Source organism: Electrona antarctica (assembly GCF_951216825.1).
Source record: "Electrona antarctica genome assembly, chromosome: 19".
NCBI lineage: Eukaryota > Metazoa > Chordata > Actinopteri > Myctophiformes > Myctophidae > Electrona > Electrona antarctica.
The window spans coordinates 13,086,444-13,158,532 of NC_136800.1; the positions used below are offsets into that span (position 1 = coordinate 13,086,444).

Here is a 72,089-nt window from a genome sequence, read left to right on the forward strand (position 1 = left end):
GGGGGCAGCCTGGCTGTGATGATGTGCTCGGCAGTCTGTTCACACTCGCATGCTGCACTGTCTGATAGGCCCCACTTCTTCATAGATGATTTGAAGCGTCCGACTCCAGAGCGCAGACGGTTCAGCGAGGTCCATAGATGGCGTGGCATGGCTTCTCCTTTTACACCACCTGCTGGGTCCCGGATGTATCGTTGGATGCGGGAGGGCCCTGCCGTCTGCCACGACTGTTTCCAGCAAGACCAGCAAGTCCTCAGGAATAGACTGTAGCATCTCTTGTCTTGTCTTGTCATCTGCCTTGTTGTAGGGAGCCTGGTGGTGCCGGTGGTAGCCTCGGAAACCCAGACGTTTTTATTTCCAGGGAGAAAAAAAAAAGTCTGGGACCGAGTCCACTTCAATTCGGCATAGAGTAGGGCAAATGTCGATTACTCTCTGCGGAATTCTGATCGTCTGCACCTGCACACACACACACACACACACACACACACACACACACACACACACACACACACACACACACACACACACACACACACACACACACACACACACACACACACACACACACACACACACACACACACACACACACACACACCTCTCTGTTGCTCTAATTAATTAGTATAATGTCGCACAGGTGCGTCTAGATTCCCCCGGCGGATCCTGCCGAGAGCTGCCTATGCCATAGAAAGCATAGGTGGACCCCAGGCTAGTGCCGGTGTTGTTGAGGCTTTGTGCAGGATGTGCCAGTTGTACTTCCGGGCTTTTCTTGCCAGGGCATCACATCGGAGACTGGCTGGAGCAATTCCAGCTAGGACTGGCAGGTAGAACACAGGTGGATTTCAGTTACTATCCGGAGGACGCTGTTATTGGCTCGGTTTCCCAAAGGATATTTATGTATATATATATATATATATATATATATATATATATATATATATATATATATATAGTGGCGACTGATACACAACTCAGGAGCAGAGAGTCAGGTTTGCCCATTCACTAGGGTATTTATTGGATATAAATCAGGAATTAGACATCAGAAATTAACTTGGATTACTTTCCCCGGGGGTTCGGGTAAGTATTCCTGCAAGGGATTCCACAGGTGAGTATACGGGATTGACACAGATAGTTTCAGGCCTATTGTAGCTCTTAATCTCAGTTCCTCTTCTCCCACAGGGGGGTATCAACAGGTCTAGCCAGACAGATGGCTAACAGTCAATATGAGCCCTCAGAGGGGGGGGGTTCAGAGGGATAAGTATTTCTACTCAGCCTGTAGTTGAGTAGATGTACTCCTTCCGTATACGCTGTGTACTGGGGTCGTATTTCTACTCCTTTTCCATACTCCTGTACTCTGGTTGCTGCCCTTCCATTTCCATAGGCCGATAGTCACTTGTCTCTAGCCGGTTTCATGCACGCGCCTTTCGGCCACGGAGCGCGTGCCTGGTATATTGCCTGCGAGTGAAATACAGAGAATACACTCGTCAGTCTAGGGATTTCATCATATATCATAGAATGGTATTTGAAATAGTGGTGTTTTAGCTTACCGCCCAATGCTGTTGCCCTCAGCCTCGCCTCGTCTCTGGAGAGTGGATCTGTTAGAGAGACAGAGAGCTCGCCCCTTTATACTGCTGCACTCACTCCGCTCAGGTGCGCTGATGAATGCAGGTGCTCCTAGTTGTCTGAGTTGATGATGAGGGATGTACCTGCTGTCAATCACCCGACCTAAAGGGCGGTGGCTTATTGGCACTCTCTGTCTCCCTCTCTCTCCAGAGCGGCGCTTGCATATTGGGCGATAACTAACCACTGAGGCACCACAATTATATATATATATATATATATATATATATATATATATATATATAATTGTGGTGTCTCAGTGGTTAATAAATATAGAATAAAGAATATATATATATATATATATATATATATTCTTTATTCTATATTTATTTTTTTAAGAGTAAAGAGAGCCTACTCTCAGCTGTCCAGCAGTCCAAATATTATTAAATAAAATTTCAGAATGGTAGACCTGAGGCCTGAGGCCTACCATACCAGGCCTACCATACCAGGCATCAGGCCTGAGGCCTACCATTGCGTGCACGGACATCTATGCACGGAATGTCTATGTTCACAGGCTTCTGTGTGCGGCCTAGAGGGCATCTGAGCATGTGCTACAGTTACACCATACCTCTTACACCATGTGTCCTTTGGGAAACCGGGCCAATGACAGTATCTTGTTCACATGTGGACTTCTGCTCCAGGCAGGGGCACAGTATTCTGCTACGGGTAGGACCAGGGCTTGTGTGGATACACGTAGGTTCTGGGGGGAAGCTCCCCAAGTCGAACCCGCCAGGCGGCGGATGAGCGAGACCCTTGCTGTTGTCTTGGCCTTCACTTCATCCAGGTGTTGCTTGCAGGACAATGTCCAGTCCAAGCCTTCACCGAGGTATTTGGGGGCGTTCTGGAACTCCAGGTGGTTGATGCCAACATACAGTTCTCTTCTGTGGCAGCGGTGGCCGAACGGATAGCGGCGCGGTCTTGATACCGGAAGGTTCCTAGTTCGAATCAGCCGTCCGACACGTTAAAATTACCACCGCTGAAGTGCCCTTGAACAAGGCATTGAACCACTACGATGAAATGTGTTCTATGAGCAGGGCCTGGCTGGAAACAAGTTCTTGAGCTTAGCCCAGATACCCTGGGTAAATATAGATTTCATTTAATTTCATTTCATTTCTTGCTTCCCGGTTGTTGAGGTGGTAATCTGCAGACACTGCTGCTGCAAAAACATCTCCAGTAAGTTCAGAATGCAGCAGCCAGACTGTTAAACAAACAGTTCACCCCCCCCCCCCCCCCCCAATAGTCTGACAATAGGGCATTCCTGACTCATCCCTGCTTCATTCATTCATTCATTCATTCATTCATTCATTCATTCATTCATGCATTCATTCATTCATTCATTCATTCATTCATTCAACATAATCGTGACACCGTATATGATCAATGCAACCCAGTGCTACAAACACAGCTTTGGAACAGTGCTCAGTCGTTATTGCTCAATGTTAGTAAAATGGTGATCTGTGCAAGTTGATGTTGAAATACCTAACTTGTCTGTAAATATTGTGTGGTTTGTAACATTACAATTATAATCAATATTCAGATCCCCAAGAAATAAAAATCACATATATAAACGTGTGTGTGTGTGTGTGTGTGTGTGTGTGTGTGTGTGTGTGTGTGTGTGTGTGTGTGTGTGTGTGTGTGTGTGTGTGTGTGTGTGTGTGTGTGTGTGTGCACGTGTGTGTGTTAAGAATTCCTCCAAGAAATCTAGCAAGATCAAATAAATAGGATTACTGACAACAAACAGAAAACCAGAACCTCACCTCAGTCAAACAGGAAAAGTACCTTGATCCACAAAATGTTTCATCAGCACGAAACATTCTTTTTTTTGTTTATTTATACTATATGTAACTGCCAGCACAGTCAGGGCCGCCCTCCCCTCCATCCTCCCCTCCCTCCCTCCTAACTAAAGGGACTCTCAATCCCAGACAGTCAATGAATTGACTGGTGATATAAAACAACACAATTTCAATATCCAGATTTGACAGAAACTGGAATTCAGTGGATCTTGTTGTGTGGTCGTGCTACCAGCCCGTCTCTTTGTCCCTCCTCTTTCAGTTGCTGCCAGTTTTGGGCTGATTGCTTCACCCTCAAATGTCAAGTGTGCAGCGAGTTGGAAGGTCATCATTAGAGAGCATGTGGCTTGGGGAGGGGAAGCAGGGGTCCCACTGCAGGGGTCCCACTGCAGGGGTCCCACTGTGGGGGTCCCACTGCGGTGGGTCCCACTGCAGGGGTCCCACTGCAGGGGAGGGGAATCAGGTAGGGGTCCCACTGCAGGGGTCCCACTGCAGGGGAGGGGAATCAGGTAGGGGTCCCACTGCAGGGGTCCCACTGCAGGGGTCCCACTGCAGGGGAGGGGAATCAGGTAGGGGTCCCACTGCAGGGGTCCCACTGCAGGGGTCCCACTGCAGGGGGGGTCCCACTGCAGGGGTCCCACTGCAGGGGTCCCACTGCAGGGACCCCTGCAGTGGGGGTCCCACTGCAGGGGGGGTCCCACTGCAGGGGTCCCACTGCAGGGGTCCCACTGCAGGGGGGGTCCCACTGCAGGGGGGGTCCCACTGCAGGGGTCCCACTGCAGGGGGGGTCCCACTGCAGTGGGGGTCCCACTGCAGGGGTCCCACTGCAGGGGGGGTCCCACTGCAGTGGGGGTCCCACTGCAGGGGTCCCACTGCAGGGGGGGGTCCCACTGCAGTGGGGGTCCCACTGCAGGGGTCCCACTGCGGGGGTCCCACTGCAGGGGTCCCACTGCAGGGGTCCCACTGCAGGGGTCACTGCAGGGGTCCCACTGCAGGGGTCCCACTGCGGTGGGTCCCACTGCGGGGGTCCCACTGCAGGGGTCCCACTGCGGGGGTCCCACTGCGGGGGTCCCACTGCAGGGGTCCCACTGCAGTGGGTTGACAAGATTTCGGTATTTAAAAATAAACTGATCATAATCTGATACGTGTCAGATTGATACGGTGGTTGTACATTGCAAAAATGTACTGTACGATCACATGATACTGAAGAGGAGCGCCATTGACCCCCACTTGAGGGAGAACCAAAATGGCTTTCGAGAAGGAAGAACCAGATCTTGGCCTTAAACAGAAGATCATTGAGGAGGTGAAGAGGAACAATGTGGCAGCAGTGCTGTGCTTTATTGATTTAAAAAAAGGCATTCGACTCAATACATAGAGGCAGGAGGGAAGCTCAAGCCCTCAAGGGAGGCCATTGCTATGTTCTCACCCATCCCCTTATCTCCAAAAAGGTTTACCCGAGAAAGACGAGTCCAAGAAGTGCTATAGTATACTAGTATAGCCTACTTGTATAGTAGAAGTGTAGGCTACTCTAATTTTGTAATTGTTGCCTTTTATATTGTGTATTTCTATTTTATTTATTTATTTTTTTGGTATATCCACTTATTTTCATCAGTCACCAAAAACATGAATGACAATATGTTAATTACAATTACAATTGACAATTTAGGCAAAATAGCAGACGCTCTTAATCCAGAGCGACTTACATTGAGCAAGAACAAAAAAGCATGGGAATACATCACATAAAAAAGCATTTATCATGAAACATGCGTACCGTAAGCTAAGAACGTAACAGTGGAATATCTATATAATGAAACTATACATATAAACTATACATATATACTATACTATGATATACATATGTACTATGATGTGCTATGACTACATACAATGCAATTATAGTGCTGTCTACATAACATGCTATAAGTCTGTATCAAATGATATCTAAGTCTACAGAAATGCTATCTAAGGGGGTAGGGTAAGTGCTATGGGCCATGATGGAGTCTGAAAAGGTGGGTTTTCAGACTACAGCGGAAGATTGGGAGTGATGCTGCAGTTCTGACTGCAACGGGAAGTGCATTCCACAGTTTTGGAGACAGAAGGGAGAAGAGTTTTAATTAAAGGTGTTTCCAATTGTCACCTAATTGTATAGGGACCGGCATCAAACAGTTTTTAATAATACCAGCCCTATTGTTGTGCTTACGGGTAGAGTGATGTACACACACACACACACACACACGCACACACGCACGCACGCACGTGCGCACGCACGCACGCATTTAACAACGCATGTCTTTTTAACAACAAAGATGGCTGGTATTTCACAGGTAGGTCTGTGCAGTGTGCACCATTCACTAAGCAGACAATTCAATACTATTTTCATCTTGCTGATAAGACTTGCAGGCTGTTCCATATTTTTGTTTTGACAGTTCAATTTACCGCCGTTTCTCTTTGAGATTATTCCCGGCTCTGTGTGATATTCGAAAGACTATTTTGTGAATGATTGCCCTATGAAAGCCGCAGAATAAATCACTTCTAAAGAATCCTCATACTGAGCAATTCATTGTGAGGCTGATACAGGGTGAATGTGCACTGTGTAATGGTCTGATGATGGATTTCTATAATGGCAAGTAGTTATGACGGCAGGCTGCTGTGTTATTGATTACCTATATCAGTGCGATGTCTTCCACCGGCTGGTTAGTGTGTGTGTGTGTGTGTGTGTGTGTGAGAGAGAGAGAGAGAGAGAGAGAGAGAGAGAGGTTGTGACTTCACGTAGGATACTGCATGCTACTCAATAAAACAGCTGCCAGATTTACAAATATTGTTTTAGTATACTTTGATAACTACAGAAAACATTCAATACAGGGAGTGACTACAAATATGACTGTACTAAACACCTAAAAGGATATTGGTAGTATATTGATTACATAAACATATACCCACATTCTTTACAAGAAACATCACAGTGCATTTCTTTTCAATTATTTCATGAAGGTATTTTTCAAGATCAGAATTAGTGATCGTGACCATTGCAATAACCATGGTACCCACCTGACTGGAGGGATTTGACAAACTATAGCAGTGGCTTCCAACCTTCCCCTTTGGAGCCCCTCTTCTTACATCTGATAAAAGATGAGACTCCAGTCCACACACTAGTCCTGTAACCAGTGGTTCCCAAACTGTTTCATGTCAAGGACCCACAAAGTGACACTAATTAGCCAACGGACCCCGATTTGGACCCTCAAGTTTGACATGCTTTAGTCTACGGACCCCCATTTAATGGCATTTCTATCTCTGGGACCTCCAATTTATATTGTAAAATCAATGTTATTTTAACTCTGAGAGTGTACAAATGGAACCAAATGGACCCGTCAGAGTTACAGACCCATAAGGGTCCATTTGGTTCCAAACTATCATTTAGCTGGGGACCCCCTGGAACTCCATCAAGGACCCCTGGGGAGCCCCTGGAACTCCATCAAGGACCCCTGGGGACCCCCTGGAACTCCATCAAGGACCCCTGGGGAGCCCCTGGAACTCCCTCAAGGACCCCTGGGGAGCCCCTGGAACTCCATCAAGGACCCCTGGGGACCCCCTGGAACTCCATCAAGGACCCCTGGGGAGCCCCTGGAACTCCATCAAGGACCCCTGGGGAGCCCTTGGAACTCCATCAAGGACCCCTGGGGACCCCCTGGAACTCCATCAAGGACCCCTGGGGACCCCCTGGAACTCCATCAAGGACCCCTGGGGAGCCCCTGGAACTCCATCAAGGACCCCTGGGGAGCCCCTGGAACTCCATCAAGGACCCCTGGGGAGCCCCTGGAACTCCATCAAGGACCCCTGGGGACCCCCTGGAACTCCATCAAGGACCCCTGGGGAGCCCCTGGAACTCCATCAAGGACCCCTGGGGAGCCCTTGGAACTCCATCAAGGACCCCTGGGGAGCCCCTGGAACTCCATCAAGGACCCCTGGGGAGCCCCTGGAACTCCATCAAGGACCCCTGGGGACCCCCTGGAACTCCATCAAGGACCCCTGGGGAGCCCCTGGAACTCCATCAAGGACCCCTGGGGAGCCCCTGGAACTCCATCAAGGACCCCTGGGGACCCCCTGGAACTCCATCAAGGACCCCTGGGGAGCCCCTGGAACTCCATCAAGGACCCCTGGGGAGCCCCTGGAACTCCATCAAGGACCCCTGGGGAGCCCCTTGACCCCACATTGGGAACAACTGCTGTAGACTGCAAAAGAGCAGTGTTCTCCGACGTCACTTTTCTCGATGCTACCATAGTCAGTAGTGGAAAAAATACTCACATGTTTTAAGTACTAATACTGCAATGTAGATATACTCTGTTACAAGTAAACAAAAGTAGCAAAAGTTGAAAGTACTATATGCAGAATGTCCCATTACGTTTTCAAATGCATAAAATAGCAGATTTACAAGCTCACAATGCGTCACATTATATTAGAGGATACCACAGGAGATATCTATACAGTACAGTCTGCTTTTTTATTTTTTATCCATGTTGTTTTTATGAAGCTCAGACCTAAGAACTGTGAGGTCTGTCCTGTGGACCAATATCTGCCAATTACAAGCTCCACGCTGTGTCCACTCTACGTTCAGCAGCTATCCCTGACGTACCTACTTGTGTTGTGTGCGACGTGATTACAGCCTGCACGTCAAATTCACTACCTACTTTACTGCATGCATATAATACACGGCTGGAAAGCTATAACGGTTAATTATTTCAGATATATCAGGCCCGTTTCAGCTGTTTCATGTACATCAGGGTGTCATCTCCTCATCTTTCTGTCATATTAACCATAATGACGTGATTATTCTTTCTCCAGAAATGAGCGTGTTCCATAGACTGTAAGTATAATTGTGACCTCTCTCTCGATCTCTGTCTTCTACTTTCAGTTGTTCCAGAGGCAATAGCTATATCACAACTATTCATCCGGTGACAATAATTGTGTTGGGATTGCTTATTGTGATTATGATAAAACATGGAGCTACAGTATGGGGCTGTTTATATAATAGATTATGATTACGTAAGTTTGATGTTATTCAAACAAATTCTCTCTAACATTGGATTCATTCAAACTCGTTTCTGGAGAAAATTGACAGACCAACTGCAGACATTGCAGCATGCAGTTGTCACCAACTTCAAATATATTACTTACATAGGCCTACTGTACATGTGCATTGCTATGATGTAACTATACTGTATAGCTGCCCTGCAATATACCAGCTCATATTCATGAACATGATGGTTGTCGAGCATGGCTGAGGGAAGTAGGGGTGCTGGAGGGGCTGGAGCACCTCCTCCCCCCAGGCACAGCCCCCCCCCCCCCCCCCCCCCATCAGACAGGAGGGGAAGATAATAATAATTTAAAAAATCATTTTATGTATATGTTCAAATCAGATTTCTGTTACTATGCCTAATAAATATGCTGTATGTATCACAGTATCGGCGCCTAATTCTGGTTAATTGCATGTGTCTGTTTGTTCCAGGGGTCATCAACATGTCTGTACAAGACTGGCAAGACTTTTTTATGTTGGTTATACTGTCTACAATATATCAAAATATTTAAATAATTAGTTTGAATTATTTTGGTGACTGGTGAAGTGTCGGGATGACATGTTCATTAATGTCAGGTGAGGATGCAAGACAAGACAGACAGCTAGAAGTAATGTTTGCTAATAGCTGCCTTTCATTGTTGCTCTTTCATTGTTCCACTGGCATAATTCCTTACATCACACCACCTACCGGTGCGCATGTTCTAAGACTTTCTCATCAACATTGAATACTTGTTCACCTTAATGGAAACCACTACTACTCTTGAAACTAACAAATGAGTGGGATACAGTGAATTAACACAGGATTGACCTGTTTATTAAGCTACTACTAATGAGACAAGACCAGTTAAACGAGTTTGGGAACAGACGGCATGACACAAAAGACATATTGTACAACTATATGCAGTGATAGTGAATAAAGGGAACTTGGTGGCAAACCACAAATCATTTGACTAGAACTTTCCAGCAAACAGAGAACTGAGAACAAGAAATAAAGAACTGAAATCTCAGCCATATGTATTTGTGTACCATACATGGAACTGGATAGAGCTCTCTCATCATTATTCTACTGTCATTATTTGTCTCATCAGCAAGAACTGAACAGTGATGGTGAAGAAAGAGAACTTGGAAAGACGTTTGCGGACAAACCACAAATTATTTGACTAGAACTTTCCAGCAAATAGAGAACTGAGAACAAGAAATAAAGAACTGAAATCTCAGCCATATGTATTTGTGTACATGGAAGAATTTCAACCATTTTGCCTTATCAAGTCAGGTGCAATCATCAGTATGTTAATCATAAATAATGTTTTTATTATTGTTAGATTTTTTCATAATTATAGCCTACACATTTGAATTAGTGGTCTATAATAAGATGAAAAGGCAAAGGCTAAATAGATGTCATGCCCACAATGAGACTGTTGGGCCCTTCTGTTCTTCTTGAATTAGCCCCCCTTTAAAATGTGTAGCACACAGGCATAGTCACTATGGCACATTATGAGTCCATTCGTATACATTTAGGGCTAGCTATTTGGGTTTCTGGTAAAATTATTGACCATTTATTTTGTATGTCCGTGACAAAAATCAAGCGTAGCGTTAGTTCATTGCGGCACGGAAGGCAGATGGTTATTAAGTATATATAGTTCCCCTCGTTCATTCCCCCTAGTAATTCATTCTGCTTCTTTAAATCAGCTGCCTCGCCCTCATTCCCACAGTGCAATTCAGGCGGCCTACTTAAGCTTGATATTAGTCTGGCTTATTAGCCAGGCTATACTTAAGCAGCCTCAGCTCACTTCTCTTTCTCCATGCTGAGCTGTCAAGCAGCTTGTGCGGCGTCTGCGTGAAAATTTCCCCCACCTCCCCGGCCTCCTCCCTGTAGTTCTTAGTCCAGGGGTTATGGGATATTATTGTATTGTTTGCGTTTGTGTAGATCCATTGTGTTGAATCATGTGTTGATGTGTTTCATTGTGTTGAATCATGTGTTGAATCATGTGTTGATGTGTTATTACTGTGTAATGTTGTTCACGGATTATTGTGTCTTTGGCTCTGCCAAAGATACTCTGTGGGATCGTTGATGCTGTGTCTTGGTGCACATCAAATTAGTCCAATGACTCTAATTAGCCCAGAGCTGCAGCGTGTATGAACTTTGACTTAGTTTGTTTGTACATATTTTTAAATTGTAAATGCCATTACTATTGTAAGATTTAACAGCTTTTTCATTTACTTATTTCACTGCTAGTATGTAGGACTATTACAAAAATAAATATATATATATATATATATTATTACACACCTTAAAATTATCATTTCTGATCCATTTCTGTGTATTTTTTGTTTGTATTTATTTGATACACAGACCGATCTGAGCAGATTGATGTGGTTTCACTACTTTATTATTGTTTGTATACATAACAATAACACAACACATGATCACATTACACACATTTCTCATGTATCTTTTATTTTACCACTTTAGGATTCAACACTGCAACAAATAACTGTTGATTATCAACAAATACAAAACTGTCATAACTGTCTACATATTGTCGTATCTTGTACTCAGGGTTTGTGGATTATAGTACCAATTCCTTGGTTTAGCCACTTGGTTGAAATGCATGTCCATCATTTATTAGATAAAGCAGCTTCCATATAGTTACATACATTCATTATAAGTTACAGCATGTTTAGGCCTCCCCGTCCAAGGGCACCCGCTACAGAGCGCCTGGTTCCCCATTTCCCTCTTCTTTCTGTCCTCTGTTCTTCTCTAACTCCCATGCTTTATTCCACAAACATCAAACAGCCCATAGTGGGTCTAACCTAAAAACGGGGCTTACTTTTTCGATAGGATGTGTGTGTGTGTGTGTGTGTGTGTGTGTGTGTGTGTGTGGGTGTGTGTGTGTGTGTGTGTGTGTGTGTGTGTGTGTGTGTGTGTGTGTGTGTGTGTGTGTGTGTGTGTGTGTGTGTGTGTGTGTGTGTGTGGACAGCTTGCATGTAAAATGACCCTCCCCTGTCCCCAGAACAAAGGTCTTCCAACATGGGTCTTCACCTTAAAGCAAGATGGCTGGCCCTTGGTCTTTCTCTATCAGAAGCTAAACAAAGCATTGTTTAAGTTAAAAGCAATTCTGATCCTGACTCCCATTTGGGCATGTCAGTAACTCAGCTTCTCTATGTAAACTCCTAGGCTGATTTTGGAGTTAAAGTATTCAATTATGACATACTTTGAGAGACATAATGTCAAAATATAATATATAATATATAACAATATCATCATAGTCTGTCAGAAACCTAATATCTCCATATTTAAACTTAGTTTTTTCTTGTAAATTAAACATTTTGAAAGAGAAAGTAGTTACCGGTAAGTGTTTTTTAATCAGACATATTTAACCAATTAATGTGTTTCTCCATTTCCTGAAAACTAACGTTTTGGACATACAAGGTTTCTACCGGACAGTGACAATATGCAGACAGACAAATTAGATAGCTTTCACATCTATGATTAATAGGTCAAATGCACTTTCTTTTTTTGTAAACTTTATTTTTACATTTCTTCACATGACAATACACATGTATGCAAGAAAACACACAAAACACACAAACATATACAATCCCCCCCCCCCTCCCCCCTAGGCTAAAACAAAAACAAAAAACACAAAGTGGTGGGACAAAGCAGCAGACAATCATAGATCAAAAAGAGTCAAGACAGGGACATAGTCGGACACAGTCCGGATTACAGTTCACTGAAATGAAAAGTCCTCAACAAACTCCACAAAGGCACTCCAAGCCAGGACAACGTTTTTTTGTCTGGCGAACTTGTGTGGACGCAGACACAGTACTCAGTGAGGGAAGAAGAAGCAGAAGGAATCTTGAGCGATAGATGGGAATGTGGATAAAGCCCTAAATATCAACATCTCAACAGGTAGCAGAGGTGAGATCATCATGTCTCCTCTTCCTCACTTGCACCTCTGCATGCCTCCTCCATCTTCTTCTGCACAGCCTCCATCTTCTTGGACCATTCCTCCATCAGGTCTTCTTCATCTGCATCTTTAACGATAGCAGTGTAGCCCATGAGGGCGATGAGGCCGATGCAGAAGAGGATTTTGAGATGGGTGCAGAGACGCTCCATGCTGGGGCGGTCGCCCTTTGAGTGCTTCAGGTACACTTCCAGGATTGGTTGGCCGAAGAGTTTAGGCGTGCCTACCACACCCTCGTAGAGGGAGTGCAGGTTCTGGTCACCGAGGTCATTGTCGTAGCTCTCCGTAAAGTCAATCTTCTTTCCGTCCCGGTGCTTGGGCTGTGCCTCCAGCATCTCCATGTACTTCCGGAACTGGTTCTTCAGGTTCTGCTCCACATGGAAGTACTGGCTATCTACAGTTTCCTTCTTGATCTGCAACAATGCGCTGCTGTTCTGCTGGGACAGCTTGTCAAGGGCACAGTTGACCGTGCCAAACTCACGCTTCAGCGTGCAGATGTCTTCATCGTCCACTTGGTTCAGCACCAACCGGATAAGGGAGCCAGCCAAACCGAAAATAGGGTTCACCACGGCTGCTGCTGAAAAGATTTCGGCCACACATTTCGATAGCATTACCAGGCCCTCCTTCAGCTTGGAGCTATCTCTCGCGTTCTTGTCCTCAGGCTCTGACATGATGGAAGTCACTATGCAGTGATGTCAATATGGAAGTATAAGAATTCTTCTTTTGAAGATCACAAAGATGTCTTAATAATCCTTTATCTTCGGAATGAGTAAGGGTTTGGTCCTAGACAGTGGCGGAAGGTTCTTATAACGGCAGTGGGTGGCCCCCAGACCCGCCCCCAAGCCCCCCCCCCCCCCGCCCCCCTGAGGGAAGTAGGGGTGAGGGAAGTAGGGGTGGTGCTGGAGGGGCTGGAGCACCTCCTCCCCCATCGGACAGGAGGGGAAGATAATAATAATAAAAAAAATCATTTTATGTATATGTTCAAAACAGATTTCTGTTACTATGCCTAATAAATATGCTGTATGTATCACAGTATCGTTGCCTAATTCTGGTTAATTGCATGTGTTTGTTCCAGGGGTCATCAACATGTCCGTACAAGACTGGCAAGACTTGTCCATGTCATGTCTGACATTTTTTTATGTTGGTTATAATGTCTACAATATATCAAAATATTTAAATAATTAGTTTGAATTATTTTGGTGACTGGTGAAGTGTCGGGATGACATGTTCATTAATGTCAGGTGAGGATGCAAGACAAGACAGACAGCTAGAAGTAATGTTTGCTAATAGCTGCCTTTCATTGTTGCTCTTTCATTGTTCCACTGGCATAATTCCTTACATCACACCACCTACCGGTACGCATGTTTTGCAAGACTTTCTCATCAACATTGAATACTTGTTCACCTTAATGGAAAACACTACTAATCTTGAAACTAACAAATGAGTGGGATAGAGTGAATTAACACAGGATTGACCTGTTTATTAAGCTACTACTAATGAGACAAGACCAGTTAAACGAGTTTGGGAACAGACGTCATGACACAAAAGACTATATGCAGTGATAGTGAAGAAAGGGAACTTGGTGGCAAACCACAAATCATTTGACTAGAACTTTCCAGCAAACAGAGAACTGAGAACAAGAAATAAAGAACTGAAATCTCAGCCAGTATTTGTGTACCATACATGGAACTGGATAGAGCTCTCTCATCATTATTCTACTGTCATTATTTGTCTCATCAGCAAGAACTGAACAGTGATGGTGAAGAAAGAGAACTTGGAAAGACGTTTGCGGACAAACCACAAATTATTTGACTAGAACTTTCCAGCAAATAGAGAACTGAGAACAAGAAACTGAAAGAAGAACTGAAATCTCAGCCATATGTATTTGTGTACATGGAAGAATTTCAACCATTTTGCCTTATCAAGTCAGGTGCAATCATCAGTATGTTAATCATAAATAATGTTTTTATTATTGTTAGATTTTTTCATAATTATAGCCTACACATTTGAATTAGTGGTCTATAATAAGATGAAAAGGCAAAGGCTAAATAGATGTCATGCCCACAATGAGACTGTTGGGCCCTTCTGTTCTTCTTGAATTAGCCCCCCTTTAAAATGTGTAGCACACAGGCATAGTCACTATGGCACATTATGAGTCCATTCGTATACATTTAGGGCTAGCTATTTGGGTTTCTGGTAAAATTATTGACCATTTATTTTGTATGTCCGTGACAAAAATCAAGCGTAGCGTTAGTTCATTGCGGCACGGAAGGCAGATGGTTATTAAGTATATATAGTTCCCCTCGTTCATTCCCCCTAGTAATTCATTCTGCTTCTTTAAATCAGCTGCCTCGCCCTCATTCCCACAGTGCAATTCAGGCGGCCTACTTAAGCTTGATATTAGTCTGGCTTATTAGCCAGGCTATACTTAAGCAGCCTCAGCTCACTTCTCTTTCTCCATGCTGAGCTGTCAAGCAGCTTGTGCGGCGTCTGCGTGAAAATTTCCCCCACCTCCCCGGCCTCCTCCCTGTAGTTCTTAGTCCAGGGGTTATGGGATATTATTGTATTGTTTGTGTAGATCCATTGTGTTGAATCATGTGTTGATGTGTTTCATTGTGTTGAATCATGTGTTGAATCATGTGTTGATGTGTTATTACTGTGTAATGTTGTTCACGGATTATTGTATCTTTGGCTCTGCTCTGTGGGATCGTTGATGCTGTGTCTTGGTGCACATCAAATGAGTCCAATGACTCTAATTAGCCCAGAGCTGCAGCGTGTATGAACTTTGACTTAGTTTGTTTGTACATATTTTTAAATTGTAAATGCCATTACTATTGTAAAATAAACAGCTTTTTCATTTACTTATTTCACTGCTAGTATGTAGGACTATTACAAAAATAAATAAATATATATATATATATTATTACACACCTTTAAAAAAATACCTTACAATTATCATTTCTGATACATTTCTGTGTATTTTTTGTTTGTATTTATTTGATAGACAGACCGATCTGAGCAGATTGATGTGGTTTCACTACTTTATTATTGTTTGTATACATAACAATAACACAACACATGATCACATTACACACTTACACATTTACACAACACATATGAGGGCAACCTGAGTGTCTTCAGTTGGCCCAAGTTTTTTGTTGGTGTTAATTTTCTCATGTATCTTTTATTTTACCACTTTAGGATTCAACACTGCAACAAATAACTGTTGATTATCAACAAATACAAAAGAATATTTCATAACTGTCTACATATTGTCGTATCTTGTACTCAGGGTTTGTGGATTATAGTACCAATTCCTTGGTTTAGCCATTTGGTTGAAATGCATGTCCATCATTTATTAGATAAAGCAGCTTCCATATAGTTACATACATTCATTATAAGTTACAGCATGTTTAGGCCTCCCCGTCCAAGGGCACCCGCTACAGAGCGCCTGGTTCCCCATTTCCCTCTTCTTTCTGTCCTCTGTTCTTCTCTAACTCCCATGCTTTATTCCACAAACATCAAACAGCCCATAGTGGGTCTAACCTAAAAATGGGGCTTACTTTTTCGATAGGATGTGTGTGTGTGTGTGTGTGTGTGTGTGTGTGTGTGTGTGTGTGTGTGTGTGTGTGTGTGTGTGTGTGTGTGTGTGTGTGTGTGTGTGTGTGTGTGTGTACAGCTTGCATGTAAAATGACCCTCCCCTGTCCCCAGAACAAAGGTCTTCCAACATGGGTCTTCACCTTAAAGCAAGATGGCTGGCCCTTGGTCTTTCTCTATCAGAAGCTAAACAAAGCATTGTTTAAGTTAAAAGCAATTCTGACTCCCATTTGGGCATGTCAGTAACTCAGCTTCTCTATGTAAACTCCTAGGCTGATTTTGGAGTTAAAGTATTCAATTATGACATACTTTGAGAGACATAATGTCAAAATATACAACAATATCATCATAGTCTGTCAGAAACCTAATATATCCATATTTAAACTTTGTTTTTTCTTGTAAATTAAACATTTTGAAAGAGAAAGTAGTTACCGGTAAGTGTTTTTTAATCAGACATATTTAACCAATTAATGTGTTTCTCCATTTCCTGAAAACTAACGTTTTGGACATACAAGGTTTCTACCGGACAGTGACAATATGCAGACAGACAAATTAGATAGCTTTCACATCTATGATTAATAGGTCAAATGCACTTTCTTTTTTTGTAAACTTTATTTTTACATTTCTTCACATGACAATACACATGTATGCAAGAAAACACACAAAACACACAAACATATACAATCCCCCCACCCCCCTCCCTCCCCCCTAGGCTAAAACAAAAACAAAAAACACAAAGTGGTGGGACAAAGCAGCAGACAATCATAGATCAAAAAGAGTCAAGACAGGGACATAGTCGGACACAGTCCGGATTACAGTTCACTGAAATGAAAAGTCCTCAACAAACTCCACAAAGGCACTCCAAGCCAGGACAAAGTTTTTTTGGGCTCTGTCCACTCTATACCTGAGCTTTCAAATGCACTGAAAGCTCTGTATAGTTTAATTTCTTCTGGCGAACTCGTGTGGACGCAGACACAGTACTCAGTGAGGGAAGAAGAAGCAGAAGGAATCTTGAGCGATACATTACATTACATTACAGTCATTTAGCAGACGCTTTTATCCAAAGCGACTTACAATAAGTGTATTCAACATAGGTAGGGAACAAAAACTACTAATCACCAGAAGTCTTTAGTGCATTTTCTGCAAAAACAAGCAACCAAGAGTATACCTAGCGCTAAGGTAAAAGTGCAATATATCAGCTACCTATTTCCTTAACCGGATGAGACAAAATAGCTAAATCAAATGAGCATGAGCTAAAACAATTAAGTGTATCGACTAAACAAGATCCAATAAACAATACAACAATAGAAAACAAACGTTCGTACAACTAGTTAACAACAAGTAGGTCAGGCAGAGAGGAAGGGTAGTGTTTCCTGAAGAGGTGGGTTTTCAACCTGCGGCGAAATATGGGCAGTGACTCTGCTGTCCTAACATCAGTGGGGAGTTCATTAGATGGGATAGATGGGAATGTGGATAAAGCCCTAAATATCAACATCTCAACAGGTAGCAGAGGTGAGATCATCATGTCTCCTCTTCCTCACTTGCACCTCTGCATGCCTCCTCCATCTTCTTCTGCACAGCCTCCATCTTCTTGGACCATTCCTCCATCAGGTCTTCTTCATCTGCATCTTTAACGATAGCAGTGTAGCCCATGAGGGCGATGAGGCCGATGCAGAAGAGGATTTTGAGATGGGTGCAGAGACGCTCCATGCTGGGGCGGTCGCCCTTTGAGTGCTTCAGGTACACTTCCAGGATTGGTTGGCCGAAGAGTTTAGGCGTGCCTACCACACCCTCGTAGAGGGAGTGCAGGTTCTGGTCACCGAGGTCATTGTCGTAGCTCTCCGTAAAGTCAATCTTCTTTCCGTCCCGGTGCTTGGGCTGTGCCTCCAGCATCTCCATGTACTTCCGGAACTGGTTCTTCAGGTTCTGCTCCACATGGAAGTACTGGCTATCTACAGTTTCCTTCTTGATCTGCAACAATGCGCTGCTGTTCTGCTGGGACAGCTTGTCAAGGGCACAGTTGACCGTGCCAAACTCACGCTTCAGCGTGCAGATGTCTTCATCGTCCACTTGGTTCAGCACCAACCGGATAAGGGAGCCAGCCAAACCGAAAATAGGGTTCACCACGGCTGCTGCTGAAAAGATTTCGGCCACACATTTCGATAGCATTACCAGGCCCTCCTTCAGCTTGGAGCTATCTCTCGCGTTCTTGTCCTCAGGCTCTGACATGATGGAAGTCACTATGCAGTGATGTCAATATGGAAGTATAAGAATTCTTCTTTTGAAGATCACAAAGATGTCTTAATAATCCTTTATCTTCGGAATGAGTAAGGGTTTGGTCCTAGACAGTGGCGGAAGGTTCTTATAACGGCAGTGGGTGGCCCCCAGACCCGCCCCCAAGCCCCCCCCCCCCCCGCCCCCCTGAGGGAAGTAGGGGTGAGGGAAGTAGGGGTGGTGCTGGAGGGGCTGGAGCACCTCCTCCCCCATCGGACAGGAGGGGAAGATAATAATAATAAAAAAAATCATTTTATGTATATGTTCAAAACAGATTTCTGTTACTATGCCTAATAAATATGCTGTATGTATCACAGTATCGTTGCCTAATTCTGGTTAATTGCATGTGTTTGTTCCAGGGGTCATCAACATGTCCGTACAAGACTGGCAAGACTTGTCCATGTCATGTCTGACATTTTTTTATGTTGGTTATAATGTCTACAATATATCAAAATATTTAAATAATTAGTTTGAATTATTTTGGTGACTGGTGAAGTGTCGGGATGACATGTTCATTAATGTCAGGTGAGGATGCAAGACAAGACAGACAGCTAGAAGTAATGTTTGCTAATAGCTGCCTTTCATTGTTGCTCTTTCATTGTTCCACTGGCATAATTCCTTACATCACACCACCTACCGGTACGCATGTTTTGCAAGACTTTCTCATCAACATTGAATACTTGTTCACCTTAATGGAAAACACTACTAATCTTGAAACTAACAAATGAGTGGGATAGAGTGAATTAACACAGGATTGACCTGTTTATTAAGCTACTACTAATGAGACAAGACCAGTTAAACGAGTTTGGGAACAGACGTCATGACACAAAAGACTATATGCAGTGATAGTGAAGAAAGGGAACTTGGTGGCAAACCACAAATCATTTGACTAGAACTTTCCAGCAAACAGAGAACTGAGAACAAGAAATAAAGAACTGAAATCTCAGCCAGTATTTGTGTACCATACATGGAACTGGATAGAGCTCTCTCATCATTATTCTACTGTCATTATTTGTCTCATCAGCAAGAACTGAACAGTGATGGTGAAGAAAGAGAACTTGGAAAGACGTTTGCGGACAAACCACAAATTATTTGACTAGAACTTTCCAGCAAATAGAGAACTGAGAACAAGAAACTGAAAGAAGAACTGAAATCTCAGCCATATGTATTTGTGTACATGGAAGAATTTCAACCATTTTGCCTTATCAAGTCAGGTGCAATCATCAGTATGTTAATCATAAATAATGTTTTTATTATTGTTAGATTTTTTCATAATTATAGCCTACACATTTGAATTAGTGGTCTATAATAAGATGAAAAGGCAAAGGCTAAATAGATGTCATGCCCACAATGAGACTGTTGGGCCCTTCTGTTCTTCTTGAATTAGCCCCCCTTTAAAATGTGTAGCACACAGGCATAGTCACTATGGCACATTATGAGTCCATTCGTATACATTTAGGGCTAGCTATTTGGGTTTCTGGTAAAATTATTGACCATTTATTTTGTATGTCCGTGACAAAAATCAAGCGTAGCGTTAGTTCATTGCGGCACGGAAGGCAGATGGTTATTAAGTATATATAGTTCCCCTCGTTCATTCCCCCTAGTAATTCATTCTGCTTCTTTAAATCAGCTGCCTCGCCCTCATTCCCACAGTGCAATTCAGGCGGCCTACTTAAGCTTGATATTAGTCTGGCTTATTAGCCAGGCTATACTTAAGCAGCCTCAGCTCACTTCTCTTTCTCCATGCTGAGCTGTCAAGCAGCTTGTGCGGCGTCTGCGTGAAAATTTCCCCCACCTCCCCGGCCTCCTCCCTGTAGTTCTTAGTCCAGGGGTTATGGGATATTATTGTATTGTTTGTGTAGATCCATTGTGTTGAATCATGTGTTGATGTGTTTCATTGTGTTGAATCATGTGTTGAATCATGTGTTGATGTGTTATTACTGTGTAATGTTGTTCACGGATTATTGTATCTTTGGCTCTGCTCTGTGGGATCGTTGATGCTGTGTCTTGGTGCACATCAAATGAGTCCAATGACTCTAATTAGCCCAGAGCTGCAGCGTGTATGAACTTTGACTTAGTTTGTTTGTACATATTTTTAAATTGTAAATGCCATTACTATTGTAAAATAAACAGCTTTTTCATTTACTTATTTCACTGCTAGTATGTAGGACTATTACAAAAATAAATAAATATATATATATATATTATTACACACCTTTAAAAAAATACCTTACAATTATCATTTCTGATACATTTCTGTGTATTTTTTGTTTGTATTTATTTGATAGACAGACCGATCTGAGCAGATTGATGTGGTTTCACTACTTTATTATTGTTTGTATACATAACAATAACACAACACATGATCACATTACACACTTACACATTTACACAACACATATGAGGGCAACCTGAGTGTCTTCAGTTGGCCCAAGTTTTTTGTTGGTGTTAATTTTCTCATGTATCTTTTATTTTACCACTTTAGGATTCAACACTGCAACAAATAACTGTTGATTATCAACAAATACAAAAGAATATTTCATAACTGTCTACATATTGTCGTATCTTGTACTCAGGGTTTGTGGATTATAGTACCAATTCCTTGGTTTAGCCATTTGGTTGAAATGCATGTCCATCATTTATTAGATAAAGCAGCTTCCATATAGTTACATACATTCATTATAAGTTACAGCATGTTTAGGCCTCCCCGTCCAAGGGCACCCGCTACAGAGCGCCTGGTTCCCCATTTCCCTCTTCTTTCTGTCCTCTGTTCTTCTCTAACTCCCATGCTTTATTCCACAAACATCAAACAGCCCATAGTGGGTCTAACCTAAAAATGGGGCTTACTTTTTCGATAGGATGTGTGTGTGTGTGTGTGTGTGTGTGTGTGTGTGTGTGTGTGTGTGTGTGTGTGTGTGTGTGTGTGTGTGTGTGTGTGTGTGTGTGTGTGTGTGTGTGTGTACAGCTTGCATGTAAAATGACCCTCCCCTGTCCCCAGAACAAAGGTCTTCCAACATGGGTCTTCACCTTAAAGCAAGATGGCTGGCCCTTGGTCTTTCTCTATCAGAAGCTAAACAAAGCATTGTTTAAGTTAAAAGCAATTCTGACTCCCATTTGGGCATGTCAGTAACTCAGCTTCTCTATGTAAACTCCTAGGCTGATTTTGGAGTTAAAGTATTCAATTATGACATACTTTGAGAGACATAATGTCAAAATATACAACAATATCATCATAGTCTGTCAGAAACCTAATATATCCATATTTAAACTTTGTTTTTTCTTGTAAATTAAACATTTTGAAAGAGAAAGTAGTTACCGGTAAGTGTTTTTTAATCAGACATATTTAACCAATTAATGTGTTTCTCCATTTCCTGAAAACTAACGTTTTGGACATACAAGGTTTCTACCGGACAGTGACAATATGCAGACAGACAAATTAGATAGCTTTCACATCTATGATTAATAGGTCAAATGCACTTTCTTTTTTTGTAAACTTTATTTTTACATTTCTTCACATGACAATACACATGTATGCAAGAAAACACACAAAACACACAAACATATACAATCCCCCCACCCCCCTCCCTCCCCCCTAGGCTAAAACAAAAACAAAAAACACAAAGTGGTGGGACAAAGCAGCAGACAATCATAGATCAAAAAGAGTCAAGACAGGGACATAGTCGGACACAGTCCGGATTACAGTTCACTGAAATGAAAAGTCCTCAACAAACTCCACAAAGGCACTCCAAGCCAGGACAAAGTTTTTTTGGGCTCTGTCCACTCTATACCTGAGCTTTCAAATGCACTGAAAGCTCTGTATAGTTTAATTTCTTCTGGCGAACTCGTGTGGACGCAGACACAGTACTCAGTGAGGGAAGAAGAAGCAGAAGGAATCTTGAGCGATACATTACATTACATTACAGTCATTTAGCAGACGCTTTTATCCAAAGCGACTTACAATAAGTGTATTCAACATAGGTAGGGAACAAAAACTACTAATCACCAGAAGTCTTTAGTGCATTTTCTGCAAAAACAAGCAACCAAGAGTATACCTAGCGCTAAGGTAAAAGTGCAATATATCAGCTACCTATTTCCTTAACCGGATGAGACAAAATAGCTAAATCAAATGAGCATGAGCTAAAACAATTAAGTGTATCGACTAAACAAGATCCAATAAACAATACAACAATAGAAAACAAACGTTCGTACAACTAGTTAACAACAAGTAGGTCAGGCAGAGAGGAAGGGTAGTGTTTCCTGAAGAGGTGGGTTTTCAACCTGCGGCGAAATATGGGCAGTGACTCTGCTGTCCTAACATCAGTGGGGAGTTCATTAGATGGGATAGATGGGAATGTGGATAAAGCCCTAAATATCAACATCTCAACAGGTAGCAGAGGTGAGATCATCATGTCTCCTCTTCCTCACTTGCACCTCTGCATGCCTCCTCCATCTTCTTCTGCACAGCCTCCATCTTCTTGGACCATTCCTCCATCAGGTCTTCTTCATCTGCATCTTTAACGATAGCAGTGTAGCCCATGAGGGCGATGAGGCCGATGCAGAAGAGGATTTTGAGATGGGTGCAGAGACGCTCCATGCTGGGGCGGTCGCCCTTTGAGTGCTTCAGGTACACTTCCAGGATTGGTTGGCCGAAGAGTTTAGGCGTGCCTACCACACCCTCGTAGAGGGAGTGCAGGTTCTGGTCACCGAGGTCATTGTCGTAGCTCTCCGTAAAGTCAATCTTCTTTCCGTCCCGGTGCTTGGGCTGTGCCTCCAGCATCTCCATGTACTTCCGGAACTGGTTCTTCAGGTTCTGCTCCACATGGAAGTACTGGCTATCTACAGTTTCCTTCTTGATCTGCAACAATGCGCTGCTGTTCTGCTGGGACAGCTTGTCAAGGGCACAGTTGACCGTGCCAAACTCACGCTTCAGCGTGCAGATGTCTTCATCGTCCACTTGGTTCAGCACCAACCGGATAAGGGAGCCAGCCAAACCGAAAATAGGGTTCACCACGGCTGCTGCTGAAAAGATTTCGGCCACACATTTCGATAGCATTACCAGGCCCTCCTTCAGCTTGGAGCTATCTCTCGCGTTCTTGTCCTCAGGCTCTGACATGATGGAAGTCACTATGCAGTGATGTCAATATGGAAGTATAAGAATTCTTCTTTTGAAGATCACAAAGATGTCTTAATAATCCTTTATCTTCGGAATGAGTAAGGGTTTGGTCCTAGACAGTGGCGGAAGGTTCTTATAACGGCAGTGGGTGGCCCCCAGACCCGCCCCCAAGCCCCCCCCCCCCCCGCCCCCCTGAGGGAAGTAGGGGTGAGGGAAGTAGGGGTGGTGCTGGAGGGGCTGGAGCACCTCCTCCCCCATCGGACAGGAGGGGAAGATAATAATAATAAAAAAAATCATTTTATGTATATGTTCAAAACAGATTTCTGTTACTATGCCTAATAAATATGCTGTATGTATCACAGTATCGTTGCCTAATTCTGGTTAATTGCATGTGTTTGTTCCAGGGGTCATCAACATGTCCGTACAAGACTGGCAAGACTTGTCCATGTCATGTCTGACATTTTTTTATGTTGGTTATAATGTCTACAATATATCAAAATATTTAAATAATTAGTTTGAATTATTTTGGTGACTGGTGAAGTGTCGGGATGACATGTTCATTAATGTCAGGTGAGGATGCAAGACAAGACAGACAGCTAGAAGTAATGTTTGCTAATAGCTGCCTTTCATTGTTGCTCTTTCATTGTTCCACTGGCATAATTCCTTACATCACACCACCTACCGGTACGCATGTTTTGCAAGACTTTCTCATCAACATTGAATACTTGTTCACCTTAATGGAAAACACTACTAATCTTGAAACTAACAAATGAGTGGGATAGAGTGAATTAACACAGGATTGACCTGTTTATTAAGCTACTACTAATGAGACAAGACCAGTTAAACGAGTTTGGGAACAGACGTCATGACACAAAAGACTATATGCAGTGATAGTGAAGAAAGGGAACTTGGTGGCAAACCACAAATCATTTGACTAGAACTTTCCAGCAAACAGAGAACTGAGAACAAGAAATAAAGAACTGAAATCTCAGCCAGTATTTGTGTACCATACATGGAACTGGATAGAGCTCTCTCATCATTATTCTACTGTCATTATTTGTCTCATCAGCAAGAACTGAACAGTGATGGTGAAGAAAGAGAACTTGGAAAGACGTTTGCGGACAAACCACAAATTATTTGACTAGAACTTTCCAGCAAATAGAGAACTGAGAACAAGAAACTGAAAGAAGAACTGAAATCTCAGCCATATGTATTTGTGTACATGGAAGAATTTCAACCATTTTGCCTTATCAAGTCAGGTGCAATCATCAGTATGTTAATCATAAATAATGTTTTTATTATTGTTAGATTTTTTCATAATTATAGCCTACACATTTGAATTAGTGGTCTATAATAAGATGAAAAGGCAAAGGCTAAATAGATGTCATGCCCACAATGAGACTGTTGGGCCCTTCTGTTCTTCTTGAATTAGCCCCCCTTTAAAATGTGTAGCACACAGGCATAGTCACTATGGCACATTATGAGTCCATTCGTATACATTTAGGGCTAGCTATTTGGGTTTCTGGTAAAATTATTGACCATTTATTTTGTATGTCCGTGACAAAAATCAAGCGTAGCGTTAGTTCATTGCGGCACGGAAGGCAGATGGTTATTAAGTATATATAGTTCCCCTCGTTCATTCCCCCTAGTAATTCATTCTGCTTCTTTAAATCAGCTGCCTCGCCCTCATTCCCACAGTGCAATTCAGGCGGCCTACTTAAGCTTGATATTAGTCTGGCTTATTAGCCAGGCTATACTTAAGCAGCCTCAGCTCACTTCTCTTTCTCCATGCTGAGCTGTCAAGCAGCTTGTGCGGCGTCTGCGTGAAAATTTCCCCCACCTCCCCGGCCTCCTCCCTGTAGTTCTTAGTCCAGGGGTTATGGGATATTATTGTATTGTTTGTGTAGATCCATTGTGTTGAATCATGTGTTGATGTGTTTCATTGTGTTGAATCATGTGTTGAATCATGTGTTGATGTGTTATTACTGTGTAATGTTGTTCACGGATTATTGTATCTTTGGCTCTGCTCTGTGGGATCGTTGATGCTGTGTCTTGGTGCACATCAAATGAGTCCAATGACTCTAATTAGCCCAGAGCTGCAGCGTGTATGAACTTTGACTTAGTTTGTTTGTACATATTTTTAAATTGTAAATGCCATTACTATTGTAAAATAAACAGCTTTTTCATTTACTTATTTCACTGCTAGTATGTAGGACTATTACAAAAATAAATAAATATATATATATATATTATTACACACCTTTAAAAAAATACCTTACAATTATCATTTCTGATACATTTCTGTGTATTTTTTGTTTGTATTTATTTGATAGACAGACCGATCTGAGCAGATTGATGTGGTTTCACTACTTTATTATTGTTTGTATACATAACAATAACACAACACATGATCACATTACACACTTACACATTTACACAACACATATGAGGGCAACCTGAGTGTCTTCAGTTGGCCCAAGTTTTTTGTTGGTGTTAATTTTCTCATGTATCTTTTATTTTACCACTTTAGGATTCAACACTGCAACAAATAACTGTTGATTATCAACAAATACAAAAGAATATTTCATAACTGTCTACATATTGTCGTATCTTGTACTCAGGGTTTGTGGATTATAGTACCAATTCCTTGGTTTAGCCATTTGGTTGAAATGCATGTCCATCATTTATTAGATAAAGCAGCTTCCATATAGTTACATACATTCATTATAAGTTACAGCATGTTTAGGCCTCCCCGTCCAAGGGCACCCGCTACAGAGCGCCTGGTTCCCCATTTCCCTCTTCTTTCTGTCCTCTGTTCTTCTCTAACTCCCATGCTTTATTCCACAAACATCAAACAGCCCATAGTGGGTCTAACCTAAAAATGGGGCTTACTTTTTCGATAGGATGTGTGTGTGTGTGTGTGTGTGTGTGTGTGTGTGTGTGTGTGTGTGTGTGTGTGTGTGTGTGTGTGTGTGTGTGTGTGTGTGTGTGTGTGTGTGTGTGTGTGTGTACAGCTTGCATGTAAAATGACCCTCCCCTGTCCCCAGAACAAAGGTCTTCCAACATGGGTCTTCACCTTAAAGCAAGATGGCTGGCCCTTGGTCTTTCTCTATCAGAAGCTAAACAAAGCATTGTTTAAGTTAAAAGCAATTCTGACTCCCATTTGGGCATGTCAGTAACTCAGCTTCTCTATGTAAACTCCTAGGCTGATTTTGGAGTTAAAGTATTCAATTATGACATACTTTGAGAGACATAATGTCAAAATATACAACAATATCATCATAGTCTGTCAGAAACCTAATATATCCATATTTAAACTTTGTTTTTTCTTGTAAATTAAACATTTTGAAAGAGAAAGTAGTTACCGGTAAGTGTTTTTTAATCAGACATATTTAACCAATTAATGTGTTTCTCCATTTCCTGAAAACTAACGTTTTGGACATACAAGGTTTCTACCGGACAGTGACAATATGCAGACAGACAAATTAGATAGCTTTCACATCTATGATTAATAGGTCAAATGCACTTTCTTTTTTTGTAAACTTTATTTTTACATTTCTTCACATGACAATACACATGTATGCAAGAAAACACACAAAACACACAAACATATACAATCCCCCCACCCCCCTCCCTCCCCCCTAGGCTAAAACAAAAACAAAAAACACAAAGTGGTGGGACAAAGCAGCAGACAATCATAGATCAAAAAGAGTCAAGACAGGGACATAGTCGGACACAGTCCGGATTACAGTTCACTGAAATGAAAAGTCCTCAACAAACTCCACAAAGGCACTCCAAGCCAGGACAAAGTTTTTTTGGGCTCTGTCCACTCTATACCTGAGCTTTCAAATGCACTGAAAGCTCTGTATAGTTTAATTTCTTCTGGCGAACTCGTGTGGACGCAGACACAGTACTCAGTGAGGGAAGAAGAAGCAGAAGGAATCTTGAGCGATAGATGGGAATGTGGATAAAGCCCTAAATATCAACATCTCAACAGGTAGCAGAGGTGAGATCATCATGTCTCCTCTTCCTCACTTGCACCTCTGCATGCCTCCTCCATCTTCTTCTGCACAGCCTCCATCTTCTTGGACCATTCCTCCATCAGGTCTTCTTCATCTGCATCTTTAACGATAGCAGTGTAGCCCATGAGGGCGATGAGGCCGATGCAGAAGAGGATTTTGAGATGGGTGCAGAGACGCTCCATGCTGGGGCGGTCGCCCTTTGAGTGCTTCAGGTACACTTCCAGGATTGGTTGGCCGAAGAGTTTAGGCGTGCCTACCACACCCTCGTAGAGGGAGTGCAGGTTCTGGTCACCGAGGTCATTGTCGTAGCTCTCCGTAAAGTCAATCTTCTTTCCGTCCCGGTGCTTGGGCTGTGCCTCCAGCATCTCCATGTACTTCCGGAACTGGTTCTTCAGGTTCTGCTCCACATGGAAGTACTGGCTATCTACAGTTTCCTTCTTGATCTGCAACAATGCGCTGCTGTTCTGCTGGGACAGCTTGTCAAGGGCACAGTTGACCGTGCCAAACTCACGCTTCAGCGTGCAGATGTCTTCATCGTCCACTTGGTTCAGCACCAACCGGATAAGGGAGCCAGCCAAACCGAAAATAGGGTTCACCACGGCTGCTGCTGAAAAGATTTCGGCCACACATTTCGATAGCATTACCAGGCCCTCCTTCAGCTTGGAGCTATCTCTCGCGTTCTTGTCCTCAGGCTCTGACATGATGGAAGTCACTATGCAGTGATGTCAATATGGAAGTATAAGAATTCTTCTTTTGAAGATCACAAAGATGTCTTAATAATCCTTTATCTTCGGAATGAGTAAGGGTTTGGTCCTAGACAGTGGCGGAAGGTTCTTATAACGGCAGTGGGTGGCCCCCAGACCCGCCCCCAAGCCCCCCCCCCCCCCGCCCCCCTGAGGGAAGTAGGGGTGAGGGAAGTAGGGGTGGTGCTGGAGGGGCTGGAGCACCTCCTCCCCCATCGGACAGGAGGGGAAGATAATAATAATAAAAAAAATCATTTTATGTATATGTTCAAAACAGATTTCTGTTACTATGCCTAATAAATATGCTGTATGTATCACAGTATCGTTGCCTAATTCTGGTTAATTGCATGTGTTTGTTCCAGGGGTCATCAACATGTCCGTACAAGACTGGCAAGACTTGTCCATGTCATGTCTGACATTTTTTTATGTTGGTTATAATGTCTACAATATATCAAAATATTTAAATAATTAGTTTGAATTATTTTGGTGACTGGTGAAGTGTCGGGATGACATGTTCATTAATGTCAGGTGAGGATGCAAGACAAGACAGACAGCTAGAAGTAATGTTTGCTAATAGCTGCCTTTCATTGTTGCTCTTTCATTGTTCCACTGGCATAATTCCTTACATCACACCACCTACCGGTACGCATGTTTTGCAAGACTTTCTCATCAACATTGAATACTTGTTCACCTTAATGGAAAACACTACTAATCTTGAAACTAACAAATGAGTGGGATAGAGTGAATTAACACAGGATTGACCTGTTTATTAAGCTACTACTAATGAGACAAGACCAGTTAAACGAGTTTGGGAACAGACGTCATGACACAAAAGACTATATGCAGTGATAGTGAAGAAAGGGAACTTGGTGGCAAACCACAAATCATTTGACTAGAACTTTCCAGCAAACAGAGAACTGAGAACAAGAAATAAAGAACTGAAATCTCAGCCAGTATTTGTGTACCATACATGGAACTGGATAGAGCTCTCTCATCATTATTCTACTGTCATTATTTGTCTCATCAGCAAGAACTGAACAGTGATGGTGAAGAAAGAGAACTTGGAAAGACGTTTGCGGACAAACCACAAATTATTTGACTAGAACTTTCCAGCAAATAGAGAACTGAGAACAAGAAACTGAAAGAAGAACTGAAATCTCAGCCATATGTATTTGTGTACATGGAAGAATTTCAACCATTTTGCCTTATCAAGTCAGGTGCAATCATCAGTATGTTAATCATAAATAATGTTTTTATTATTGTTAGATTTTTTCATAATTATAGCCTACACATTTGAATTAGTGGTCTATAATAAGATGAAAAGGCAAAGGCTAAATAGATGTCATGCCCACAATGAGACTGTTGGGCCCTTCTGTTCTTCTTGAATTAGCCCCCCTTTAAAATGTGTAGCACACAGGCATAGTCACTATGGCACATTATGAGTCCATTCGTATACATTTAGGGCTAGCTATTTGGGTTTCTGGTAAAATTATTGACCATTTATTTTGTATGTCCGTGACAAAAATCAAGCGTAGCGTTAGTTCATTGCGGCACGGAAGGCAGATGGTTATTAAGTATATATAGTTCCCCTCGTTCATTCCCCCTAGTAATTCATTCTGCTTCTTTAAATCAGCTGCCTCGCCCTCATTCCCACAGTGCAATTCAGGCGGCCTACTTAAGCTTGATATTAGTCTGGCTTATTAGCCAGGCTATACTTAAGCAGCCTCAGCTCACTTCTCTTTCTCCATGCTGAGCTGTCAAGCAGCTTGTGCGGCGTCTGCGTGAAAATTTCCCCCACCTCCCCGGCCTCCTCCCTGTAGTTCTTAGTCCAGGGGTTATGGGATATTATTGTATTGTTTGTGTAGATCCATTGTGTTGAATCATGTGTTGATGTGTTTCATTGTGTTGAATCATGTGTTGAATCATGTGTTGATGTGTTATTACTGTGTAATGTTGTTCACGGATTATTGTATCTTTGGCTCTGCTCTGTGGGATCGTTGATGCTGTGTCTTGGTGCACATCAAATGAGTCCAATGACTCTAATTAGCCCAGAGCTGCAGCGTGTATGAACTTTGACTTAGTTTGTTTGTACATATTTTTAAATTGTAAATGCCATTACTATTGTAAAATAAACAGCTTTTTCATTTACTTATTTCACTGCTAGTATGTAGGACTATTACAAAAATAAATAAATATATATATATATATTATTACACACCTTTAAAAAAATACCTTACAATTATCATTTCTGATACATTTCTGTGTATTTTTTGTTTGTATTTATTTGATAGACAGACCGATCTGAGCAGATTGATGTGGTTTCACTACTTTATTATTGTTTGTATACATAACAATAACACAACACATGATCACATTACACACTTACACATTTACACAACACATATGAGGGCAACCTGAGTGTCTTCAGTTGGCCCAAGTTTTTTGTTGGTGTTAATTTTCTCATGTATCTTTTATTTTACCACTTTAGGATTCAACACTGCAACAAATAACTGTTGATTATCAACAAATACAAAAGAATATTTCATAACTGTCTACATATTGTCGTATCTTGTACTCAGGGTTTGTGGATTATAGTACCAATTCCTTGGTTTAGCCATTTGGTTGAAATGCATGTCCATCATTTATTAGATAAAGCAGCTTCCATATAGTTACATACATTCATTATAAGTTACAGCATGTTTAGGCCTCCCCGTCCAAGGGCACCCGCTACAGAGCGCCTGGTTCCCCATTTCCCTCTTCTTTCTGTCCTCTGTTCTTCTCTAACTCCCATGCTTTATTCCACAAACATCAAACAGCCCATAGTGGGTCTAACCTAAAAATGGGGCTTACTTTTTCGATAGGATGTGTGTGTGTGTGTGTGTGTGTGTGTGTGTGTGTGTGTGTGTGTGTGTGTGTGTGTGTGTGTGTGTGTGTGTGTGTGTGTGTGTGTGTACAGCTTGCATGTAAAATGACCCTCCCCTGTCCCCAGAACAAAGGTCTTCCAACATGGGTCTTCACCTTAAAGCAAGATGGCTGGCCCTTGGTCTTTCTCTATCAGAAGCTAAACAAAGCATTGTTTAAGTTAAAAGCAATTCTGACTCCCATTTGGGCATGTCAGTAACTCAGCTTCTCTATGTAAACTCCTAGGCTGATTTTGGAGTTAAAGTATTCAATTATGACATACTTTGAGAGACATAATGTCAAAATATACAACAATATCATCATAGTCTGTCAGAAACCTAATATATCCATATTTAAACTTTGTTTTTTCTTGTAAATTAAACATTTTGAAAGAGAAAGTAGTTACCGGTAAGTGTTTTTTAATCAGACATATTTAACCAATTAATGTGTTTCTCCATTTCCTGAAAACTAACGTTTTGGACATACAAGGTTTCTACCGGACAGTGACAATATGCAGACAGACAAATTAGATAGCTTTCACATCTATGATTAATAGGTCAAATGCACTTTCTTTTTTTGTAAACTTTATTTTTACATTTCTTCACATGACAATACACATGTATGCAAGAAAACACACAAAACACACAAACATATACAATCCCCCCACCCCCCTCCCTCCCCCCTAGGCTAAAACAAAAACAAAAAACACAAAGTGGTGGGACAAAGCAGCAGACAATCATAGATCAAAAAGAGTCAAGACAGGGACATAGTCGGACACAGTCCGGATTACAGTTCACTGAAATGAAAAGTCCTCAACAAACTCCACAAAGGCACTCCAAGCCAGGACAAAGTTTTTTTGGGCTCTGTCCACTCTATACCTGAGCTTTCAAATGCACTGAAAGCTCTGTATAGTTTAATTTCTTCTGGCGAACTCGTGTGGACGCAGACACAGTACTCAGTGAGGGAAGAAGAAGCAGAAGGAATCTTGAGCGATAGATGGGAATGTGGATAAAGCCCTAAATATCAACATCTCAACAGGTAGCAGAGGTGAGATCATCATGTCTCCTCTTCCTCACTTGCACCTCTGCATGCCTCCTCCATCTTCTTCTGCACAGCCTCCATCTTCTTGGACCATTCCTCCATCAGGTCTTCTTCATCTGCATCTTTAACGATAGCAGTGTAGCCCATGAGGGCGATGAGGCCGATGCAGAAGAGGATTTTGAGATGGGTGCAGAGACGCTCCATGCTGGGGCGGTCGCCCTTTGAGTGCTTCAGGTACACTTCCAGGATTGGTTGGCCGAAGAGTTTAGGCGTGCCTACCACACCCTCGTAGAGGGAGTGCAGGTTCTGGTCACCGAGGTCATTGTCGTAGCTCTCCGTAAAGTCAATCTTCTTTCCGTCCCGGTGCTTGGGCTGTGCCTCCAGCATCTCCATGTACTTCCGGAACTGGTTCTTCAGGTTCTGCTCCACATGGAAGTACTGGCTATCTACAGTTTCCTTCTTGATCTGCAACAATGCGCTGCTGTTCTGCTGGGACAGCTTGTCAAGGGCACAGTTGACCGTGCCAAACTCACGCTTCAGCGTGCAGATGTCTTCATCGTCCACTTGGTTCAGCACCAACCGGATAAGGGAGCCAGCCAAACCGAAAATAGGGTTCACCACGGCTGCTGCTGAAAAGATTTCGGCCACACATTTCGATAGCATTACCAGGCCCTCCTTCAGCTTGGAGCTATCTCTCGCGTTCTTGTCCTCAGGCTCTGACATGATGGAAGTCACTATGCAGTGATGTCAATATGGAAGTATAAGAATTCTTCTTTTGAAGATCACAAAGATGTCTTAATAATCCTTTATCTTCGGAATGAGTAAGGGTTTGGTCCTAGACAGTGGCGGAAGGTTCTTATAACGGCAGTGGGTGGCCCCCAGACCCGCCCCCAAGCCCCCCCCCCCCCCGCCCCCCTGAGGGAAGTAGGGGTGAGGGAAGTAGGGGTGGTGCTGGAGGGGCTGGAGCACCTCCTCCCCCATCGGACAGGAGGGGAAGATAATAATAATAAAAAAAATCATTTTATGTATATGTTCAAAACAGATTTCTGTTACTATGCCTAATAAATATGCTGTATGTATCACAGTATCGTTGCCTAATTCTGGTTAATTGCATGTGTTTGTTCCAGGGGTCATCAACATGTCCGTACAAGACTGGCAAGACTTGTCCATGTCATGTCTGACATTTTTTTATGTTGGTTATAATGTCTACAATATATCAAAATATTTAAATAATTAGTTTGAATTATTTTGGTGACTGGTGAAGTGTCGGGATGACATGTTCATTAATGTCAGGTGAGGATGCAAGACAAGACAGACAGCTAGAAGTAATGTTTGCTAATAGCTGCCTTTCATTGTTGCTCTTTCATTGTTCCACTGGCATAATTCCTTACATCACACCACCTACCGGTACGCATGTTTTGCAAGACTTTCTCATCAACATTGAATACTTGTTCACCTTAATGGAAAACACTACTAATCTTGAAACTAACAAATGAGTGGGATAGAGTGAATTAACACAGGATTGACCTGTTTATTAAGCTACTACTAATGAGACAAGACCAGTTAAACGAGTTTGGGAACAGACGTCATGACACAAAAGACTATATGCAGTGATAGTGAAGAAAGGGAACTTGGTGGCAAACCACAAATCATTTGACTAGAACTTTCCAGCAAACAGAGAACTGAGAACAAGAAATAAAGAACTGAAATCTCAGCCAGTATTTGTGTACCATACATGGAACTGGATAGAGCTCTCTCATCATTATTCTACTGTCATTATTTGTCTCATCAGCAAGAACTGAACAGTGATGGTGAAGAAAGAGAACTTGGAAAGACGTTTGCGGACAAACCACAAATTATTTGACTAGAACTTTCCAGCAAATAGAGAACTGAGAACAAGAAACTGAAAGAAGAACTGAAATCTCAGCCATATGTATTTGTGTACATGGAAGAATTTCAACCATTTTGCCTTATCAAGTCAGGTGCAATCATCAGTATGTTAATCATAAATAATGTTTTTATTATTGTTAGATTTTTTCATAATTATAGCCTACACATTTGAATTAGTGGTCTATAATAAGATGAAAAGGCAAAGGCTAAATAGATGTCATGCCCACAATGAGACTGTTGGGCCCTTCTGTTCTTCTTGAATTAGCCCCCCTTTAAAATGTGTAGCACACAGGCATAGTCACTATGGCACATTATGAGTCCATTCGTATACATTTAGGGCTAGCTATTTGGGTTTCTGGTAAAATTATTGACCATTTATTTTGTATGTCCGTGACAAAAATCAAGCGTAGCGTTAGTTCATTGCGGCACGGAAGGCAGATGGTTATTAAGTATATATAGTTCCCCTCGTTCATTCCCCCTAGTAATTCATTCTGCTTCTTTAAATCAGCTGCCTCGCCCTCATTCCCACAGTGCAATTCAGGCGGCCTACTTAAGCTTGATATTAGTCTGGCTTATTAGCCAGGCTATACTTAAGCAGCCTCAGCTCACTTCTCTTTCTCCATGCTGAGCTGTCAAGCAGCTTGTGCGGCGTCTGCGTGAAAATTTCCCCCACCTCCCCGGCCTCCTCCCTGTAGTTCTTAGTCCAGGGGTTATGGGATATTATTGTATTGTTTGTGTAGATCCATTGTGTTGAATCATGTGTTGATGTGTTTCATTGTGTTGAATCATGTGTTGAATCATGTGTTGATGTGTTATTACTGTGTAATGTTGTTCACGGATTATTGTATCTTTGGCTCTGCTCTGTGGGATCGTTGATGCTGTGTCTTGGTGCACATCAAATGAGTCCAATGACTCTAATTAGCCCAGAGCTGCAGCGTGTATGAACTTTGACTTAGTTTGTTTGTACATATTTTTAAATTGTAAATGCCATTACTATTGTAAAATAAACAGCTTTTTCATTTACTTATTTCACTGCTAGTATGTAGGACTATTACAAAAATAAATAAATATATATATATATATTATTACACACCTTTAAAAAAATACCTTACAATTATCATTTCTGATACATTTCTGTGTATTTTTTGTTTGTATTTATTTGATAGACAGACCGATCTGAGCAGATTGATGTGGTTTCACTACTTTATTATTGTTTGTATACATAACAATAACACAACACATGATCACATTACACACTTACACATTTACACAACACATATGAGGGCAACCTGAGTGTCTTCAGTTGGCCCAAGTTTTTTGTTGGTGTTAATTTTCTCATGTATCTTTTATTTTACCACTTTAGGATTCAACACTGCAACAAATAACTGTTGATTATCAACAAATACAAAAGAATATTTCATAACTGTCTACATATTGTCGTATCTTGTACTCAGGGTTTGTGGATTATAGTACCAATTCCTTGGTTTAGCCATTTGGTTGAAATGCATGTCCATCATTTATTAGATAAAGCAGCTTCCATATAGTTACATACATTCATTATAAGTTACAGCATGTTTAGGCCTCCCCGTCCAAGGGCACCCGCTACAGAGCGCCTGGTTCCCCATTTCCCTCTTCTTTCTGTCCTCTGTTCTTCTCTAACTCCCATGCTTTATTCCACAAACATCAAACAGCCCATAGTGGGTCTAACCTAAAAATGGGGCTTACTTTTTCGATAGGATGTGTGTGTGTGTGTGTGTGTGTGTGTGTGTGTGTGTGTGTGTGTGTGTGTGTGTGTGTGTGTGTGTGTGTGTGTGTGTGTGTGTGTGTGTGTGTGTGTGTGTGTGTGTGTGTACAGCTTGCATGTAAAATGACCCTCCCCTGTCCCCAGAACAAAGGTCTTCCAACATGGGTCTTCACCTTAAAGCAAGATGGCTGGCCCTTGGTCTTTCTCTATCAGAAGCTAAACAAAGCATTGTTTAAGTTAAAAGCAATTCTGACTCCCATTTGGGCATGTCAGTAACTCAGCTTCTCTATGTAAACTCCTAGGCTGATTTTGGAGTTAAAGTATTCAATTATGACATACTTTGAGAGACATAATGTCAAAATATACAACAATATCATCATAGTCTGTCAGAAACCTAATATATCCATATTTAAACTTTGTTTTTTCTTGTAAATTAAACATTTTGAAAGAGAAAGTAGTTACCGGTAAGTGTTTTTTAATCAGACATATTTAACCAATTAATGTGTTTCTCCATTTCCTGAAAACTAACGTTTTGGACATACAAGGTTTCTACCGGACAGTGACAATATGCAGACAGACAAATTAGATAGCTTTCACATCTATGATTAATAGGTCAAATGCACTTTCTTTTTTTGTAAACTTTATTTTTACATTTCTTCACATGACAATACACATGTATGCAAGAAAACACACAAAACACACAAACATATACAATCCCCCCACCCCCCTCCCTCCCCCCTAGGCTAAAACAAAAACAAAAAACACAAAGTGGTGGGACAAAGCAGCAGACAATCATAGATCAAAAAGAGTCAAGACAGGGACATAGTCGGACACAGTCCGGATTACAGTTCACTGAAATGAAAAGTCCTCAACAAACTCCACAAAGGCACTCCAAGCCAGGACAAAGTTTTTTTGGGCTCTGTCCACTCTATACCTGAGCTTTCAAATGCACTGAAAGCTCTGTATAGTTTAATTTCTTCTGGCGAACTCGTGTGGACGCAGACACAGTACTCAGTGAGGGAAGAAGAAGCAGAAGGAATCTTGAGCGATAGATGGGAATGTGGATAAAGCCCTAAATATCAACATCTCAACAGGTAGCAGAGGTGAGATCATCATGTCTCCTCTTCCTCACTTGCACCTCTGCATGCCTCCTCCATCTTCTTCTGCACAGCCTCCATCTTCTTGGACCATTCCTCCATCAGGTCTTCTTCATCTGCATCTTTAACGATAGCAGTGTAGCCCATGAGGGCGATGAGGCCGATGCAGAAGAGGATTTTGAGATGGGTGCAGAGACGCTCCATGCTGGGGCGGTCGCCCTTTGAGTGCTTCAGGTACACTTCCAGGATTGGTTGGCCGAAGAGTTTAGGCGTGCCTACCACACCCTCGTAGAGGGAGTGCAGGTTCTGGTCACCGAGGTCATTGTCGTAGCTCTCCGTAAAGTCAATCTTCTTTCCGTCCCGGTGCTTGGGCTGTGCCTCCAGCATCTCCATGTACTTCCGGAACTGGTTCTTCAGGTTCTGCTCCACATGGAAGTACTGGCTATCTACAGTTTCCTTCTTGATCTGCAACAATGCGCTGCTGTTCTGCTGGGACAGCTTGTCAAGGGCACAGTTGACCGTGCCAAACTCACGCTTCAGCGTGCAGATGTCTTCATCGTCCACTTGGTTCAGCACCAACCGGATAAGGGAGCCAGCCAAACCGAAAATAGGGTTCACCACGGCTGCTGCTGAAAAGATTTCGGCCACACATTTCGATAGCATTACCAGGCCCTCCTTCAGCTTGGAGCTATCTCTCGCGTTCTTGTCCTCAGGCTCTGACATGATGGAAGTCACTATGCAGTGATGTCAATATGGAAGTATAAGAATTCTTCTTTTGAAGATCACAAAGATGTCTTAATAATCCTTTATCTTCGGAATGAGTAAGGGTTTGGTCCTAGACAGTGGCGGAAGGTTCTTATAACGGCAGTGGGTGGCCCCCAGACCCGCCCCCAAGCCCCCCCCCCCCCCGCCCCCCTGAGGGAAGTAGGGGTGAGGGAAGTAGGGGTGGTGCTGGAGGGGCTGGAGCACCTCCTCCCCCATCGGACAGGAGGGGAAGATAATAATAATAAAAAAAATCATTTTATGTATATGTTCAAAACAGATTTCTGTTACTATGCCTAATAAATATGCTGTATGTATCACAGTATCGTTGCCTAATTCTGGTTAATTGCATGCGTTTGTTCCAGGGGTCATCAACATGTCCGTACAAGACTGGCAAGACTTGTCCATGTCATGTCTGACATTTTTTTATGTTGGTTATAATGTCTACAATATATCAAAATATTTAAATAATTAGTTTGAATTATTTTGGTGACTGGTGAAGTGTCGGGATGACATGTTCATTAATGTCAGGTGAGGATGCAAGACAAGACAGACAGCTAGAAGTAATGTTTGCTAATAGCTGCCTTTCATTGTTGCTCTTTCATTGTTCCACTGGCATAATTCCTTACATCACACCACCTACCGGTACGCATGTTTTGCAAGACTTTCTCATCAACATTGAATACTTGTTCACCTTAATGGAAAACACTACTAATCTTGAAACTAACAAATGAGTGGGATAGAGTGAATTAACACAGGATTGACCTGTTTATTAAGCTACTACTAATGAGACAAGACCAGTTAAACGAGTTTGGGAACAGACGTCATGACACAAAAGACTATATGCAGTGATAGTGAAGAAAGGGAACTTGGTGGCAAACCACAAATCATTTGACTAGAACTTTCCAGCAAACAGAGAACTGAGAACAAGAAATAAAGAACTGAAATCTCAGCCAGTATTTGTGTACCATACATGGAACTGGATAGAGCTCTCTCATCATTATTCTACTGTCATTATTTGTCTCATCAGCAAGAACTGAACAGTGATGGTGAAGAAAGAGAACTTGGAAAGACGTTTGCGGACAAACCACAAATTATTTGACTAGAACTTTCCAGCAAATAGAGAACTGAGAACAAGAAACTGAAAGAAGAACTGAAATCTCAGCCATATGTATTTGTGTACATGGAAGAATTTCAACCATTTTGCCTTATCAAGTCAGGTGCAATCATCAGTATGTTAATCATAAATAATGTTTTTATTATTGTTAGATTTTTTCATAATTATAGCCTACACATTTGAATTAGTGGTCTATAATAAGATGAAAAGGCAAAGGCTAAATAGATGTCATGCCCACAATGAGACTGTTGGGCCCTTCTGTTCTTCTTGAATTAGCCCCCCTTTAAAATGTGTAGCACACAGGCATAGTCACTATGGCACATTATGAGTCCATTCGTATACATTTAGGGCTAGCTATTTGGGTTTCTGGTAAAATTATTGACCATTTATTTTGTATGTCCGTGACAAAAATCAAGCGTAGCGTTAGTTCATTGCGGCACGGAAGGCAGATGGTTATTAAGTATATATAGTTCCCCTCGTTCATTCCCCCTAGTAATTCATTCTGCTTCTTTAAATCAGCTGCCTCGCCCTCATTCCCACAGTGCAATTCAGGCGGCCTACTTGCTTGATATTAGTCTGGCTTATTAGCCAGGCTATACTTAAGCAGCCTCAGCTCACTTCTCTTTCTCCATGCTGAGCTGTCAAGCAGCTTGTGCGGCGTCTGCGTGAAAATTTCCCCCACCTCCCCGGCCTCCTCCCTGTAGTTCTTAGTCCAGGGGTTATGGGATATTATTGTATTGTTTGTGTAGATCCATTGTGTTGAATCATGTGTTGATGTGTTTCATTGTGTTGAATCATGTGTTGAATCATGTGTTGATGTGTTATTACTGTGTAATGTTGTTCACGGATTATTGTATCTTTGGCTCTGCTCTGTGGGATCGTTGATGCTGTGTCTTGGTGCACATCAAATGAGTCCAATGACTCTAATTAGCCCAGAGCTGCAGCGTGTATGAACTTTGACTTAGTTTGTTTGTACATATTTTTAAATTGTAAATGCCATTACTATTGTAAAATAAACAGCTTTTTCATTTACTTATTTCACTGCTAGTATGTAGGACTATTACAAAAATAAATAAATATATATATATATATTATTACACACCTTTAAAAAAATACCTTACAATTATCATTTCTGATACATTTCTGTGTATTTTTTGTTTGTATTTATTTGATAGACAGACCGATCTGAGCAGATTGATGTGGTTTCACTACTTTATTATTGTTTGTATACATAACAATAACACAACACATGATCACATTACACACTTACACATTTACACAACACATATGAGGGCAACCTGAGTGTCTTCAGTTGGCCCAAGTTTTTTGTTGGTGTTAATTTTCTCATGTATCTTTTATTTTACCACTTTAGGATTCAACACTGCAACAAATAACTGTTGATTATCAACAAATACAAAAGAATATTTCATAACTGTCTACATATTGTCGTATCTTGTACTCAGGGTTTGTGGATTATAGTACCAATTCCTTGGTTTAGCCATTTGGTTGAAATGCATGTCCATCATTTATTAGATAAAGCAGCTTCCATATAGTTACATACATTCATTATAAGTTACAGCATGTTTAGGCCTCCCCGTCCAAGGGCACCCGCTACAGAGCGCCTGGTTCCCCATTTCCCTCTTCTTTCTGTCCTCTGTTCTTCTCTAACTCCCATGCTTTATTCCACAAACATCAAACAGCCCATAGTGGGTCTAACCTAAAAATGGGGCTTACTTTTTCGATAGGATGTGTGTGTGTGTGTGTGTGTGTGTGTGTGTGTGTGTGTGTGTGTGTGTGTGTGTGTGTGTGTGTGTGTGTGTGTGTGTGTGTGTGTGTGTGTGTGTGTGTGTGTGTACAGCTTGCATGTAAAATGACCCTCCCCTGTCCCCAGAACAAAGGTCTTCCAACATGGGTCTTCACCTTAAAGCAAGATGGCTGGCCCTTGGTCTTTCTCTATCAGAAGCTAAACAAAGCATTGTTTAAGTTAAAAGCAATTCTGACTCCCATTTGGGCATGTCAGTAACTCAGCTTCTCTATGTAAACTCCTAGGCTGATTTTGGAGTTAAAGTATTCAATTATGACATACTTTGAGAGACATAATGTCAAAATATACAACAATATCATCATAGTCTGTCAGAAACCTAATATATCCATATTTAAACTTTGTTTTTTCTTGTAAATTAAACATTTTGAAAGAGAAAGTAGTTACCGGTAAGTGTTTTTTAATCAGACATATTTAACCAATTAATGTGTTTCTCCATTTCCTGAAAACTAACGTTTTGGACATACAAGGTTTCTACCGGACAGTGACAATATGCAGACAGACAAATTAGATAGCTTTCACATCTATGATTAATAGGTCAAATGCACTTTCTTTTTTTGTAAACTTTATTTTTACATTTCTTCACATGACAATACACATGTATGCAAGAAAACACACAAAACACACAAACATATACAATCCCCCCACCCCCCTCCCTCCCCCCTAGGCTAAAACAAAAACAAAAAACACAAAGTGGTGGGACAAAGCAGCAGACAATCATAGATCAAAAAGAGTCAAGACAGGGACATAGTCGGACACAGTCCGGATTACAGTTCACTGAAATGAAAAGTCCTCAACAAACTCCACAAAGGCACTCCAAGCCAGGACAAAGTTTTTTTGGGCTCTGTCCACTCTATACCTGAGCTTTCAAATGCACTGAAAGCTCTGTATAGTTTAATTTCTTCTGGCGAACTCGTGTGGACGCAGACACAGTACTCAGTGAGGGAAGAAGAAGCAGAAGGAATCTTGAGCGATAGATGGGAATGTGGATAAAGCCCTAAATATCAACATCTCAACAGGTAGCAGAGGTGAGATCATCATGTCTCCTCTTCCTCACTTGCACCTCTGCATGCCTCCTCCATCTTCTTCTGCACAGCCTCCATCTTCTTGGACCATTCCTCCATCAGGTCTTCTTCATCTGCATCTTTAACGATAGCAGTGTAGCCCATGAGGGCGATGAGGCCGATGCAGAAGAGGATTTTGAGATGGGTGCAGAGACGCTCCATGCTGGGGCGGTCGCCCTTTGAGTGCTTCAGGTACACTTCCAGGATTGGTTGGCCGAAGAGTTTAGGCGTGCCTACCACACCCTCGTAGAGGGAGTGCAGGTTCTGGTCACCGAGGTCATTGTCGTAGCTCTCCGTAAAGTCAATCTTCTTTCCGTCCCGGTGCTTGGGCTGTGCCTCCAGCATCTCCATGTACTTCCGGAACTGGTTCTTCAGGTTCTGCTCCACATGGAAGTACTGGCTATCTACAGTTTCCTTCTTGATCTGCAACAATGCGCTGCTGTTCTGCTGGGACAGCTTGTCAAGGGCACAGTTGACCGTGCCAAACTCACGCTTCAGCGTGCAGATGTCTTCATCGTCCACTTGGTTCAGCACCAACCGGATAAGGGAGCCAGCCAAACCGAAAATAGGGTTCACCACGGCTGCTGCTGAAAAGATTTCGGCCACACATTTCGATAGCATTACCAGGCCCTCCTTCAGCTTGGAGCTATCTCTCGCGTTCTTGTCCTCAGGCTCTGACATGATGGAAGTCACTATGCAGTGATGTCAATATGGAAGTATAAGAATTCTTCTTTTGAAGATCACAAAGATGTCTTAATAATCCTTTATCTTCGGAATGAGTAAGGGTTTGGTCCTAGACAGTGGCGGAAGGTTCTTATAACGGCAGTGGGTGGCCCCCAGACCCGCCCCCAAGCCCCCCCCCCCCCCGCCCCCCTGAGGGAAGTAGGGGTGAGGGAAGTAGGGGTGGTGCTGGAGGGGCTGGAGCACCTCCTCCCCCATCGGACAGGAGGGGAAGATAATAATAATAAAAAAAATCATTTTATGTATATGTTCAAAACAGATTTCTGTTACTATGCCTAATAAATATGCTGTATGTATCACAGTATCGTTGCCTAATTCTGGTTAATTGCATGTGTTTGTTCCAGGGGTCATCAACATGTCCGTACAAGACTGGCAAGACTTGTCCATGTCATGTCTGACATTTTTTTATGTTGGTTATAATGTCTACAATATATCAAAATATTTAAATAATTAGTTTGAATTATTTTGGTGACTGGTGAAGTGTCGGGATGACATGTTCATTAATGTCAGGTGAGGATGCAAGACAAGACAGACAGCTAGAAGTAATGTTTGCTAATAGCTGCCTTTCATTGTTGCTCTTTCATTGTTCCACTGGCATAATTCCTTACATCACACCACCTACCGGTACGCATGTTTTGCAAGACTTTCTCATCAACATTGAATACTTGTTCACCTTAATGGAAAACACTACTAATCTTGAAACTAACAAATGAGTGGGATAGAGTGAATTAACACAGGATTGACCTGTTTATTAAGCTACTACTAATGAGACAAGACCAGTTAAACGAGTTTGGGAACAGACGTCATGACACAAAAGACTATATGCAGTGATAGTGAAGAAAGGGAACTTGGTGGCAAACCACAAATCATTTGACTAGAACTTTCCAGCAAACAGAGAACTGAGAACAAGAAATAAAGAACTGAAATCTCAGCCAGTATTTGTGTACCATACATGGAACTGGATAGAGCTCTCTCATCATTATTCTACTGTCATTATTTGTCTCATCAGCAAGAACTGAACAGTGATGGTGAAGAAAGAGAACTTGGAAAGACGTTTGCGGACAAACCACAAATTATTTGACTAGAACTTTCCAGCAAATAGAGAACTGAGAACAAGAAACTGAAAGAAGAACTGAAATCTCAGCCATATGTATTTGTGTACATGGAAGAATTTCAACCATTTTGCCTTATCAAGTCAGGTGCAATCATCAGTATGTTAATCATAAATAATGTTTTTATTATTGTTAGATTTTTTCATAATTATAGCCTACACATTTGAATTAGTGGTCTATAATAAGATGAAAAGGCAAAGGCTAAATAGATGTCATGCCCACAATGAGACTGTTGGGCCCTTCTGTTCTTCTTGAATTAGCCCCCCTTTAAAATGTGTAGCACACAGGCATAGTCACTATGGCACATTATGAGTCCATTCGTATACATTTAGGGCTAGCTATTTGGGTTTCTGGTAAAATTATTGACCATTTATTTTGTATGTCCGTGACAAAAATCAAGCGTAGCGTTAGTTCATTGCGGCACGGAAGGCAGATGGTTATTAAGTATATATAGTTCCCCTCGTTCATTCCCCCTAGTAATTCATTCTGCTTCTTTAAATCAGCTGCCTCGCCCTCATTCCCACAGTGCAATTCAGGCGGCCTACTTAAGCTTGATATTAGTCTGGCTTATTAGCCAGGCTATACTTAAGCAGCCTCAGCTCACTTCTCTTTCTCCATGCTGAGCTGTCAAGCAGCTTGTGCGGCGTCTGCGTGAAAATTTCCCCCACCTCCCCGGCCTCCTCCCTGTAGTTCTTAGTCCAGGGGTTATGGGATATTATTGTATTGTTTGTGTAGATCCATTGTGTTGAATCATGTGTTGATGTGTTTCATTGTGTTGAATCATGTGTTGAATCATGTGTTGATGTGTTATTACTGTGTAATGTTGTTCACGGATTATTGTATCTTTGGCTCTGCTCTGTGGGATCGTTGATGCTGTGTCTTGGTGCACATCAAATGAGTCCAATGACTCTAATTAGCCCAGAGCTGCAGCGTGTATGAACTTTGACTTAGTTTGTTTGTACATATTTTTAAATTGTAAATGCCATTACTATTGTAAAATAAACAGCTTTTTCATTTACTTATTTCACTGCTAGTATGTAGGACTATTACAAAAATAAATAAATATATATATATATATTATTACACACCTTTAAAAAAATACCTTACAATTATCATTTCTGATACATTTCTGTGTATTTTTTGTTTGTATTTATTTGATAGACAGACCGATCTGAGCAGATTGATGTGGTTTCACTACTTTATTATTGTTTGTATACATAACAATAACACAACACATGATCACATTACACACTTACACATTTACACAACACATATGAGGGCAACCTGAGTGTCTTCAGTTGGCCCAAGTTTTTTGTTGGTGTTAATTTTCTCATGTATCTTTTATTTTACCACTTTAGGATTCAACACTGCAACAAATAACTGTTGATTATCAACAAATACAAAAGAATATTTCATAACTGTCTACATATTGTCGTATCTTGTACTCAGGGTTTGTGGATTATAGTACCAATTCCTTGGTTTAGCCATTTGGTTGAAATGCATGTCCATCATTTATTAGATAAAGCAGCTTCCATATAGTTACATACATTCATTATAAGTTACAGCATGTTTAGGCCTCCCCGTCCAAGGGCACCCGCTACAGAGCGCCTGGTTCCCCATTTCCCTCTTCTTTCTGTCCTCTGTTCTTCTCTAACTCCCATGCTTTATTCCACAAACATCAAACAGCCCATAGTGGGTCTAACCTAAAAATGGGGCTTACTTTTTCGATAGGATGTGTGTGTGTGTGTGTGTGTGTGTGTGTGTGTGTGTGTGTGTGTGTGTGTGTGTGTGTGTGTGTGTGTGTGTGTGTGTGTGTGTGTGTGTGTGTGTGTGTGTGTACAGCTTGCATGTAAAATGACCCTCCCCTGTCCCCAGAACAAAGGTCTTCCAACATGGGTCTTCACCTTAAAGCAAGATGGCTGGCCCTTGGTCTTTCTCTATCAGAAGCTAAACAAAGCATTGTTTAAGTTAAAAGCAATTCTGACTCCCATTTGGGCATGTCAGTAACTCAGCTTCTCTATGTAAACTCCTAGGCTGATTTTGGAGTTAAAGTATTCAATTATGACATACTTTGAGAGACATAATGTCAAAATATACAACAATATCATCATAGTCTGTCAGAAACCTAATATATCCATATTTAAACTTTGTTTTTTCTTGTAAATTAAACATTTTGAAAGAGAAAGTAGTTACCGGTAAGTGTTTTTTAATCAGACATATTTAACCAATTAATGTGTTTCTCCATTTCCTGAAAACTAACGTTTTGGACATACAAGGTTTCTACCGGACAGTGACAATATGCAGACAGACAAATTAGATAGCTTTCACATCTATGATTAATAGGTCAAATGCACTTTCTTTTTTTGTAAACTTTATTTTTACATTTCTTCACATGACAATACACATGTATGCAAGAAAACACACAAAACACACAAACATATACAATCCCCCCACCCCCCTCCCTCCCCCCTAGGCTAAAACAAAAACAAAAAACACAAAGTGGTGGGACAAAGCAGCAGACAATCATAGATCAAAAAGAGTCAAGACAGGGACATAGTCGGACACAGTCCGGATTACAGTTCACTGAAATGAAAAGTCCTCAACAAACTCCACAAAGGCACTCCAAGCCAGGACAAAGTTTTTTTGGGCTCTGTCCACTCTATACCTGAGCTTTCAAATGCACTGAAAGCTCTGTATAGTTTAATTTCTTCTGGCGAACTCGTGTGGACGCAGACACAGTACTCAGTGAGGGAAGAAGAAGCAGAAGGAATCTTGAGCGATAGATGGGAATGTGGATAAAGCCCTAAATATCAACATCTCAACAGGTAGCAGAGGTGAGATCATCATGTCTCCTCTTCCTCACTTGCACCTCTGCATGCCTCCTCCATCTTCTTCTGCACAGCCTCCATCTTCTTGGACCATTCCTCCATCAGGTCTTCTTCATCTGCATCTTTAACGATAGCAGTGTAGCCCATGAGGGCGATGAGGCCGATGCAGAAGAGGATTTTGAGATGGGTGCAGAGACGCTCCATGCTGGGGCGGTCGCCCTTTGAGTGCTTCAGGTACACTTCCAGGATTGGTTGGCCGAAGAGTTTAGGCGTGCCTACCACACCCTCGTAGAGGGAGTGCAGGTTCTGGTCACCGAGGTCATTGTCGTAGCTCTCCGTAAAGTCAATCTTCTTTCCGTCCCGGTGCTTGGGCTGTGCCTCCAGCATCTCCATGTACTTCCGGAACTGGTTCTTCAGGTTCTGCTCCACATGGAAGTACTGGCTATCTACAGTTTCCTTCTTGATCTGCAACAATGCGCTGCTGTTCTGCTGGGACAGCTTGTCAAGGGCACAGTTGACCGTGCCAAACTCACGCTTCAGCGTGCAGATGTCTTCATCGTCCACTTGGTTCAGCACCAACCGGATAAGGGAGCCAGCCAAACCGAAAATAGGGTTCACCACGGCTGCTGCTGAAAAGATTTCGGCCACACATTTCGATAGCATTACCAGGCCCTCCTTCAGCTTGGAGCTATCTCTCGCGTTCTTGTCCTCAGGCTCTGACATGATGGAAGTCACTATGCAGTGATGTCAATATGGAAGTATAAGAATTCTTCTTTTGAAGATCACAAAGATGTCTTAATAATCCTTTATCTTCGGAATGAGTAAGGGTTTGGTCCTAGACAGTGGCGGAAGGTTCTTATAACGGCAGTGGGTGGCCCCCAGACCCGCCCCCAAGCCCCCCCCCCCCCCGCCCCCCTGAGGGAAGTAGGGGTGAGGGAAGTAGGGGTGGTGCTGGAGGGGCTGGAGCACCTCCTCCCCCATCGGACAGGAGGGGAAGATAATAATAATAAAAAAAATCATTTTATGTATATGTTCAAAACAGATTTCTGTTACTATGCCTAATAAATATGCTGTATGTATCACAGTATCGTTGCCTAATTCTGGTTAATTGCATGTGTTTGTTCCAGGGGTCATCAACATGTCCGTACAAGACTGGCAAGACTTGTCCATGTCATGTCTGACATTTTTTTATGTTGGTTATAATGTCTACAATATATCAAAATATTTAAATAATTAGTTTGAATTATTTTGGTGACTGGTGAAGTGTCGGGATGACATGTTCATTAATGTCAGGTGAGGATGCAAGACAAGACAGACAGCTAGAAGTAATGTTTGCTAATAGCTGCCTTTCATTGTTGCTCTTTCATTGTTCCACTGGCATAATTCCTTACATCACACCACCTACCGGTACGCATGTTTTGCAAGACTTTCTCATCAACATTGAATACTTGTTCACCTTAATGGAAAACACTACTAATCTTGAAACTAACAAATGAGTGGGATAGAGTGAATTAACACAGGATTGACCTGTTTATTAAGCTACTACTAATGAGACAAGACCAGTTAAACGAGTTTGGGAACAGACGTCATGACACAAAAGACTATATGCAGTGATAGTGAAGAAAGGGAACTTGGTGGCAAACCACAAATCATTTGACTAGAACTTTCCAGCAAACAGAGAACTGAGAACAAGAAATAAAGAACTGAAATCTCAGCCAGTATTTGTGTACCATACATGGAACTGGATAGAGCTCTCTCATCATTATTCTACTGTCATTATTTGTCTCATCAGCAAGAACTGAACAGTGATGGTGAAGAAAGAGAACTTGGAAAGACGTTTGCGGACAAACCACAAATTATTTGACTAGAACTTTCCAGCAAATAGAGAACTGAGAACAAGAAACTGAAAGAAGAACTGAAATCTCAGCCATATGTATTTGTGTACATGGAAGAATTTCAACCATTTTGCCTTATCAAGTCAGGTGCAATCATCAGTATGTTAATCATAAATAATGTTTTTATTATTGTTAGATTTTTTCATAATTATAGCCTACACATTTGAATTAGTGGTCTATAATAAGATGAAAAGGCAAAGGCTAAATAGATGTCATGCCCACAATGAGACTGTTGGGCCCTTCTGTTCTTCTTGAATTAGCCCCCCTTTAAAATGTGTAGCACACAGGCATAGTCACTATGGCACATTATGAGTCCATTCGTATACATTTAGGGCTAGCTATTTGGGTTTCTGGTAAAATTATTGACCATTTATTTTGTATGTCCGTGACAAAAATCAAGCGTAGCGTTAGTTCATTGCGGCACGGAAGGCAGATGGTTATTAAGTATATATAGTTCCCCTCGTTCATTCCCCCTAGTAATTCATTCTGCTTCTTTAAATCAGCTGCCTCGCCCTCATTCCCACAGTGCAATTCAGGCGGCCTACTTAAGCTTGATATTAGTCTGGCTTATTAGCCAGGCTATACTTAAGCAGCCTCAGCTCACTTCTCTTTCTCCATGCTGAGCTGTCAAGCAGCTTGTGCGGCGTCTGCGTGAAAATTTCCCCCACCTCCCCGGCCTCCTCCCTGTAGTTCTTAGTCCAGGGGTTATGGGATATTATTGTATTGTTTGTGTAGATCCATTGTGTTGAATCATGTGTTGATGTGTTTCATTGTGTTGAATCATGTGTTGAATCATGTGTTGATGTGTTATTACTGTGTAATGTTGTTCACGGATTATTGTATCTTTGGCTCTGCTCTGTGGGATCGTTGATGCTGTGTCTTGGTGCACATCAAATGAGTCCAATGACTCTAATTAGCCCAGAGCTGCAGCGTGTATGAACTTTGACTTAGTTTGTTTGTACATATTTTTAAATTGTAAATGCCATTACTATTGTAAAATAAACAGCTTTTTCATTTACTTATTTCACTGCTAGTATGTAGGACTATTACAAAAATAAATAAATATATATATATATATTATTACACACCTTTAAAAAAATACCTTACAATTATCATTTCTGATACATTTCTGTGTATTTTTTGTTTGTATTTATTTGATAGACAGACCGATCTGAGCAGATTGATGTGGTTTCACTACTTTATTATTGTTTGTATACATAACAATAACACAACACATGATCACATTACACACTTACACATTTACACAACACATATGAGGGCAACCTGAGTGTCTTCAGTTGGCCCAAGTTTTTTGTTGGTGTTAATTTTCTCATGTATCTTTTATTTTACCACTTTAGGATTCAACACTGCAACAAATAACTGTTGATTATCAACAAATACAAAAGAATATTTCATAACTGTCTACATATTGTCGTATCTTGTACTCAGGGTTTGTGGATTATAGTACCAATTCCTTGGTTTAGCCATTTGGTTGAAATGCATGTCCATCATTTATTAGATAAAGCAGCTTCCATATAGTTACATACATTCATTATAAGTTACAGCATGTTTAGGCCTCCCCGTCCAAGGGCACCCGCTACAGAGCGCCTGGTTCCCCATTTCCCTCTTCTTTCTGTCCTCTGTTCTTCTCTAACTCCCATGCTTTATTCCACAAACATCAAACAGCCCATAGTGGGTCTAACCTAAAAATGGGGCTTACTTTTTCGATAGGATGTGTGTGTGTGTGTGTGTGTGTGTGTGTGTGTGTGTGTGTGTGTGTGTGTGTGTGTGTGTGTGTGTGTGTACAGCTTGCATGTAAAATGACCCTCCCCTGTCCCCAGAACAAAGGTCTTCCAACATGGGTCTTCACCTTAAAGCAAGATGGCTGGCCCTTGGTCTTTCTCTATCAGAAGCTAAACAAAGCATTGTTTAAGTTAAAAGCAATTCTGACTCCCATTTGGGCATGTCAGTAACTCAGCTTCTCTATGTAAACTCCTAGGCTGATTTTGGAGTTAAAGTATTCAATTATGACATACTTTGAGAGACATAATGTCAAAATATACAACAATATCATCATAGTCTGTCAGAAACCTAATATATCCATATTTAAACTTTGTTTTTTCTTGTAAATTAAACATTTTGAAAGAGAAAGTAGTTACCGGTAAGTGTTTTTTAATCAGACATATTTAACCAATTAATGTGTTTCTCCATTTCCTGAAAACTAACGTTTTGGACATACAAGGTTTCTACCGGACAGTGACAATATGCAGACAGACAAATTAGATAGCTTTCACATCTATGATTAATAGGTCAAATGCACTTTCTTTTTTTGTAAACTTTATTTTTACATTTCTTCACATGACAATACACATGTATGCAAGAAAACACACAAAACACACAAACATATACAATCCCCCCACCCCCCTCCCTCCCCCCTAGGCTAAAACAAAAACAAAAAACACAAAGTGGTGGGACAAAGCAGCAGACAATCATAGATCAAAAAGAGTCAAGACAGGGACATAGTCGGACACAGTCCGGATTACAGTTCACTGAAATGAAAAGTCCTCAACAAACTCCACAAAGGCACTCCAAGCCAGGACAAAGTTTTTTTGGGCTCTGTCCACTCTATACCTGAGCTTTCAAATGCACTGAAAGCTCTGTATAGTTTAATTTCTTCTGGCGAACTCGTGTGGACGCAGACACAGTACTCAGTGAGGGAAGAAGAAGCAGAAGGAATCTTGAGCGATAGATGGGAATGTGGATAAAGCCCTAAATATCAACATCTCAACAGGTAGCAGAGGTGAGATCATCATGTCTCCTCTTCCTCACTTGCACCTCTGCATGCCTCCTCCATCTTCTTCTGCACAGCCTCCATCTTCTTGGACCATTCCTCCATCAGGTCTTCTTCATCTGCATCTTTAACGATAGCAGTGTAGCCCATGAGGGCGATGAGGCCGATGCAGAAGAGGATTTTGAGATGGGTGCAGAGACGCTCCATGCTGGGGCGGTCGCCCTTTGAGTGCTTCAGGTACACTTCCAGGATTGGTTGGCCGAAGAGTTTAGGCGTGCCTACCACACCCTCGTAGAGGGAGTGCAGGTTCTGGTCACCGAGGTCATTGTCGTAGCTCTCCGTAAAGTCAATCTTCTTTCCGTCCCGGTGCTTGGGCTGTGCCTCCAGCATCTCCATGTACTTCCGGAACTGGTTCTTCAGGTTCTGCTCCACATGGAAGTACTGGCTATCTACAGTTTCCTTCTTGATCTGCAACAATGCGCTGCTGTTCTGCTGGGACAGCTTGTCAAGGGCACAGTTGACCGTGCCAAACTCACGCTTCAGCGTGCAGATGTCTTCATCGTCCACTTGGTTCAGCACCAACCGGATAAGGGAGCCAGCCAAACCGAAAATAGGGTTCACCACGGCTGCTGCTGAAAAGATTTCGGCCACACATTTCGATAGCATTACCAGGCCCTCCTTCAGCTTGGAGCTATCTCTCGCGTTCTTGTCCTCAGGCTCTGACATGATGGAAGTCACTATGCAGTGATGTCAATATGGAAGTATAAGAATTCTTCTTTTGAAGATCACAAAGATGTCTTAATAATCCTTTATCTTCGGAATGAGTAAGGGTTTGGTCCTAGACAGTGGCGGAAGGTTCTTATAACGGCAGTGGGTGGCCCCCAGACCCGCCCCCAAGCCCCCCCCCCCCCCGCCCCCCTGAGGGAAGTAGGGGTGAGGGAAGTAGGGGTGGTGCTGGAGGGGCTGGAGCACCTCCTCCCCCATCGGACAGGAGGGGAAGATAATAATAATAAAAAAAATCATTTTATGTATATGTTCAAAACAGATTTCTGTTACTATGCCTAATAAATATGCTGTATGTATCACAGTATCGTTGCCTAATTCTGGTTAATTGCATGTGTTTGTTCCAGGGGTCATCAACATGTCCGTACAAGACTGGCAAGACTTGTCCATGTCATGTCTGACATTTTTTTATGTTGGTTATAATGTCTACAATATATCAAAATATTTAAATAATTAGTTTGAATTATTTTGGTGACTGGTGAAGTGTCGGGATGACATGTTCATTAATGTCAGGTGAGGATGCAAGACAAGACAGACAGCTAGAAGTAATGTTTGCTAATAGCTGCCTTTCATTGTTGCTCTTTCATTGTTCCACTGGCATAATTCCTTACATCACACCACCTACCGGTACGCATGTTTTGCAAGACTTTCTCATCAACATTGAATACTTGTTCACCTTAATGGAAAACACTACTAATCTTGAAACTAACAAATGAGTGGGATAGAGTGAATTAACACAGGATTGACCTGTTTATTAAGCTACTACTAATGAGACAAGACCAGTTAAACGAGTTTGGGAACAGACGTCATGACACAAAAGACTATATGCAGTGATAGTGAAGAAAGGGAACTTGGTGGCAAACCACAAATCATTTGACTAGAACTTTCCAGCAAACAGAGAACTGAGAACAAGAAATAAAGAACTGAAATCTCAGCCAGTATTTGTGTACCATACATGGAACTGGATAGAGCTCTCTCATCATTATTCTACTGTCATTATTTGTCTCATCAGCAAGAACTGAACAGTGATGGTGAAGAAAGAGAACTTGGAAAGACGTTTGCGGACAAACCACAAATTATTTGACTAGAACTTTCCAGCAAATAGAGAACTGAGAACAAGAAACTGAAAGAAGAACTGAAATCTCAGCCATATGTATTTGTGTACATGGAAGAATTTCAACCATTTTGCCTTATCAAGTCAGGTGCAATCATCAGTATGTTAATCATAAATAATGTTTTTATTATTGTTAGATTTTTTCATAATTATAGCCTACACATTTGAATTAGTGGTCTATAATAAGATGAAAAGGCAAAGGCTAAATAGATGTCATGCCCACAATGAGACTGTTGGGCCCTTCTGTTCTTCTTGAATTAGCCCCCCTTTAAAATGTGTAGCACACAGGCATAGTCACTATGGCACATTATGAGTCCATTCGTATACATTTAGGGCTAGCTATTTGGGTTTCTGGTAAAATTATTGACCATTTATTTTGTATGTCCGTGACAAAAATCAAGCGTAGCGTTAGTTCATTGCGGCACGGAAGGCAGATGGTTATTAAGTATATATAGTTCCCCTCGTTCATTCCCCCTAGTAATTCATTCTGCTTCTTTAAATCAGCTGCCTCGCCCTCATTCCCACAGTGCAATTCAGGCGGCCTACTTAAGCTTGATATTAGTCTGGCTTATTAGCCAGGCTATACTTAAGCAGCCTCAGCTCACTTCTCTTTCTCCATGCTGAGCTGTCAAGCAGCTTGTGCGGCGTCTGCGTGAAAATTTCCCCCACCTCCCCGGCCTCCTCCCTGTAGTTCTTAGTCCAGGGGTTATGGGATATTATTGTATTGTTTGTGTAGATCCATTGTGTTGAATCATGTGTTGATGTGTTTCATTGTGTTGAATCATGTGTTGAATCATGTGTTGATGTGTTATTACTGTGTAATGTTGTTCACGGATTATTGTATCTTTGGCTCTGCTCTGTGGGATCGTTGATGCTGTGTCTTGGTGCACATCAAATGAGTCCAATGACTCTAATTAGCCCAGAGCTGCAGCGTGTATGAACTTTGACTTAGTTTGTTTGTACATATTTTTAAATTGTAAATGCCATTACTATTGTAAAATAAACAGCTTTTTCATTTACTTATTTCACTGCTAGTATGTAGGACTATTACAAAAATAAATAAATATATATATATATATTATTACACACCTTTAAAAAAATACCTTACAATTATCATTTCTGATACATTTCTGTGTATTTTTTGTTTGTATTTATTTGATAGACAGACCGATCTGAGCAGATTGATGTGGTTTCACTACTTTATTATTGTTTGTATACATAACAATAACACAACACATGATCACATTACACACTTACACATTTACACAACACATATGAGGGCAACCTGAGTGTCTTCAGTTGGCCCAAGTTTTTTGTTGGTGTTAATTTTCTCATGTATCTTTTATTTTACCACTTTAGGATTCAACACTGCAACAAATAACTGTTGATTATCAACAAATACAAAAGAATATTTCATAACTGTCTACATATTGTCGTATCTTGTACTCAGGGTTTGTGGATTATAGTACCAATTCCTTGGTTTAGCCATTTGGTTGAAATGCATGTCCATCATTTATTAGATAAAGCAGCTTCCATATAGTTACATACATTCATTATAAGTTACAGCATGTTTAGGCCTCCCCGTCCAAGGGCACCCGCTACAGAGCGCCTGGTTCCCCATTTCCCTCTTCTTTCTGTCCTCTGTTCTTCTCTAACTCCCATGCTTTATTCCACAAACATCAAACAGCCCATAGTGGGTCTAACCTAAAAATGGGGCTTACTTTTTCGATAGGATGTGTGTGTGTGTGTGTGTGTGTGTGTGTGTGTGTGTGTGTGTGTGTGTGTGTGTGTGTGTGTGTGTGTGTGTGTGTGTGTGTGTGTGTGTGTGTACAGCTTGCATGTAAAATGACCCTCCCCTGTCCCCAGAACAAAGGTCTTCCAACATGGGTCTTCACCTTAAAGCAAGATGGCTGGCCCTTGGTCTTTCTCTATCAGAAGCTAAACAAAGCATTGTTTAAGTTAAAAGCAATTCTGACTCCCATTTGGGCATGTCAGTAACTCAGCTTCTCTATGTAAACTCCTAGGCTGATTTTGGAGTTAAAGTATTCAATTATGACATACTTTGAGAGACATAATGTCAAAATATACAACAATATCATCATAGTCTGTCAGAAACCTAATATATCCATATTTAAACTTTGTTTTTTCTTGTAAATTAAACATTTTGAAAGAGAAAGTAGTTACCGGTAAGTGTTTTTTAATCAGACATATTTAACCAATTAATGTGTTTCTCCATTTCCTGAAAACTAACGTTTTGGACATACAAGGTTTCTACCGGACAGTGACAATATGCAGACAGACAAATTAGATAGCTTTCACATCTATGATTAATAGGTCAAATGCACTTTCTTTTTTTGTAAACTTTATTTTTACATTTCTTCACATGACAATACACATGTATGCAAGAAAACACACAAAACACACAAACATATACAATCCCCCCACCCCCCTCCCTCCCCCCTAGGCTAAAACAAAAACAAAAAACACAAAGTGGTGGGACAAAGCAGCAGACAATCATAGATCAAAAAGAGTCAAGACAGGGACATAGTCGGACACAGTCCGGATTACAGTTCACTGAAATGAAAAGTCCTCAACAAACTCCACAAAGGCACTCCAAGCCAGGACAAAGTTTTTTTGGGCTCTGTCCACTCTATACCTGAGCTTTCAAATGCACTGAAAGCTCTGTATAGTTTAATTTCTTCTGGCGAACTCGTGTGGACGCAGACACAGTACTCAGTGAGGGAAGAAGAAGCAGAAGGAATCTTGAGCGATAGATGGGAATGTGGATAAAGCCCTAAATATCAACATCTCAACAGGTAGCAGAGGTGAGATCATCATGTCTCCTCTTCCTCACTTGCACCTCTGCATGCCTCCTCCATCTTCTTCTGCACAGCCTCCATCTTCTTGGACCATTCCTCCATCAGGTCTTCTTCATCTGCATCTTTAACGATAGCAGTGTAGCCCATGAGGGCGATGAGGCCGATGCAGAAGAGGATTTTGAGATGGGTGCAGAGACGCTCCATGCTGGGGCGGTCGCCCTTTGAGTGCTTCAGGTACACTTCCAGGATTGGTTGGCCGAAGAGTTTAGGCGTGCCTACCACACCCTCGTAGAGGGAGTGCAGGTTCTGGTCACCGAGGTCATTGTCGTAGCTCTCCGTAAAGTCAATCTTCTTTCCGTCCCGGTGCTTGGGCTGTGCCTCCAGCATCTCCATGTACTTCCGGAACTGGTTCTTCAGGTTCTGCTCCACATGGAAGTACTGGCTATCTACAGTTTCCTTCTTGATCTGCAACAATGCGCTGCTGTTCTGCTGGGACAGCTTGTCAAGGGCACAGTTGACCGTGCCAAACTCACGCTTCAGCGTGCAGATGTCTTCATCGTCCACTTGGTTCAGCACCAACCGGATAAGGGAGCCAGCCAAACCGAAAATAGGGTTCACCACGGCTGCTGCTGAAAAGATTTCGGCCACACATTTCGATAGCATTACCAGGCCCTCCTTCAGCTTGGAGCTATCTCTCGCGTTCTTGTCCTCAGGCTCTGACATGATGGAAGTCACTATGCAGTGATGTCAATATGGAAGTATAAGAATTCTTCTTTTGAAGATCACAAAGATGTCTTAATAATCCTTTATCTTCGGAATGAGTAAGGGTTTGGTCCTAGACAGTGGCGGAAGGTTCTTATAACGGCAGTGGGTGGCCCCCAGACCCGCCCCCAAGCCCCCCCCCCCCCCCCGCCCCCCTGAGGGAAGTAGGGGTGAGGGAAGTAGGGGTGGTGCTGGAGGGGCTGGAGCACCTCCTCCCCCATCGGACAGGAGGGGAAGATAATAATAATAAAAAAAATCATTTTATGTATATGTTCAAAACAGATTTCTGTTACTATGCCTAATAAATATGCTGTATGTATCACAGTATCGTTGCCTAATTCTGGTTAATTGCATGTGTTTGTTCCAGGGGTCATCAACATGTCCGTACAAGACTGGCAAGACTTGTCCATGTCATGTCTGACATTTTTTTATGTTGGTTATAATGTCTACAATATATCAAAATATTTAAATAATTAGTTTGAATTATTTTGGTGACTGGTGAAGTGTCGGGATGACATGTTCATTAATGTCAGGTGAGGATGCAAGACAAGACAGACAGCTAGAAGTAATGTTTGCTAATAGCTGCCTTTCATTGTTGCTCTTTCATTGTTCCACTGGCATAATTCCTTACATCACACCACCTACCGGTACGCATGTTTTGCAAGACTTTCTCATCAACATTGAATACTTGTTCACCTTAATGGAAAACACTACTAATCTTGAAACTAACAAATGAGTGGGATAGAGTGAATTAACACAGGATTGACCTGTTTATTAAGCTACTACTAATGAGACAAGACCAGTTAAACGAGTTTGGGAACAGACGTCATGACACAAAAGACTATATGCAGTGATAGTGAAGAAAGGGAACTTGGTGGCAAACCACAAATCATTTGACTAGAACTTTCCAGCAAACAGAGAACTGAGAACAAGAAATAAAGAACTGAAATCTCAGCCAGTATTTGTGTACCATACATGGAACTGGATAGAGCTCTCTCATCATTATTCTACTGTCATTATTTGTCTCATCAGCAAGAACTGAACAGTGATGGTGAAGAAAGAGAACTTGGAAAGACGTTTGCGGACAAACCACAAATTATTTGACTAGAACTTTCCAGCAAATAGAGAACTGAGAACAAGAAACTGAAAGAAGAACTGAAATCTCAGCCATATGTATTTGTGTACATGGAAGAATTTCAACCATTTTGCCTTATCAAGTCAGGTGCAATCATCAGTATGTTAATCATAAATAATGTTTTTATTATTGTTAGATTTTTTCATAATTATAGCCTACACATTTGAATTAGTGGTCTATAATAAGATGAAAAGGCAAAGGCTAAATAGATGTCATGCCCACAATGAGACTGTTGGGCCCTTCTGTTCTTCTTGAATTAGCCCCCCTTTAAAATGTGTAGCACACAGGCATAGTCACTATGGCACATTATGAGTCCATTCGTATACATTTAGGGCTAGCTATTTGGGTTTCTGGTAAAATTATTGACCATTTATTTTGTATGTCCGTGACAAAAATCAAGCGTAGCGTTAGTTCATTGCGGCACGGAAGGCAGATGGTTATTATGTATATATAGTTCCCCTCATTCATTCCCCATAGTAATTCATTCTGCCTCCCTGTAGTTCTTAGTCCAGGGGTTATGGGATATTATTGTATTGTTTGCGATTGTGTAGATCCATTGTGTTGAATCATGTGTTGATGTGTTTCATTGTGTTGAATCATGTGTTGATGTGTTATTACTGTGTATTGTTGTTCATGGATTATTGTATCTTTGGCTCTGCTCTGGGGGATCGTTGATATCAGAGCTGTGTCTTGGTGCACAGATAATCGGAGATATCAAATGTGATATCAGACCCGTGTCTAGGTACACAGATCATCTGATATCACACCGCCATACTCACATGCAATAGCTTTGCAATAAATGGTCTATGGTCAATCTGAGTGTCTCAATGAAATAAAATATTTGCGAACGAAGTGAGCACTAACTATAGAAGCTGGCCAAAACTGTCTGTCTGTCTGTGTGTCTGTGTGTCTGTGTGTCTGTGTGTGTGTCACGCTGTAACATCACCCTGCCTGCCACCAGAGGGCAACTGAAATTGTAACGATACAGAGAAGAAATTGTAAAGATACAGAGGTCTCTGTGTGTGTGTGTGTGTGTGTGTGTGTGTGTGTGTGTGTGTGTCAGACTGCCACAACATCTTCGTTCGCTTCCCGCGTTTACACGTCTTACTTGTGAGAGAGGGAAAGTAAAAGCCAATTTTCCGTGTGAAAATGCACAAAAGTGTGTGCATGAGGTGTGTGCACGCGCATTTTGTGGACCCCCTCCTAAACGTTCAGCACCTCCTACTGTAAATACCTTCCCGCGGCCCTGTTGTCGAGGCCACATTACACTCACATGCGCAATTGTCTTTCCTGGTGTAGCAGATCACATTTATGCACGAGAATATTTTCACAGGCTGCATACTCTATTTTGTGTCATGCACAATTGCATCATGCAATATTGTGCTAGGTGCCAGCATTCTGAGCACCCCCAATTAATGCATGCATATATTGCACTATAGTCTATAGGTGCCAGCATTCTGAGCACCCCCAATTAATAGTCTAGCTCCCCTGCAGCATGTCCAGTACGTGTTTCATGTAAAAATATATTATATGCAGTATATTAATCTACAGGTGTTCTCAGTTGCAGAAGTTCATAATGAGCCATATGTTTTTTTGTTGTTGTTTTTTATCTATAGATTTGTATTAGATTTATTTTTAGTTTAGATTTAAATTTACCAGCAAATGTACATGGCATAAATGTTGCATGTGGCTCTGGCAAAAACAAGAAACAACAACAACAACAACAACTTCAATAAACTCAATATGGGAAAATAGCCAGAATGATCTCCCTCCTTTTTTGCCACATGTATGCATACTGTAGCGGCTGTATACTGGCAGACTTTCAGCAAGCATCCATGAGCTGAATTCATCCAAGGGCTAAGCAATAAGGGGATGATCACATTTTCAAGAGTGATGTTGGATGAAAAACCTGTTTGTTCATAGAGGCCATTTACAGTATGCTGTCACACACTAGCAGATCTATAAGCTCATCGCACATTGCATTGTGAGCTTAGATTGGACACTATCATAAAACAGACTAACGAGTCTTGACACTGACAGTGCATATTTGTGAAATGATGTGAATCACTCAGGCAGGACACAACATTAATGTCTCTCTAACCTTGTTTCAGCAGCAGCAGCAGCCGGTCAGTGGCCAAAACCCATGATCAGCAGAACCTCATCAATGACCTCCCAGTCAAATCGTCAGTGTTAATTCAACTCTTTATGTGTAAAAACATGGTTCATTCATTTTCATTCTGAGAATTAAATTAAGAACCGAGGACGGTGCTGTGCAGTGTGCACCTTCTCCACAATATACTGTATGTGGGATTTTCGACCACATTTTACCTTCCTTTATTTATTTATTTTAATTTGTATCCCACGTATTGTTTCACCCAGTGTCAATTATCTAATCCTGGTTTCTAGACTCTCTTTTGCCAACCTGGGGAGAGCAACAGACTGACCTCATGCCGCTTCCTTCTATGCATGACAAGTCCATGCTGCTTCTTTTCACCTGACAGGGGGGAGTTTCCCCGGTTGGATGTAGCGCGTGGAAGGAACACGTTATTCTAACCAGTTCCTTTCCCCTCCATCAGGCTGACCGAGCTGACTGACTGAGGCAGTTTAGAGACCAGGATTACTGCATGTTTTTGTGAGGGTACCTACCCTATAGGGCAGTGGTTCCCAAACTTTTTTGTGTCAAGGACCCCCAAATCAACATTTATTAGGCCACGGACCCCCATTTGACCCCATTTGACCCTGATAAGGGAGGATTTTTACGGCTCTAGCAGTGATTCCGAAACATATTAATTTCATGGACCCCCCAGTTTCACACGCATTATGCTACGGACCCCCGATTTAATGGCATTTCTATCTCTGGGACCCTCAATTTATATTGTAAAACCACTGTTAATTTAACTCTGAGTGTACAAATGGAACCAAATGGACCCGTTAAGGTCCATTTGTACACTCTCTGAGTTACAGACCCATACGAGTCCATTTGGTTCCCAACTATCTCTAATTGAGCTAGGTACCCCCTTGAACTCCCTCAGGTACCCCCTGGGGTCCCCGGACCCTACTTTGGGAACCCATGCTATAGGGGACATGGGAGAAAACGCAAACTCCACACAGAAAGGTCCTTTTGTCAACCCCACCCAAGGGGCCAGTGAGGCACTCCAACGTTGAAGCACTGGGCCCTAGTGGTAAGAGGAGGGACTACAGGCGGACCCGTGGATTCATGACCGGGAAACCCTGTGTAGCTGGGCTTTAACATTGAGCGCTCGGTTGCACTTCAGCATTTGACCACCAAAATTTGGTGGTCAAATGCGGAAGTAGACGTTTTGAGACGGTCCTTCCGGGTGCTTCAAAACGCCACTGAGCAACTTCCACTGACATGAATAGCGGAGGGGGCGGAGCTTCGCGCCAGATCAGTCTCTATCCTTTTAATACTCTATGACCCCACACGGAGGAGAGAACGCACCCCCAAGCGGGAATCGAACCTAGGACCTTCTAGCTGTGAGGCGCTATACTGACCGTACCCAAATTTTACCTTTCTAAAGTAACCTACAGTATTTGTTTTCATTTGTGGGAAATTATCCACTTTTATCCACAGATTTGCTGGAGTCCAGTCCAATCTGCTACACAAACAGCACAAAGCAGCTTTTCAATCAAACGTTTCTCTATGCTGGGTGACTTTATTAATTTGTCTCCCCTTGTTGTTCGGTTTATGACTGTTATTTAGACCTCTCCCTCAGTGTTTGGGTGTAATAAAAGGCTGTGTATAGATTTATTAAGTCATTTTGTAGCTCACCACAACATTTTATTGCAGCAGTGTTACCAATATGAAATGTACTGTGGGCTACACATTCTCTTGTGAATTATTTCCACTGAAATAAGGAAGTAACTTGAAAGCATGTTTATTAATCTGCTGCATCCTTCAGTCCAGTTCTGTTGGCAATCGTCATTCACCACATTTCAAAAAGCAAAAGTGTCCTTAAAATGTTTTTGATAATTGCTTCTTCTCAGATATCTGCTTTAAGCACAGAGAAATGAACCTATGCATAGTTATGACCAAATCACTGTTTGTAATGTAACTCATGAATCCTATCATAAGAGAAAACAGTACACAACTGTTGCGTTTTATTTCTTTCTTTTTGACTGGAATCAAATGTGACTCATGTCATGATGATACATCACTTGGCTGGTTGGCTTGATTCCAGGCATAAAACCCTTATATAGGATTCTCTGAAACATGTATGGAGTAACAGTAACGTAATGGGAGATTCACGTCAGGCACCTAAGCTGTTCAATAAGTGGACGATTATTGAGCTCTATATGTGGCTGTTTTCTGTATGAACTGTTATGTGTGGGTATGTAGCATGTGGCTCAGAGCCTCAGCCTGATGGCCTCAAAGGTCTAATATCTCCCCCGGCTCTTAACCTTTGGCTTAGTGGTTAAGATGTTAGCTTAACAGCTGGAACCATATTCTTTATCAAGTTAGGACCTCTACTATATAACTAGCATTACATATCTAACTAATTAAATATAATCCCTTTTTTTTGGTCTTTGTTAAAATCTTTGCATTTTTTTTTCCTTTTCAGGCCTATGACGGGGTGGATTGGGTGGCATTATTTGTATTATTTTTCATTATTTATAATTTGTTAATTTTTTTATTATTATTATTATTATTATTTCCCCTTTTTCTTTGTCAATGGTGATTGGTGCAGGGGTGCGGGGGTGTTTTAAAAATGAGGCAAGGAGGCAAGCCACTTAACTGGCAAAGAATCAGAATTATGTTTTATTTGCATTTCTTGCCTGTCCTTTTCCTCTTTAAATGAAATAAAAATGTATACAAAAAAATAAAAAAGATGTTAGCTTTCCATTCCTGGGTGTTGCAATGGTGCCGTGTCCCGGATCGGGTTTCCCCGTGGGAGGAGGTCAAAAGGGGGGTGAGTGTAGCAGAGTGGCTCAGAGCCTCTGCCTGATGGGAGGAGGTCTAAAGGGGGGTGAGTGTAGCAGAGTGGCTCAGAGCCTCTGCCTGATGGGAGGAGGTCTAAAGGGGGGTGAGTGTAGCAGAGTGGCTCAGAGCCTCAGCCTGATGGGAGGAGGTCAAAAGGGGGGTGAGTGTAGCAGAGTGGCTCAGAGCCTCAGCCTGATGGGAGGAGGTCTAAAGGGGGGTGAGTGTAGCAGAGTGGCTCAGAGCCTCTGCCTGATGGGAGGAGGTCAAAAGGGGGGTGAGTGTAGCAGAGTGGCTCAGAGCCTCTGCCTGATGGGAGGAGGTCTAAAGGGGGGTGAGTGTAGCAGAGTGGCTCAGAGCCTCTGCCTGATGGGAGGAGGTCTAAAGGGGGGTGAGTGTAGCAGAGTGGCTCAGAGCCTCAGCCTGATGGGAGGAGGTCAAAAGGGGGGTGAGTGTAGCAGAGTGGCTCAGAGCCTCAGCCTGATGGGAGGAGGTAAAAAGGGGGGTGAGTGTAGCAGAGTGGCTCAGAGCCTCAGCCTGATGGGAGGAGGTCTAAAGGGGGGTGAGTGTAGCAGAGTGGCTCAGAGCCTCAGCCTGATGGGAGGAGGTCTAAAGGGGGGTGAGTGTAGCAGTGGCTCAGAGCCTCTGCCTGATGGCCTCAAAGGTGTAATATCTGTCCCGGTCCATATAGGGATATCCCTTTGGTTTAGTCTAGTGGTTAAGATGTTGGACTTTCACGTGGGAGCCCCGAGTTCGAATCCTGGTCGTTACAGGTACATAGAAGAAGTCTACAGTATAGTAGGCCTATATGGTGAGGCCCTATAAGAGAATATTGATACCAGTGGCCTATACAGTTGGAGGCCATTGTCCTTTTCTTTTTGCTGAGGTTTGCGTGATCTGCGCAAAAGGACAGTTAACCCATTTTGGGCGGGAACCCCTTTTGGTGTTTTAAACATTATGTTATAATTTAGCTATTGAAAAATAGCAGATCTACAAGCTCATAGCGCGCGCTACGAGCTTGTAGGTCTGCTATTTTTGAAAAATCGTGAAAATATTTATTTCAGAAAACAGGATTTAGAAGGATTTTTTTTAAATTTTGAGGTCAGGCCTAAATGGGTCAAATGATAAGGGACAATATCGGTGGCACCCAACTGTAAGTGGGTGTGCACTGTGCACGGCACGCTCCTGCGTGAATGCATGTATACTGTATGCATGCTTGTCCATCCAAGATAATGTCCATATGCATCAGTTTGGACACAGCATACTGGATCTCTCTGTCCTGTGCCCATACTGTACATGCATGCATGTCTATCCAAGAGAATATTCATATGCATCAGTTTGGACATAGCATACTGGATCTGACTGGTGTGATATTTTGATTGAATCCTCCTTCCGTCATTGACAGGGCTGGCGGAACGAGGAGTAATTGTAATCAGTCATTCAGCAGCTAGCTAGGGCACCAGGTGACAACAGAAGGCCTTAATGGACGTGTTGAGATGAGATGCGTGTCGAACAGCTGGGTCCGCTGTCTGGGAAACTTCTGCACCGAAGAGTGACAGGACATGATGACTGCCAAAGAAGGAGCAGAGCGGGGATGTTTAAATGGACTGGTCATTATCCTGAATGTACGCTACAAAATATGGCTCTGTGCTCTTGCCAGCCAGCAAGGCTGTCATGATGATATAATTACAAAACATGACACAATTTAATCATCCCTGCAAGGATGTATAGCGTGTGTTTACACAAATCGCTGCACACTAATCTATAGACAGAAAAGCTAAATGTCTTGACTAATGCAGGCGCAATATGTGTGCAATTTTCACTTCGCCAATGTGATTCGAGAGCTCCATATTTTTCAAGCCTCTCAGAGTAGAAGATTACGTGACGCAAATGTGGTCTTTTTTTAGGCATATGAGGCCTATTTTTAGGCATTTATTTCTTTGGAAACTGTTCCTGACTTCTCCAACATTTCCTCCACAAGGAGGACACTTTAATTGGAGGAGTAGTTTGTATAGAAGCGGGTGATGCAGGGGTAAAGTCCCTGCCCAGTGCCCTGTGTTGAAGCAGGTGATGCAGGGGTAGAGTCCCTGCCCAGTGCCCTGTGTTGAAGCGGGTGACGCAGGGGTAAAGTCCCTGCCCAGTGCCCTGTATAGAAGCGGGTGATGCAGGGGTAAAGTCCCTGCCCAGTGCCCTGTGTTGAAGCGGGTGATGCAGGGGTAAAGTCCCTGCCCAGTGCCCTGTATAGAAGCGGGTGATGCAGGGGTATAGTCCCTGCCCAGTGCCCTGTATAGAAGCGGGTGATGCAGGGGTAAAGTCCCTGCCCAGTGCCCTGTATAGAAGCGGGTGATGCAGGGGTAAAGTCCCTGCCCAGTGCCCTGTATAGAAGCGGGTGATGCAGGGGTAAAGTCCCTGCCCAGTGCCCTGTATAGAAGCGGGTGATGCAGGGGTAAAGTCCCTGCCCAGTGCCCTGTATAGAAGCGGGTGATGCAGGGGTAAAGTCCCTGCCCAGTGCCCTGTGTAGAAGCGGGTGATGCAGGGGTAAAGTCCCTGCCCAGTGCCCTGTATAGAAGCGGGTGATGCAGGGGTAAAGTCCCTGCCCAGTGCCCTGTGTAGAAGCGGGTGATGCAGGGGTAAAGTCCCTGCCCAGTGCCCTGTATAGAAGCAGGTGACACAGGGGTAAAGTCCCTGCCCAGTGCCCTGTGTAGAAGCGGGTGATGCAGGGGTAAAGTCCCTGCCCAGTGCCCTGTATAGAAGCGGGTGGCGCAGGGGTAAAGTCCCTGCCCAGTGCCCTGTGTTGAAGCGGGTGAAGCAGGGGTAAAGTCCCTGCCCAGTGCCCTGTATAGAAGCGGGTGATGCAGGGGTAAAGTCCCTGCCCAGTGCCCTGTATAGAAGCGGGTGGCGCAGGGGTAGAGTCCCTGCCCAGTGCCCTGTATAGAAGCAGGTGATGCAGGGGTAAAGTCCCTGCCCAGTGCCCTGTATAGAAGCGGGTGGCGCAGGGGTAGAGTCCCTGCCCAGTGCCCTGTATAGAAGCAGGTGATGCAGGGGTAAAGTCCCTGCCCAGTGCCCTGTATAGAAGCGGGTGATGCAGGGGTAAAGTCCCTGCCCAGTGCCCTGTGTTGAAGCTGGTGATGCAGGGGTAAAGTCCCTGCCCATTGCCCTGTGTTGAAGCGGGTGATGCAGGGGTAAAGTCCCTGCCCAGTGCCCTGTATAGAAGCGGGTGATGCAGGGGTAAAGTCCCTGCCCAGTGCCCTGTATAGAAGCGGGTGATGCAGGGTTAAAGTCCCTGCCCAGTGCCCTGTATAGAAGCGGGTGATGCAGGGGTAAAGTCCCTGCCCAGTGCCCTGTATAGAAGCGGGTGATACAGGGGTAAAGTCCCTGCCCAGTGCCCTGTGTTGAAGCGGGTGATGCAGGGGTAAAGTCCCTGCACAGTGCCCTGTATAGAAGCAGGTGATGCAGGGGTAAAGTCCCTGCCCAGTGCCCTGTATAGAAGCGGGTGGCGCAGGGGTAAAGTCCCTGCCCAGTGCCCTGTATAGAAGCGGTGATGCAGGGGTAAAGTCCCTGCCCATGCCCATCCAGACTGTGGTTGGAAAGCTTCATGGTGTTTTACTCAAATACTGTTACATTTCAGGGTACTTTTACTTTACTTGAGTATTTCCATTTCTTGAAACTTTATACTTACAGTATACATTTCAGTAGGCTACATCTCAGAGTAAAATTTTGTACAAGCTTGAGTTTGTAGATCAACTATTTTCAAACTGCCTAATTATTAAAATAGCACTAGTGGTTAATGATAAATACGTATAGTCCAATAGCCATTCTGCAAAATGAGTACTTTTACTTTTGATATTTTATGTATATTTTAATACTTTTGTACTTTGACTTGAGTAACGTTACACTGTGGTATTGCTACTTTTACATAATGTCCAAAATCTGAATACTTCTTCCACCACCGTTTGCTCCAACAAACACAATTCACTGGTGGGAAGCCGGTTGAGGACGATGATCTCTGTCACTGACTGCACTAGTGACTCCTACAGGTTGTTCGGAAGGGGAGCAGAACTGATAAGGAACCGTGTTCATCCGCATGCTTCATGCCCTCCTGGTGAAACACTGTCAGGTGAAAAGTAGCGGCTGGCGATGTTGTGTGTGTCGGATGAGAGACATGTCGTTGTCTAACCTCTCCCAAGGACAGACTTTAGCAGTCACAGGGACTATACACATGGAGGGGAATTGGCATACAAAATTAGGAAAATAAATCCAACTGGGTCCTGCAAATAAATGAAAAACTCTGGCCAGTCGGTTACCGGTGTAGTTTTCATTTTTGTCCTGCAAACGCCTCAATAGTTCTGATTGGTTTAGCAGTTCAGAGATCTACTAGCTGCTAGACCATTGAGCACTTTTTAAGTAGTAAGTAGTCATTTGAAATCATATACTGTAGGTAGCCAATGAATTTCCTTGGGTGTAGATGTGTAGCCTAGGGGTAATGTGTTGAGCGTCCCAGTGCAGCATTTTTAAAGGGCATTACAGTAATCTATCAAAAGCTTCTAGTCATGAAGCTCACACTTAACGTCCTTGCATACTGGACACGTTTTTCGGAAAGAAACTGTGGAAAAACATCTAAAAATCAGAAAAACACAGCAGTGTGCAGGGAGTCAGGACCATATACTGTATGATTAGTCTTCCTAGAAAGTGGAGAGCATATGATTGCCAGTTTGTCACGGAATTGCAGCATTAGGGCATATAATTGGATGTTTGTGCATTTCGTTTGTTTGTCTGGAGTTGCAAAAGATCCTCCATGGCAAGAAGTGACAGTTAATTGGTTCATGCATTGGCGACATGTGCACCCAACTGCATGCTGAGTGGGCGGTCATTATACCGTATATACTGAAGGAGGAATAAATGGTTAATGATGCTCTACCGTGGTGTTCCTTTGTCAAAGTGTGTGTGTGTGTGTTCATGTGTGCATGTGTGTGCTATACCCTCCCTCAAAAAAAAAGAAAAAGAAGCTTGACACTTACAGTCACAATGATACATTTATAAATTAGTTTGTTGTTTTTCAATCTATTATTACATTTTGTAGAGCTGTGTTGAAATAGAACATCTGAGAAAGACAAGGTTTGGATTTGTTGTATTTTATGAACCCCTCAGAGCATGAATGTTAGACATATGATGAGGATCACAGTTTGTTATCTTCGAGTATTTTATTTGCTGTATCCAGTTATTTTTTTCACTACATGAATTGTGTACTGCAAATATTTATCTATATAAAGAGTCCACATAGAGATCAGAACCACAAGTCATACCTTCTAGCGTCAGCAGCCCTCACCAACACACCCTGCAGTCCTGACCTCGCACGTCACTGACTTATATGCGTTCTTCCAAGGCTATCTCCTCATACCGCAACAAACTCTGCGCCTCAACGGGACACGCACAAAACAAGTATTTGCGCTGCCACCAACATATACTTCCTTTCACCATCTACAACGTGCTTGCATTCATTTATTTAATTTCACATCGCCAATAGCACCCCTCGCATCACCGCCATTTCCTTACTTACCCAGTCACGTGACACACTTGCCACACCTTGGTGATCAGAATCACACACAAACACCGTAGTAGTTGTCCACAAACCAGCACCACGTGACACGCGCTTCGTATCACCACAATACACATCCGTTTGTCCCCCCGGACGTGTCTCACACACACACACACACACACACACACACACACACACACACACACACACACACACACACACACACACACACACACACACACACACACACACACACACACACACTCTTCCGCAACACCAGCTGATTTAAAACTCCGGCGAACTTCGCCTGCACAGCACTTCTGCCTTCTGTTCTTTCACATTAAAAGGTAATCATAATTTACGTTCGTTTCCACGGGATGCACTACTGTACTCAGCTATGTACAGTATAATAATCCACGTTCAAATTTGAAGTAAAACAATAATCTACCAACGCGATCACTTTACATGCAATGTACAGCAATAATAATCCACGTTAACAAAAAACTCGCGCAAATTTGCGGTAAAACAATAATCCGTGGACACGATAATTTTGCATGGCCGCAACCGAACTCATCCTACGTACAATAAAATCCACGTAGGAACACGACAGTAGTTTGATTACAACCATACGCCAGGCCCATCAGAGGTGCCAGGACACTGCCCAACACCAACACCCAGGTAACGTTTTCTAACTACTTGCCCTCAAACCAAAGACTATTCACTTCTTTGACAGTGAACTCTGCCGTAACATGAGTGATGAGCCAACCTGATTAAATGGTAACATCTGAGTCTGAGTCACTGTACCTGCGGTACAGTATCGCGGACCCCCGTGCGCCGAAAAGTGTTTTTCCGAGCTTGCAGATCTGCACATTTTGCCTAAAAACTGTGATTAACAAATGACGCAATGACAATTGAGCTGTGCATACATGCACCACACACCAATTCATTTTATTTTACTTTATTTATTTTGGTGCTATTTCGTTTACTTTATGTTTGCATATAGGCCTACTTTGCACTGTTGTTTGCATAGTTCTTTGCAATTGTCAGATTTAGAATTGTGTTTATTTCTTTTAGATACATTATCTACATGAATAATATAACCATAAACGATGAAATGGGAGTTAAATGCTGCAATTTGTACAAATAAAATATAACTCCTTATATGTACAGTTATAGTACTGTACATTGCAATGTGTGCAGGAGCTCAGGAGTCCACTGACAGGGAGTGCCACTGAATCAAGGAAGCCCACTGCTGGAACATGGAAGTGCTTCTCTCTCATGGCTGAGATGGCAGGCCATCTATTCAGCTTCCACGCCTCATTGCCTCGACCTGGAGAAAGAGCCCTTCCATTTCTGATCCAGCAGCCCCTGATTCAGTGCCATTTGAGCCAGAAGTCCGACTCCAGGGAGTGTGTCAGGGTCAGAGCAGCCAGGGTCAGCAAAATGACAATGGCATGTTGCCATATTGGAGCTGCTGGAGAAAGCAAAGTAGAGAGCAGAGGAGAGGGCAAGTTGAGACCAGGCCAGGGAGGGCTTAAAGAACTGTCAGAATGCAAAAACAATGCATCTCAAACAAAAACATCGTTCGGCCACACAGATTACATAAGCATTGAAGATCTTTTCATAAAAATAAAGTTATTGTGTTTGTTAATGTTAGCTAAAACTCACTGTACGCTCAAGATTCAAGCTAAAATGTCTGTCGAAATGCACCCGTTGTAAAGACCAAGCATATTGATACTGTATCATTACACACTTTTGAATGTTTGTATTATTGTAAAGTAATACAATCATTGTCTCCACCAGGCCGAAGGCATGGGGAGAGAGTATGTTTTGCACTCCGTCCGTGTGTGTGTCCTTCCTTCCGTCCGTCCGTCCTTCCGTCCGTCCGTTATCAGCTAATCTCTGGCACCGTTGGCCCGATCCATGCCAAACTTTGCACACACACTCCCTGGATGCCAACGACGAACCTCTGCCCCAAATATTCCTCAACGGCCTGTTATAGCGCCACCATGAGGCCGATTTAGGCAAAAAACATTTATGTAGATTACTCGTACACATTTTATCCATACATCACACAATTCGTTATACACTATCTCCATAGTCATGTGATCAACACGGAGCGGCACCATTTCCCATCTTCCATCCTGATTGGCTAAGATTGGCTTCCAAAGCTCACACGATTGGTCCGTTTCGAACAAAATGCCACAAATCACAAACACAGTGTGCAATTTCCGTGAAATTATACACGCACATTTCCACTAGGCCGAGGACGACATGCCACAATTCTTTTCCCCAAATCAGCCTCACGGTGGCGCTATAACAGGCCAATTCCTGTTTTAGCTATAACTGCATCGATCTGTATACAACTTATGTATGCGCACTCCCTAGAGGCCATGGAAAAACATTGTCCCTGCATCGCTCCACATCTGCCGGTCATAGCGCCACCATGAGGCCAATTTCTGCAAAACACATTGCTTATGTTAGTCGCACAGATTTCATCCAAATCTCACGCAAATCGGTCCACATGATCTCTGTAGTCATGTGATCAAGACGAGTCTGTTGGATTTCTCCGATTCTACACTGATTGGCTAAGATTGCCTTCCAAAGTTTTCAGGAGTGGCCCGTTTCGTTCAAAATGCTGCACATGTCCTGCTCATCCAGAATTCTATCCTCAAAGATGCTATGAGTGATCTGGCTCTGCATTTCCTCAACAAAATGAACATGTTTATATTATACTCCTAAAAATTTGGCAAACATCTCACACAGTCCTATCCTCCTGGTGGAGACCTGTGCCCAGAAGGGCACTTTTTCTAGTTATAAATGGTGCAGTGATTTTCAAAAATCAAAATGACGCAAACGCAATAATACATCTTATTACATGGCTTGGTTTGATTCTGATTGGTCAATCGCTGAATGGTCAATCCGCTCTATATCAGACCGATGCCTAATCAACCGCTCGGAGCACCTGCTGTGCCTCGCTTGGGTCAAGTTATTAATTTATGTATTTAAGTAGCCATGTAATAAGCGGGATAATATCTTTATTTATTATTATATTAATCCTCTTCGTGCTAGGTAGCACATAAGGTCTTCACCAACGAACGCCAATGCTGTCTGTCTTCTGCCCAATGTTGCAGTTGGCCCCAGGTCCATCCCAAGATTCCCAACTCCTTCATCTCTCTCTCCACTGATCTTCTCCAGGTCTCTTTGGGCCTGCCTCTCTTCCTTTTCCCAGGTGGTGTCCATCTCATTGCTACCCTTGGGATGGCACTTGGGTCCATTCTGCAGACATGTCCAATCCACGTCCACCTTCTGAACTTGATGACCACTGACAGTGGGGTCAGGCCTGTTCTCCTGTAGAGGTCTTCGTTGGAGATTGTCGTGGGCCAAAATATTCTCAGTATCCTCCTAAGGCATCTCCTCTGGAATACATCCAGCTTGTGACAGATGGCCTGTGTCACCTTCCACGACTCTGCCCCATACAGGAGAACCCCCAGGACGTTGCTCTTAAATATGATTAGTTTTGTTTTATACTGATCTTGCCTGATCTCCATATACATTTTAACATGGCAAAAGCTCCCCTTGCCTTACAGATCCTGCTGTCTACATCTGCCCCTGAATTCCCATCTGCTGTTAGTTTGCTTCCAAGGTAGATGAAATCCTGGACTTCCTCCACAGTTTTATTGTTTATGATGAGGGGCTGGTTGGTTTTGGGGTTTAACTTCATAAGTTTTGTCTTATCTGCGTTGATGGAGAGACCAATCTGTTTGCCATGTGTCACTAAATCTTCTGTCTTGCTATGTATGTCCTGGTGGCGGTGGGCTAACAAGGCAATGTCATCTGCATAGTCAATGTCCTCCAGAGTTGTGTCCATGTTATTCCTCGTTTGTTATTTCCAGTAGTTTTATTCATGAGCCTGTCTATGCAAAGTGAGAAAAGTAGAGGTGATAGCAAGCAACCTTGTTTGATTCCTGTTGTGATGCTGAATTCCTCCGTGAGGTTGGGT

At 42.4% G+C, this 72,089-nt stretch overlaps 10 pseudogenes across 10 annotated transcripts; all 10 read right to left on the reverse strand.

The window, feature by feature from the left end:
* Window positions 1-12,425: 12,425 nt before the first annotated feature.
* LOC306943846 (protein rapunzel-like) lies at window positions 12,426-13,117 on the reverse strand (annotated as a pseudogene). Its single transcript has one exon. The product of its transcript is annotated as a protein rapunzel-like (transcript).
* A 4,464-nt stretch (window positions 13,118-17,581) lies between these two features.
* Window positions 17,582-18,273, reverse strand: LOC306943847 (protein rapunzel-like; annotated as a pseudogene). Its single transcript has one exon. The product of its transcript is annotated as a protein rapunzel-like (transcript).
* Window positions 18,274-22,739: 4,466 nt separating this feature from the next.
* Window positions 22,740-23,431, reverse strand: LOC306943849 (protein rapunzel-like; annotated as a pseudogene). The gene has a single exon. The product of its transcript is annotated as a protein rapunzel-like (transcript).
* A 4,031-nt stretch (window positions 23,432-27,462) lies between these two features.
* Window positions 27,463-28,154, reverse strand: LOC306943850 (protein rapunzel-like; annotated as a pseudogene). The gene has a single exon. The product of its transcript is annotated as a protein rapunzel-like (transcript).
* A 4,015-nt stretch (window positions 28,155-32,169) lies between these two features.
* Window positions 32,170-32,861, reverse strand: LOC306943851 (protein rapunzel-like; annotated as a pseudogene). Its single transcript has one exon. The product of its transcript is annotated as a protein rapunzel-like (transcript).
* Window positions 32,862-36,900: 4,039 nt separating this feature from the next.
* Window positions 36,901-37,592, reverse strand: LOC306943852 (protein rapunzel-like; annotated as a pseudogene). Its single transcript has one exon. The product of its transcript is annotated as a protein rapunzel-like (transcript).
* Window positions 37,593-41,623: 4,031 nt separating this feature from the next.
* Window positions 41,624-42,315, reverse strand: LOC306943853 (protein rapunzel-like; annotated as a pseudogene). Its single transcript has one exon. The product of its transcript is annotated as a protein rapunzel-like (transcript).
* Window positions 42,316-46,346: 4,031 nt separating this feature from the next.
* On the reverse strand, window positions 46,347-47,038 carry LOC306943854 (protein rapunzel-like; annotated as a pseudogene). The gene has a single exon. The product of its transcript is annotated as a protein rapunzel-like (transcript).
* A 3,997-nt stretch (window positions 47,039-51,035) lies between these two features.
* LOC306943855 (protein rapunzel-like) lies at window positions 51,036-51,727 on the reverse strand (annotated as a pseudogene). Its single transcript has one exon. The product of its transcript is annotated as a protein rapunzel-like (transcript).
* A 4,021-nt stretch (window positions 51,728-55,748) lies between these two features.
* Window positions 55,749-56,440, reverse strand: LOC306943856 (protein rapunzel-like; annotated as a pseudogene). Its single transcript has one exon. The product of its transcript is annotated as a protein rapunzel-like (transcript).
* Between the last annotated feature and the right edge of the window lie 15,649 nt (window positions 56,441-72,089).